We start from the raw sequence: 72,089 nt of genomic DNA, 5'->3' as shown, positions 1-72,089 counted from the left end.
AAATGGACTTACAATAATAGCAAAGGTCACATAAAATATGCAATATAATAAACAAAAGGATGGTAAAGGAAAATAAGGAAAGGGGTATAATTTGTAAATTGGAAGTGGCCATTTCACAAAATATAGACAGTGAAGTCCTACACACCTGCTAAACATCAACCAAACTTTGTTTTAAAGGTCTTTAGCAGCCAACAAGGACAGGAAAATATAATCAAGTACACAGCTCACAGTGTCCACTAGGTGAGAGCAAAACAACTGCTCAGGAGAGGCATGGTTGTTTGCAATACTAAGACCGCAAAACACTTCTTCCAGGAGACCTGAAAAAAGTAAACCCAAGGCTGGGTGCAGTGGCTCACACCTGTAATCCCAGCACTTGGGGAGGCCAAGGCAGGTGGACCACTTGAGGCCAGAAGTTTGAGACCAGTCTGGCCAACGTGAGGAAACCCCATCTCTACTAGAAATACAAAAAAAAAAAAAAAAAAAAAAAAAAACTTAGCCAGGCATAGTGGTGCATGTCTGTAATCCCAGCTACTTGGGAGGCTGAGACATGAGAATCGTTTGAACTAGGGAGGTGGAGGTTTCAGTGAACCGAGATTGTGCCACTGTACTCCATCCCAGCAACAGAGCAAGATTCTGTCCCGCTGCCACCATCCCCTCACCCCCCACCCCAGCCAAAAAAAAAAAAGTAAACCTTGTATAGAGTATCAAGCAATGTCCAGGTCTCATTCATTCATTTGACAATTCCTTACTGAGCTCCTACTAAGTGCCAGGCACTATGTAAAGAGTGGAGATACAAAGAGATACAAGAGCCAGAGATACAAAGGTGTCCAAACACCTAAGAAAGGTGGTCCAAACACAGACTGGTCCCTGCCTTCATGGAGCTTAACATTTAGTGAAAGGAAAAGACATTAGTCAAGTAATCACAGAAGTAAATGTACAATACAACTGTGGCAAGAGCATCAAGGAAAGGGAGGCAGTGCTATGAGAACATCTGATAAGGAGGATCTGACTTAACATCCTTATAATAAACTTAGTGCTTGGTTTCAGGGGACTGTTACAGTCACCAGTGTCTCACCTTCCTAATTACTTTGAGAGGAAACACACAGAAATTTTATATCATGCAAGCATCAAATCAAGTAATGTCTGTGAAAGGCTTTGAAAATTATAAAGCATGATGTAACTATAAGGTACTTGAACAAAGGAAAGAAGTCTCAAATATCATGAGTTAGAAAAAAAAAATTTCTATACCAAATGAAGAAGAAATCTGAATAAGTAAAATAAGTTGTGTAATTCTGATTAAGTAAAGTTAACTATAGTTATTGAATTATTATACATTGGTAATTCTGTATAAATAGAATAACTGTATAAATGTTACCTAAGCGATGTAAAGCAACCATAATTCAGCTTTTCAATCACCTTAACCATCCATTTAAAAAGTATTCCAGGAGGTTCACTTGAGCCCAGGAGTTTAAGGCTGCAGTCAGCTATGAGCTATGATCATGCCACTACACTCTACCCCAGGCAACACAGCAAGACCCTGTCACTACAATAAAAGTAAAAGTATGCCAATAATACTTGCTACAAAAATGTGGTTACAAAATAGACTTCTAATTTGTTTAATTGTAAACTGTTGCATCAACCTAATATGACATGTCTGTTTTGCTAACTAATGAATCCTAAGTAATCAAAAATGGTTCATACAAAAAGAGCTCCAGTTTATATGGTTTTATCAGAAACATTATTGGAACAAAATAATGACTGTTTTTCTTCCATTCTATCTTTCGCTTACCAACAATAACCTGCTGTTTCTAAAATTAAAAAGAAAATTAAAGTGCGAAAGGTGCCTTCGATTTGCATAGCGCTTTCTCAGTTTCTAGATCTTTTCACAGAGACTACTTAGTTTATGTTCGCAACCAGTCTATGAAATAGACAGGTAGAAAACAGGAGTTCAGAAGGTTAAGTGGTGAGGTCAAATAGCTGGAAAGTAGCAAAGCCAAGAAGAATGTGGCCACCAGGTCTTTCAGATAAGGCCTTTCCACTGTACCACTCTGTAAGTTACCCACAAAACTCCCCAAAAAGGATATTATACATCAGAAAGGGGGCTCACCAATAACAGGAGTAAAAGGTGGGGGCTGAGATGGTCCCTCCTAAGTACACACTTCACCAAGGACTTAAATACTTGGGTAAGTGTCCTTTCACTGAGAAAGAATTGGTGAGTTTAGTTTTTCCAGGTCATGTGTTTTCTGGAATGCATTATGCACCATTTTTTTAGCCCTAGGAGCTTCACCAACACCCCATCCCAGTTTTTCTCATACACCAGTGGGCAAGCACCAGTTGGTGCTGGGATGATGTCAGGTCATCAGCACTGCCATCCTCATCTACCCAGTGCATATCATCAAAGATGAGATGACGCTCTCATCTTCTGCCTCCAAGACACGCTGTGGTTGTTTCCACTGTGGTACAAAGAGCCTACAGCTCCTGCTAACGTGCTGCAGTAAGGTGATCTCCTCTAAGGTACCTCCTATACAGTGATCGCTTCACAAGCACCAGTCAGACCATTTTAGAACAGGTCTGGGACGTTGATATTTTCCTTTCAAAGAACTGTGATACTCTACGTATCCTCTCCCCTCTCTGCTACCACGTTCTGGCTGAAAACATGCTTTCATACTACCAGTGTTAAGAATAATTCTTTAGAATGCTTTGTTATATTGTCTTGCAGATTATAAAGCACTTTCACATCTGCTATTTCATGTGATTCTTGCAACAATTCTCCGAAGTAGGGAATTCTCCTTAGGATGCATAGAGTGATTTCATGACTTGCCCAGTGTCACACTGCATGACCCCAAACAGCACTTTTCCATCACAGCCTGAGGGGTCAGAGATAGACTTTTGGGTTCTTCATCTGCAAGATGCTCAAGTAAACCCCTGGGTCCCCAGTAAACCAGTTAGAATCCAGGTGTTGCAGGCCCTGCTTATAAAACAGACCTATTTCTCTCCAGGAAGGCATCTCAGCAGAAATATATTTCACTGTCCCCTCCAACCCAGGCCCCATCCACATGGAATGCCTGGAAGAGCCAAATAAACAGATTTAACTGACTTAACATGTTTTTCTTGCCAAACATTATAAAATGAAGTAATGGGTAACCTGCATTAATTCTGTTGGATTCTCAGACTTTCCTTTCTCCCCCTGAGGAATGGAAAATGATTTGAATGAGATGGGAAACCAGCTTTTCCTCTCTCTCCTTCAAAACTTCTCAAAACACATTACTATGCTACTGGAAGCCATTCAATTTAACTAAGTCATTAAGTTAAATCATCTGCACACATTTTCTCAGTAAGATGAGTCTGCATGGTGGACTGATTTCATAGAACAGTTGCATGTAAACATCTCCAGGGAAAACCAGATGGCAGTGACACATCAGTACCTAGTTAGTCCTACAAAGAGCAGGGCTCTAGTTCTGGACATGATCTTTCCAGGAATCCTGTAACCTAGGGTGGAACTTCACTATGGAGCCCAGCTGGTTGGGGGTGGTGGGGAGCAGTTTTTCCCCCTCCTCCAGAGATGCTTTTTATTCATGGCTCTATAGCACTTACAGCAAAGAAGGCAGGCCAGGCCACCCAGTGTTCCCTGGCTAAGATTTCTGGAAATACAAGGCCTCAAATTCAACAGAGACCACAAGGCCCCCACGGGGATGGGAGAATAAAATCCCTGGACCCACTAGTTGTTCCAATACATCACTCAGGAAGGTGGGCCAGGAGAACAGAGGGCCCACTGGGAACAAAGGCCTATTAATTACCAATCTCAAGGCATGGGGAGCCTTCAGAACAAAATGAGGAAGAGAAGGGAGGACCATGTGGCTGAACTGACCCTGGCCAAGAACTCCATAACGCACTTGCTTAATTAGTTATTACATTTTTTACCATAGTAAAGACTTTATATATTTTTGTGTATTGTATAGATCACAATAAACATAAAACACAAAGGAGAGGCAAACTGTAAGGGATTAGTCTAATTAGTGAAAAAAAAAACATTAAACAGCTGACCCTGTAGATACTCACTTTAAAACCTCAAACTTAAACAACATGTTACGAATGTCTTCCAGGGTCTGCCAGGGTAGAACAATAGGCCACCAATATAGCATTCTTGTACCACTGTTTGCAATTGTGTGGAGCAGTACAGCGTTTTCAATAAAGACAGGATGGCCTTGGTATCTGGAAACAATAACCAATGTGTTAAGGTTTAAAGGTACGTTAAGAACTCAATGACCTTGGAACCAAAACAGGGTCCCAGAAAATGTGAGTGATTAGCAAGACCTTTTCAGCGGTGGCAATTTTAACAATGGTAACACTATTTTTAAAGGTTGAATCTCCATTATTAAGCCTAAAAAAGAACCAATAAAGTTAACAAATCTATAGACCTAGTGTTGTGGGTAAAAGAGAAGTAGAAACCACTAGCCCTGGCCTGAGGAAGCTTCCAATAGTACCAAAGCAAACTTCAGGAAATCGTGTATCATTCCCCAAACCTGACCAATTCTGTTATTCATGGGCAGGTGAAAACTACCAAAAGCAATCTGGAAATCAGTGCTGCTTCTGTCTTCCTATCTATATTTATAGATAATAATAACAATAACAACAACAACGGGTCGGGAACATTGGCTCATGCCTGTAATCCCAGCACTTTGCAAGGCCAAGGCAGGTGGATCACCTGAGATCAGGAGTTGGAGACCAGCCTGGCCAACATGATGAAACCCTGTCTCTACTAAAAACACAAAAATTAGCAGGGAGTGGCGGCACACGGCTGTAGTCCCAGCTACTTGGGAGGCTGAGGTAGGAGAATCACTTGAACCTGGGAGGTGGAGGTTGCAGTGAGCCAAGATTATGCCACTGCACTTCAATCTGGGTGACAAAGTGAGACTCTGTCCCCCTCCACAAAAAAAAAAGGAAAAAAAAGCAACTTTAACTTAGTGAAGTACCTGCTTTTTCTCTCTGTTCTTTTCACTTCCAGTAGAGATTCCAGTAAGTGCAGGAAGTTCTGCATAGGCTAAAATAAGTCATAACACAGGTAAACGAGATGTCTGTGAAACAAAATAAAAAGATCCCGACTGAGCAAAGAAGCAGAGAGGATTCAAAGCAGCCAGAGATGCTCCCTCTTTGGAATCCTGGGCGTACAGTTATCTTTAAACGGAAGACTGTGCAGTCTGGCAACTTTATTTGGCTGTGCATAGCATGTCTTCAGATACTTCTGACTGGCCTAGTTGTTGACATCAAAATTACTTAGGCGGCAGAAATAGAAAGCATTCATATCTGGAAATTTTAGGGAGAAAGTCTGGGCCCAGGGAAAGTTATAATTTCCACTCAAGGTCAGTGACTCTGACAATTAAAATAATAATGATAATATAAATAATAATGATAATATAAATTGCTTACACTTGTGTGCAAAGTCGAGCGTGCGTAGCAAGATTCAAAAGAGAAAAATAAGAGGACGAAGATGTGTTTTTTGAGTTTTTACTGTATGCCAAGCCCTGTCTTAATATCTTTCGCTACTATGGAGGCCAAGAGTTAAACTCCACAACTATTATTATCTTCATTTTACAGATGAGGACAATGAGACAGAAAACTGAAGCAGCATGGCTAGACTGGGAAGCAGTTTTCTTTCCCATTCAATGGAGCTTTCTCTCCCTTTCCTTCACCTCTGCCATCTCTAGCTGCTTCTACCACCACTCACTGCTGCTGCAGGAAATCATCCTTCCTCCTCCTCGCATGGTACATATTCTCTTTGGCTTATCTGCAGACATAGGCCTTGACGCTCCTCTCCCTCTGTGAACTGCTCCCTTCTCTTCTGTAACACTCAACATGTGACTCCCCTTACTACCTCTCTGGCCAGTCTTCCTCTGGTGTGCCACACATCAGGATCCCAATCTAGACTTTCTCCTAAGTGCAGTCTTCAGCCCTCCTCTCTCTATATTTTGGTGCCGTTGCAAGGCCTTTGCTGAGACAGAAATAACAAAGGCGAAGACCAAGGGTAAGGTAGTTGCTCGGAATGCTTGGACAAGTGATCAAAGCCTGGTCCATGAGCCCAAAGAGAAGTCAGGGGCATGGCCAGAGGAACACAGTAGAAAACCAACAGGGAGTGTTCACAAACCACTTCTCCCCAACTCTTCCTATGTGGTCTGCAAAAACCACCTGAAGGAGCCTTTTTTTGTTTTTGAGATGGAGTCTCACTCTATCTCCCAGGCTGAAGTGCAGTGGCATGATCTTGGCTCACTGCAACCTCCACCTCCTGGATTCAAGCAATTCTCCTGCCTCAGCCTCCTAAGTGGCTGGGATTACAGGCGCCTGCCACCACGCTCAGCTAATTTTGTATTTTTAGTAGAGATGGGGTTTCACCATGTTGGTCAGGCTGGTCTTGAATGCCTGACCACCCACCTCGGCCTCCCAAAGTGCTGGGATTACAGGCGTGAGTCACTGAGCCTGGCCAAAGAAGCTTATTTTTAAAAGCAAGGAAGAAGAGAGAAAGAGAGGGAAAAAAAAAAGAGAAAAAGAGGGAAGGAATGAAGGAAAGAAGGGATGGAGGGAAGGAGGAAGGAAGGAAGGAAGGAAGGAAGGAAAAAAACAAAAACAAAACAAGGAAAGGAAAAGGCAAGAAAGAAAGCTTTCCAGGTTCCACCTCTGGACACTAATCACCAGGTTTGAGATAAGACCTGGGAATCTGCACTGTCACTGGCAAGGTTTGAGACTCCATGCAAGTTGGGACATAGAGTTCCAGAGCCTTCAGACAAATCTGAGATCAAAGCTGGAAGAATTAACAAGATCCCATTAGAATCACCATGTGGCTGTGTTCTTCAGGGCACTGATTCCTTAGTCCACTTATTTTGAAGGCCCAGGGCCCCAAGTCAGGGTATTACTTGATTCATGATCCCACTTGCTTCCACAGTTGTTGGCCTGGGTGGTGCAGGAGCTCCCAGAGGAAGCCGTGGTAACAGGCTTCCTCTCGTGAGGACAAGGGTGTCACAACACTTTTCCAAGCTTCAGGCCAACGCCCCTCCCAAGCCACCAGATGTTGCAACTGGACTCGTGCCTGCGAGAGTCCAGCATGGCTTAAACTGGGTTCTCAGGCTTCCCATTCATCTTGTCGGGGTAGAGGAGACTGGAACATGGGATCCTGTTGAGGGTAGGGTGGGAGGGAAAGCAAGCGGATGAATGCTAACCTTGGCATGTGGCTTTCAAGTGGTTCATAGTAAAAACACAACAGCGCAAACAACAGCACTCTATATTTTCCCTTCAGCATGATTGCTTTAAGGCAAATTTTCTGCTGCATCTTCTCTTAGTTCTTTGTTTCTCTTGAATAGGGTGTATCTGAACCCCATCACTGAGGGTGACCTGAGGGTCTTTGTGACCCAGAAAGAATTTAAAGTTCTGGGGAATGTTTCTTCATACTCTCCAAAGCTTAGGTTTATAATCAAATAAACCCGATTCATTAGATCAACCAGGTGCAAGACACCTGGGAAGTTGCTACTAGGTACATGCAACAACTGTCTGGCCTTTTCCATGACTCTTCTGTTTATTTCATCCCTCTGTTTGCCTCTCCACTTCAGGTGGAGCCTAATATCAGACATCTGGAGCAAGTTTAAAATGTACTGACGCAACTCAGATATACAAAATCACTATACTTTATTTCTTGCTAACTTAGATAGCACACGACTTAGATCACAAGCCAAACTTCTGGAACTCTTAATCTTGTGAATTCAACTTGTCCAAAGGGGGCCCAGGACTCTGCAAGGCTGTCCTCACCTTTACTGATCCATTACACAGGCATTGCTCTGTGGGTCTTCCACGCTCCTCCTACTAAACCCTGGGAATTAGGGCAATTATCATCTCTGCCCTGGGACTCCTTCTGGGATTCAACCTCTGGAACATGTAGTTTGCTGGTACCCCTTCTGAGGCACCCACTAGGTCCTCACCTCCGATTGTGTCTCCTCCGATCCTTTCTTCCTTGATGTTGGCTGAACTCATATTTCCTTTCAAGCTGGAAATCAGCCATCATTCCCAACCCTGCTGCTCATGATAAAAGCTCTGTGCTCTCAGTCTATCAGGTTTTTGGCTTTTGATATTAAAAGTGAAGGGTTTGGAATTCAAAGTCCTTCTCTCCACTAAGGGCCTGGTTCTGCCCTGAAAGCTATACTATTTGGGTATGAACTGCTGAACTGCTTGATTTTTTTTTTTTCAGCAGACAGTTACTGAGGGCCTGCTTTATTCCATTTATAGGATCAGACATGCAGTAATGAATTTAACAGGTCCTTGCCTTTTCACACACTGTGTGGCCCATTGATCAGCAGCACTGGCATCATCTGGGAACTCACTAGAGAGCATTTCAAACCCCACCCAAGACCTGCAGAACCAGAATCTGCATTTTAACAAGAAGCCCAGCAAATTCAAGTGCATATTAACATTTGAGGAACACAGGTCTCTTGCCTTATTCACTAGGCCACAATATATACCCATATTTGACAGATATATGGAAATGAGGCCTAAAAATAGATGAGAACTCCACCTGGAAGCATCAGGTTATAATTGGAAATCCGAGGCTTTTCCACCAAATGCCCTTCCCCTACCCCCATCTTTTGGTCCAGAGGGCCCATACATTTCAGTCTCAGGCCTTAAGCAAAGCCAGGATCATCATTCTTATTCCATCCCTCTTCAGTTCTGTTCAACACAGGGTTGTGTGCACAGCAGGGAGCTCTGGACGGCCTTGCTGGAACCATCTGAGACCTGACACAGCATCTGAAAAGGAAGTGCTTTCCAAATCCTGTTTGAAATGTGTTTATTTATTTCTAATCCATAAACATTTTGGAGTGCTCACCACATGCAAAGTCTTGGGCTGGATGAATCAGAGAAAACAAAGTGGAATATAACAACCTCAGGACACACCCCAGGCTCACAGTCTGGTTGGGGAAACAGACACTATCAATATACAATTTGCGGTGGCTTTAATGGAGATTACATGGGGTTTTATTTACTTTACGATGGAGTAGACACTTAAACATTTATCCCTAAAGGTAACTATTAGATTAGTCAATCACACCAGACTTTTAATACAAACACTGAGAATCAATTTTGAGGTTAAATCAGGTAGAACCTGAATCTGTGGTGAGAGGAGTACAACTTTTAGAAAAGAAAATTATTCAACTACATAATCAGATGTTAATGGAGAAAGCATATTACTAAACCTGGTAGGGGCGGCAGTGGTTTGTTGTTGTTTCTGTTGTTCTTTGGGTTTGAAATGGAATATTCTGGCTAATCTAGTGTTCTGGCAAACTAAGAGTTTCTGTATAGGAAGTGTGAAAACAAAGTCAGTAAGGTTGATTCCAAAAAGGATATTATGAAATCCATGTTCAGAACATTTCATTTACAGTGAATATACCATATTAGGAAACAATCATTCTTGGCCAAGTGTGGTGGCTCATGTCTGTGATCCCAACACTTTGGGAGGCTGAGGTGAGAGGATCGCTTGAGCCCAGGAATTTGAGACCAGCCTGGGCAACATGGCAAGACACTGGCTCTACAAAAAAAAATTTGAAAAATTAGCCAGATGGGGTGGTACATCCCTGTGGTCCTACCTACTCAGGAGGCTGATGTGGAAGGATCACTTGAGCCCAGGAGTTCGAGATTGCTGGGAGCCATGATAGTACCACTGCACTCCAGCCTGGGTGACAAAGCAAAACCCTGTCTCAAAAAAAGAAAACAATCATTCTTAATCCTGAAGCTAACCTGAGTATAATTCTCTTGTAATGCTTTTCTCAAAGCATTTTGAAATATTACACTATGTCAGGATCATTTTGTAAATATTAAATATAACTAAAGAAATTCTATATTTAAAATATGATTTATATTTCTAGTGACTCTGGAGTCCAGAAACTGATAGCTTACTATATCTAAATGCCACTTCACAATGAGAAGTTAATGTATTTGTTGACCAATAAGTGCGCAAAATCCATAAAACAGACTATATTCCAATTGACAAATAATTCATTGATTCATAAAACAGACTATATTCCAATTGACAAATAATTCATTGATAACCTTTATTTTGAGACAGGATCTTACTCTGTTGCCAGACTGAAGTGTAGTGGCACAGTCATGGCTCACTGCAGCCTCAGTTCCCTGGGGATCCAGCAATCCTCCCACCTTTCAGCCTCCTGAGTAGCTGGGATGACAGGCATGCACCGCCACTCCCAGCGAATTTTCGTATTTTTTGTAGAGACGGGGTTTCATCATGATGCTTAGGCTGGTCTTGAATTCCTGGACTCAAGCAATTTACCCACCTTAGCCTCCCAGAGTACTGGGATTATAGGCATGAGGCACCAAGCCTTCACTGATCATCTTTAATAAACTGTGCGAGCCATCAGTTGGTCCCTTTCCAGGTCTTTGGAAGGGGATCATGTGAATGAGGGGTCCTAACACATCAGCTTCATTAGCTTCAAAATGTCTATGATTCTCTGCCCAAAAGGGATGCTTTATCTAATTTGCATACACTCCACAGAGGCTAACAGTGATCCTAGCTAATCTAAAAGCATATGAAATTTACTACCTATATGAGTACTTAAAAATTGGAGTTTATTATCTTTGCAATTCAATAATGTTAAATCTTGGTATTTCTTCTGTTAAAAATATTTAAGCAAAAACCATATAAACCATCACTTTTTTAGCACCCTCTAAAACCAACTCAATTTTAGAATCACTTTAAAAGGCAAAGCTCATATAGTAGGTAAGAACTTGGTATAGACATCTAGACACGTCTGATTTTTTATCAAAAAGAGTATTCATGGGTAAATGGGCAAGATGTATGGACTTTTAAAAATACATTTTAGCAAAAAAATGGGAAAGATAGATGAACTAATGTTGGCAAAAGGTTGATAATTTTTGAAGCTGAGAATGGATACATAAAGGTGCATTACATTTTTGTCTTTTTTGTTTATACATAACAAAGTTGCTTTGAAGAAAATCCCAGTTCTTTTTTTAAAATACCTTTTTGAAATATTTGTATCAAACTACACGTTGTAGTAAGCTCAGAAAAGCAGATTTAGGGTTCAGAGGAGGAAAATAATCTTGGTTCTTCAATTTACAATTTGAGGAAAGAATAAATCATTAATGATTTGATGTGTGCATTGTCCTTATTCACAATGTATATATTATCTAGCAGTAATATCCAATATTATTATTATGAATGTTGTGCTATTTTGTTAGTCTTATGTCCACCAAGTTATATTAACTCACAATGTGCTTAATAACAAATATCTGATGAAGAATATTTAAAGTTTAAATTTTTAATAAGTGTAAAATGAGCTAGGAAAAATATAGAGATGCCTGGACATCTGTAGTGAAGTCTAAAGAAAATGAAACAGTGAGAGAGGTAGCCCTCTTCAAGATTTTCTTCTCCATCCTAAAACACCACTCTGCATTATTTATTCACTCAACGAATATTTATTGAATGAGTTCTATGTGGTGGCTTTAGCATAAAGGTGGACAAGACTAAAAAAGGCCCTATTGTCTTAAGAGTCAAATCCTAGAAGAGGATTTTTTCTTCCAATGAAGATGAAATAACAGGGACCAACTTTGCACTCCCAACTTAAACAACTAGAAAACTGACAGAATACAGGAAACAATGGTTTTAGATACCAGACAACAAGAAGTGTTAAGACTGTGATCCCTGAGAATGGGGAAATAAACAAGGTGAGTCTTGCAATAAAGCAGCTTACTGCCTAAAGAGGGTTTTCATGTTGCAGGGCTGGATGGGGAAACAAACACAGCCTAGTGGTCTCACTGAGGTGAGGAGACAGAGACCGGAGTTATTAGGAGGCCAACACAGTTAAGGCAGAATGCCAGACAGAGAGCTCTGAAGATTGGGAGAGGGGTACCATAAAGTTTTCATTTACTACTACCCTCCTTATGCCTGAAAGAAAACTACTTGAGGGCAGAGAAAAGGAAAGGAAGAAGCAAATTTCTAGCATTCACACAGGGCTGAAAATAGTTCAGGTTCTCCCCATTCAGGTTAGAAAAAACTTCATAATACACAGGATATTGGAAAGAATCCTTGGAGGATATTGCCTTAGTAGTGTGGTTAAATTAGCCCTAGACTAACTATTGCTTTAGACTCACACTGATAAGGTTTAAAAGCAAGCCTCAAAAGTATCCAAATGATTCTGAGTGACTTGACTATGCACTAGAACAAATCACAACATTATTCAAAGGAATGTAACAAAATCCAGCAACCAACAATGAAAAATTTCAATACTGAAGAATTCAGTTTGCATCATTTCACTAAGAACACGTTATCCCCAAAGAATTTGTCACTCGATTTTCTCATTGTATTTAATGAGGTGGTAAGAATTGTAAAATGTGTCAACAAAAGTGGTCTGAAGACTTGTGAACCAATCTTTGATGAAAATGAAACCATTTATGACTTACACAGAAAAGAAATTTATTGGGAAGATTTCAAGGAATCCACAGAAAGTATGAAGAATCCGACTCAGAAAATAAGCAGGAAACAAAGAGATCAGGGCAATTAATCCCCAGGAACACTCTGCAAGGACAGTTTTGCCATCATCATGGACATTACACACAACCCCTGATCCAGTCACCACTAGATACAGGGTGCCGTTGATGCCATTTAAATTAATTCTAAACTGTCACCTACCTCTTTGTGTAACTCTCCTTAGGTTCAAACCCCTGCTTGGAAGACCCTGTGTTCAAGCTTAGAGTATGTGTCCATGCCTTAGCTGGCTAACTTCCATTTCCATTATAGGAGCAGGGAGCTAAAAGCTCACACAGTAGCAAAGTACACAAATGCAGAAAGTAGGTTCAGATGATGAGAAACCAAAGGCAAATAACAATTCCTACTGCTCCACTCTTGTTACACAAATGTATAACAATATTTAATGTAATTCTGAAAGCATACTGGACTTCAGATGATGAGAAACCAAAGGCAAATAACAATTCCCACTGCTTCACTCTTGTTACACAAATGTATAACAATATTTAATTTAATTCTGAAAGCATACTGGACTATACACAAGGTATTTACACCAGAAGAAGCTCATCAGAAACTACAACTCAGATGCTCATCAGAAACTGAAGATACTTTAACAAAGAGTAAAAATCTAAACTAGATAAATTAATTTCTTGTGTGTCTTAATGCCTGGGTGCTTACAAAGTTGACTTACTTAGCAGACATTTTCCAGTGTTAGATGCTTTCAAACACTACAAAGCACAGCTGAGTATTTTACTTCATTTGCACCTGACTGATGTGCTGAAAGTAAAGTTTTAGAGCTGATTGAAGAAAGTTGGTTAGGAGGAATATCATCACGTATGTGTAATTAAAAATCAACGTTACTGGTAAGATAAATAAATAAATCTTTCTTCATGAAAAGCAGTGCTTTGAGAATTATTTTCCTGAAACCATAGATGAGAAAGACCAGTGATTCAAGAAGCTTGCAATTCATCAGATCACGCAGGAAACAACCCACAGCATTAAAACACATTCAGCAAAATTCCATACAAAAGTAGCAAAATAATATTCTGTGATGTTAACACTTTGGCAGCATTCTGTGCATTTCTCATACTTCATAAAGAAGTGAAAGCGGGCCGGGCGCGGTGGCTCAAGCCTGTAATCTCAGCACTTTGGGAGGCCGAGGCGGGCGGATCACGAGGTCAGAAGATCGAGACCGTCCTGGCTAACACGGTGAAACCCCGTGTCTACTAAAAAATACAAAAAACTAGCCGGGCGAGGTGGAGGGCGCCTGTAGTCCCAGCTACTCGGGAGGCCAAGGCAGGAGAATGGCGTAAACCCGGGAGGCGGAGCTTGCGGTGAGCTGAGATCTGGCCACTGCACTCCAGCCTGGGTGGCAGAGCGAGACTCCGTCTCAAAAAAAAAAGAAGTGAAAGCATTTGAAGTTTGTACCCATTCATTCACGTAAGTGTGAGTTCTTGATATATTGTGATACCAAGAGAAAGGAGGAAAACCTGTGTATATTGAATCTGATAATCAGTGTTTACTTCCTTTTTGCAGCCCAAACTTCAAAATCATGATATTTCAGAACAAAGGGATCTTATCTATTAAATATAAAATAGAAAAGCCTTTCCCAAAGATATTTAAGGCATTGTTTGATATTATAGCATATACACATGTACTATGGAGAAAAATGCAAATAATTTTCTACTTGTGATGAGCCCCAGAGGTTCACTTCTCCTGCAGTTAGGAATACAATAGTGGAGAATGCACTTAGAAGCATTACTCGATGTAACCATAAGAGAATTTGATCAGTTGGAAAGTACAGCTGCCATATAACTAAAAATGCTAGACTAGTGGGAGATCAAGAGTCAGGCTGAACAGAGTTAGCCACATGTGAAGAATGAAGTGAACTTTCAGGCAGAGTTTAGAAGAAAAGACATTTTAGTTGACATCTTGGTTGACATTTTGACTGAAACGGACCTGCCCCAATGCCCACCTCACTTTGGAGGTAGGATAACAGGGATTGATGCAGTTTTGTGACTTGGGTATAGCCCTGAGTTGGAAATTGTTGTCCTCATTCTGTGTGATCTTGGGTAAGTCACTTACTCTTCCTAGGTACCGAGGTGTCAGTCCCCTTTGCTTTGTAAAATCAGGGCTTTAGAATCTATGATCACCAAGATTCCTCCTTGCTCCAAATGCTATGGCCCCATGGTGTGTCTCTTTCCATAACTTTTCCCTTGCTCGTCTGATGTGTGATGGATGATCATTAACACTGTAGCTGTAAACCTGATCCTTCGTTTCCACTCTTGAAATTAAAAAATGAGACACTGATACACCTCATTTGCAGGTCTTCCCACCCACTGAGACTGTAAGCTCCTCCACAGTTAGCATTGTGTTGGTCACCCAGTTTTGAATAAGTATTAAATTGTTTAAATGAGAGAAATATCTTGAATCAGTGAGTACTTTTAAACAAACCTTGCCTCTTGATCAGCCATCTTTTTCCATATTTCTAATGTTAAAAATCTAGAACTGTGCTGTGCATAAAAATATGTGAGCCACATATGTCATTTTAAAATTTTAGTAGACACACTTTAAAGAGTAAAATGGCCAAATTAATTTCAATATATTTTGTTTAATCCAATGTATCCAAAATATTATCATTTCAACATGGAAGCAATATAAAATTATTAATGAGATATTTTACATTTTTTACACTACATCTTTGGAATTGAGTGTGCATTTTATAATTATAGCACATTTAGGTTTGGGTTAGCCATAGCTCAAGTGTTCAATGACCGCAAGTAGCTAGTGGCTACTGCATTGGACAGTGCACATCTAGATGTGAGTGTAAGAGGGTGTAAGTAAAATGCATGATGAAAGGCGCATGTTATCTCTGATATTTCACAATTTTTAAAAACTGGGTTTAAAAGCCAAGTTTAAGGTGAAAGATCAAATGTCCAAGGCCATGTGTTAATAGCTATGACCTAAAGAAACAACTGCAGAGGTCAGAAGTGGTGCCTGATGTTGTGTACTGATCATGTGCAAAGTGCCTCAGTACCCGTGGTGTGGTAGGAGATCCGCAACATGAAGGCTGTACCCCAGTTTGGATAGATTAGCTTCTCAGGCAGTGCCACGTCATAAGCCTAACCATCACTATAAGCCATATTTCTAAAGTACCTACAGATTCACAATTTATATTAGTGATGGCATTTTGAGGGAGCTGCTGATTATCTGAAAGGTAATTAAGACATCAGTTAGCTGGTTGGACGCGGTGGCTCACGCCTGTAATCCCAGCACTTTGAGGGGCCGAGACAGATGGATCACTGAGATCAGGAGTTCCAGACAAGCCTGGCCAACATGCTAGAACATAGAGCCTAGCCAACATAGAGAAACCCCATCTCTATTAAAAACACAAAAAGTAGCCCAACTATGGTTCACACAGGCATGCACCTGTAATCCCAGCTACTCAGGAGGCTGAGGCAGGAGAATAGCTTGAATCCAGGAGGCAGAGGTTGCAGTGAACCGAAATAGTGCCACTGCACTCCAGTCTGGGGGGCTGAGTGAGACTCCATCTCTAACTAACTAACTAAATAACAAATAAATAAATAAATATAAAAGAGACAACAAGCAGCTGAAAAGTTTTGAGTCTCAGAATACACAGTTAGTTTTTAAATCTTCCCAGCTGTCACCAAATACTATCTCCATATATCAAATGTAGGTTGTGTCTTACTCTCATGACCCTCTTTCTCTTCAAACTTGCCTTCAATGATCAGTTTAACTTTATCTATATAAATATTTGCACTGGAAGGTCAGGCAGGGTCTTTTCAGAACTATATACCTCCCAAGTGAAGGTTCTTTATTTTTTGCCCCAAATAGACTATAGATCAGCAGCTTCATGTGACCTTTACAACAAGTCTGTGCTCCCTTCTCTAGGCCTGTTTCTTTCCCATCATTCTTTCCGGTATTCAATCTCTGAAGGACTGTTAGTAAAATATGGAGGTAGTTCTGGAAACTGACAACACTGGAAGTGGGGGACTGTGATGGAAACAATCTGAAAGAGGGGCAAAGTGGGAACAACTCACAGCACTTTGCTACTATAGAGAGGTCAAAATGTGGGCTACAAATCAAATTTGTCCTTGGCTGGATCCACAATTATAAGATACCTGAGCCCAAGGGCTTTAGAGCATCTGTCTGCCATTTGAGCCCAGAACAAGCTGCCTGGATATGGAGACTGGTCCTCCAATTAGCTACAATTGAGCTCGGGATGAGAGCTGTGCTATCCTTTTTCCTCTCCTCAATTTTGTTATTCTAGCAGCTGTCATCACCATTCACTTCCACTCACAGACTGTACATAGTAAAGGAGCTCCATTCAAGTTTTGTATCCAGATTAACTTTGCAGCCCAGCTAATGTGAATTTATGGGAACCAATGGTAAATATAAGTGCTAGCTGCATTCCCGCTCACCATGGGCTGTTAGTAGATATTTACATTTAGAAGTTTAACACATCCTGGCTTTAATCCAATATTCTCTAACATTCTCTAAACAGCCCCAGTTTTCTAAACCCTATGGTTAGCATGTATAAAGAGAGGACCAAAGGGGGGAAACATTAGGAAGCAGCAATAAATATAAACCACCTTTTAAGATTTACACAGAGATTTTGTTAGTAAATTTAGAGAGCTGTGTATGCTAGAGCTAAATTTTTACCCATACACTTAGAAACTAACAGAAGCACGCAGGGAAATCATCTGTTGTGTTAACTTCCTCCCACCCCCCACTCTTTCTGACTTTTGAATTAGAAAGAAAAGAAAGCCAGCCAAGAATCAAATGTGATTACAACTGCATTCGTTTTTGGAATTAACCACTAGTGAAACACACATAGAAAGTAAGAACAAAAACTAAACCTCCCTGAGCATATTAGTATTCTAGCTTTTTCCCCAAATGAGCTTAAATGGTTAAGTAACAGCAGTTTAGTCGTCAATATTTACATTATGCAAAATTCTTCCTCTTCAAGATTGTTTTGGCTATTCAAGGGTCTGTGCTTTTCTCTATACATTTTATTATCAATGTATCAATTTTTACAAAAAAAATTCTCTTGGAACTTTGGGCTTACATTGACTCTTTACATCAATTTGGGGAGCACCTACATCTGAGCACCATCAGACTCATGACCCATGAACATGTATGTCTCTCCATTTATTTAGATCTTCTTTCATTTCTTTCAGCCACGGTTTGTAGTTTTCTCAGCAGAAGTCCCTGCATGCTTTTTTGTTAAATATATTCCTAAGTATGTTGTAATTTTTGAGTTGTGGTAAATGGAATTTTTTGAAGTTTCACTCTCCAAATGTTTGCCTGAGAAAAAGAAATCAATACCCTGAACCCTTTTACAACCCTTTTGCTGGGCACCCTTTCTGCCGTGGCCTCCTTTGCCGTCCTAATTAGCACGAGGGTCGATTTCTGCCTATCCCTTCAGCCCTATTTCTCTACTTCATCTGTAGCTAAATCAAATCCCTCCTAGGTCCAAAATTTTGCTGATTCCATCTCCTCCTCTCAGTCTGCTGCCGGCTGCTTGGGTTTTTGTTGTGTTTTGTTTTTGTTTGGTGGGAGGGCATGCACAGGCATCCTCAGGTCAGATGAGAAAGACTCAAAAAGCACTGCTGTAAGGAAACAGCATGTTCATGTAAACATATTCCACTGCCTTTAATGGATGCATGCTAGAAGTATCTGGTCAAATTAGAAATGCCCTCATTAGTGGTGCATTTTGTGGAAAGAGCTCATTTCACATCACATGTGTGCCCTTAAATATCCCTTTGTTGCCTCTCTTCTCTTTGGAAATGATGATGAGATCATGCTTTTGGGTATGAGTCACTCACCAGGTAGAATAGAGCAAAATATGAAAGATAAAATGGGATTCTCAGGGTCTTGAGTTTACATTTCTACAGCTGAAGTAAGGTTTGTTCATTTTCTTCCTGGTCAATAATTTTTCTCCCAGGTCCAAATAAGAGTCAACTGAGAAGCAAGGTCAAAGCTTCTAGTTAATAGTATTGTCATTTTACGCGCACTTGTTCATAGACCTACACTTCGCTCACTGAGCACTGGTGAAGGAAGAACCCACCTTCCTGCTCCCCACTCTGATGACATACACTCACACACACGCTCACACACTCTCACACTGGAACGCTCACCCATACACACTTCCACGCTCACACATTTCACACACTCACACTCACATACTCTCACACACGTGCACATGTTCACACTCACACCGTGTTTCACATTCCCACACTCACCTATATTCACACTCACACACTGTTGCGCACACACTCACATACTGACACAAACTCACACTTATGCATATGCACATACACAATGCACTTTCACACTCACACATACACACTCACATACTTTCACACACTCTCACACTCATGCTCGCACACATACACTCTCCCACTCTCTGACAGCCCATGGTGAGTGGGAGTGCAGCTAGCATTTATGTTTACCATTGGTTCTCATAAGTTCACATTAAAGAAGGAGGGAGAAAGAGGCAGAGATACAAACTATCTCACACTCACATATTGACTGACACACTCTCACACTGACACACTCACGCTCATGTCTATACACACTCACAGTCTCACACATGAAACAGGACAGAAACAAGCAGCTTTCTGGACTCCTGATATTTCCAGTTGTCACCAAGGTCAAAGCTGTCCAAGAAACTACTCTGGTTGGGGCAGCTGCTTAAAGTTTTGAACCCTTTGGGAACATCCCCTCTACTATCTCAGTACTCGAGGCTCTCTGCCTTGACAGCTAGTTTTCATTCAATATCACAGAGAATCCTCTTTTGGGAACTGGTTCAATTCCCAACTTTTGTTTGACATTTGTAGCTAATGCTTACTTCTACCATCATCTTTGTGAACCTAGACAGGTGAAATTATCCCATAAAGAGGAGAGCTAGCATTTATGTAGCACTCCCACTGTGCACTCCCCTAGATTCTTTTATAAAACCTATTTAATCCTCACAGCAACATCACGAAATAGCACCATTAAAATTCTTATTTTTCCAGGTGCAGTGGCTCATACCTATAATTCTAACACTTTGGGAGGCCAAGGCAGGCAGATCATATGAGGCCAGGAGTTCAAGACCAGACTGGCCAACATGGCGAAACCCTGTCTCTACTAAAAATACAAAAATTAACCAGGCGGGGTGGTGCCACCTGTAGTCCCAGCTACGTGGGAGGCTGAGGCATGAGAACCACTTGAATCCAGGAGGCGGAGATTGCAGTGAGCTGAGATTATACCACTGCACTCCAACTGGGAGACAGAGTGAGAAACTGTCTCAAAAAACTATTACTTTATACGCATGAAAATTGAGGCACAGAGAAATTAAGGAACTTACCCAACATTCCACAGCTGAAACATGGTACAACAGGGATTCAAATCCAAGTTATCTGGCTCCAGAGTATTCATTCCTAAATGCTATTATGACACTGCTTCTCTCTGCAAATAAAAAAGATACTGCAAAGTTAATCTAAATAACTTTCTATCTTATAATCATCACACTTAATTTATATTCATAAGCAATATTATCACAGATATTTGGCACTAGATGTAGAATCACTAGAAATATTTTGACCATGAGGAGTTTGAGTGAGATTTACCTTCAGACCTCTCTGTGCATGCCCAGAGTCTAAATAGAAAGAGAAAGAGGGTAGGGAGAAGAAAGGAGAAAGACAGAGGCAGAGACATAGAGTAATGGCCTAAAGACACAGACAGAGAATTGGGAGAAGCAGCCCAGTCAGAGGCCAGAGAGGACAGCAGCTAGAACAATCAAGGAGACACTCAAAGGGAATTTGATACAAACATGAAACAAACAAACAAACAAACAAACAAAAAAGCCTGTTACACACATAAGCGCATCTAATAGGGAGAGTGTATTAGCCCATTGTCATGCTACTATGAAGAAATACCCGAGACTGTATAATTTATGAAAGAAAGAGGTTTAATTGACTCACAGTTCCACAAGGCTAGGGAGGCCTTAGGAAACTTACAATCATGGCAAAAGGGGAAGCAAACACGTCCTTCTTCACATGGTGGCAGGAGAGAGAAGTGCAGTACAAAGAGGGGAAAACCACTTATAAAACGATCAGATCTCATGAGAACTCACCCACTGTCACAAGAACAGCATGAGGGAACCGCCCTCATAATCTAGTCACCTCCCACGAGGTCCCTCCCACAACATGTGGAGATTATGGGAACTTCAAGAGGAGATTTGGGTGGGGGCACAGCCAAACCATATCAGAGAGCTTCCAGAATGTGCGACTAGACCAGGTGCAGTGGCTCACACCTCTGATCCCAGTGCACTTTGGGAGGCTGAGGCAAGAGGATGGCTTGAGCCCAGGAGTTCAAGATCAGACTGGGCAACATAGGGAGACCCCATCTTCACGCACACAAAATACAAAATTAGTCAGGCATGGTGAGCACCACTGTGGTCCCTGCTACTCAGGAGGCTGAAGTGGAAGGATTGTTTGAGCCCAGGAGGTCAAGGCTACAGTGAGCCAAAACTGCACCATTGCACTCTAGCCTGGATGACAAAGCAAGACGGTGTTTCAAAACAAAATTTAAATTTTTTTAAAAAAAGAACACTCTATTTGAACCCAAGGTCAAAGGAAGAACAATGAAGGAACTGTACATGTGAAAGGGAACCAAAAATGATAATAGATCTGGGAACAAATATAGACATACTAATTATTAGAAGACTGTCTAAGTAAGGGACTGGTACCTCCTATGTTGAAAATAAACCTCTTGGAAATACGTGACTTGCCTTCCTGCATTCATTCAGCTCTTACCTGGCAAATGTCCACTCACATAGTAGTCAGCTCTGGACTGAAACCATCAATTGAATGGCATCACATATGCATCCCCAAGGGGAAAAGGCTGCTTTTGCAGGCCCTGGCCCCAGGAGCATAACCTTGAGGTCTCAGGTATAGTGCAGCAAACAGAAATCTGTTTCTTGGGATAAGTTTATAGGTTCTTGAACATTAAGATAATACATGCATGTTTAAAGAATGACAAAAATAACTGTAGGTCATTTTGGAAAATGTGCAGACATACTACATAGAAAGCAAAGTCTGGCATGAAACGGACAACAATGTTGTTGCCAAAACTGGATCAGGTTACCACAATTTTTTTTTCTTTCATTCCACTTTTCTATCTTTTCCAAATATTCAAAAGTGAGCATATATTAATTTTTCTCTTATTTTGATTTTGCAAATATTTATTTTATTATGGAAAATGGCAAGGTACATATGGGGAAAAATAAAAAATTGAAATTATGCAGTGACCTACCACTCAAGACGTAATTACTAAGATTGTGGTGTACTTTTTTCTATATACTTTTTTTTTTTTTAAGGAAAGGGTCTTGCTCTGTTGACCAGCCCCTCACCCCCTCTGAGTAGCTAGGACGACAGGTGCATGCCATCACGTCCAACTAATTTTTGTATTTTTTGTAGAGAAGGGGTTTCATTATGTTCAAACTCCTCAGCTGGCCTGCTTGATCCGATGCTTGCTAGTCTTGACATTCACAATGAACACAAGTTTGTTGCCATCTTCTATCTTCTTCACAGACAACTTAGTAGCCAGGGGAGCTTGATGATGGCTGAGCGGTCAAGCTCCTCAGGGCACTCTTCCGTAGAAATGGGCTGCCCCAGGAGCCACAGCATCTCAGGCAGCTGGAAAGTGAGTGATTTGTAGATGTGTGTGTGTGTGCGTGCGCGCGCGCGTGTGTGTGTGTCTGTGCGTGTGTGTGTGTGTGTGCAGCTGTAGACACCTCAGCCTTGCCTCCTTGGCCTTCACAGCCCTTGCTTTAGCCCTGCTATCTTGGTGAAAAGCCAGTTTGGCAGTTTCTTTTTTAAAAAGAGAATGCAATTACCAAAACTCAGCAATCACATTTGGGGGCAATTTATCCCAGAGAAATGGAAATTTATGTTCACATAAAAACTTGAATTACTTCAAGGAATGTTATTTAACAAACAGTTTTTGCTCACGTAATTGATTATATTCTTGATGGATACACAAATCTTGACACAATGTCTCCAATGGGTCCTCCAAAATTGTATCTCTTTTCATGGCCCAGAATGAGGGAAAGTCATTCTGGCCATTCTCTTTTGCAGAGAAGTTCATTCTCTTTTGTATATGAGGAGCATCTCTCAACTGCAAGGTGCAGCTCAGGTATCTGTCTATGTATAGATATGACTTTCAAAGTCTAGATAGGATTGTCTTGAACATACCATCCACATTTTGTGGAAAAATCCCTTCTCTTTTCTGCTATCTTAATCTGTTTGTGCTGTAAACAAAACAAAATACCAGAGACTGGATAATTTATAAATAGCAGGAGTTTATTTCTTACAGTTTCAAAGGCTGGGAAGTCCAAGATCAAGGTGCTGGCAGGCTTGGTGTCTAGGGAAGGATCATTCCTTATAGATGGCACCACCTAGGTGTCCTCACATGGTAAAAGGGAAGGAAGGGCAAACAGGGACCTAATTGGTCCCTGCCAGACCTTTAATAAGGTCACTAGTCCCACTCATGGAGGCTCTACGCCCATGACTTAATTTTTCCTAAAGGCCCCACCTCTTGACACTGCTGCATTGAGGATTAAATTTCACATGAATTTTGGAGGGAACACAAACATTCAAACCACAGCACCCCCTCACCTATAGATTTCTACAACTTTCAGATTATTGCAGCAAGTGGTTCCATCTACAAATCACTTAGCTACTTTATGTGTGCTGTCTCTCTTCCATAACACATCAACCCAGGATTTCCAATAAAAGAATAATAACTTAAAACAACAACAACAAAACTCATTTACATAAAGCATGTGTATAAGCAGGTTGTACTCGAGTTTTGGTGGAATAAAAATGATTTCATTTGCAGATTTGCAAATAACATGAGATTAAAAGTTAGCCACCCCTGCCCCTAAAATCCTCTTGTCCACCACCATTTTTCATGGCCAGACCACCCCACACAGCACACCAGAGAAAGAAGCACAAAGATCAGAAATTTTGAGTAAAGTCCACATTATCAGATTTTTTCTCCTGTGGATTTTGATGACGTATGTAAGAACTATTTACCTAACCCAATATCACAAAAACCTTTCCTTCACCTGCCTCTTATCCTTTTCCATTGTTCTAGATCTGTCCTCATTGTCCCCTCCCCACCAAATTACTCTAATTAAAATGACCTGAGTGGTAGGACAGAAATAGCTTCATTGTCTTATTTTTATGTACCAAATCTTCTTGTTCTAATTATGAACCCTCCTTCAGAACAGGATTGGAGATGCCAACTCGATTACCTCAACCCCTTAGTTAAAAGGGAGACACTACCTGTGATTCCCTGCAACAATGTTTTGGTTCTATCAAGTGACATAAATTTTATCCTTATTTATATTTCCGTTTAATCCCATGGTTACAGTTTTCCAAATAGTGATACATGATTGAGAAAGTACGCTACAGTCCTAAGGTGCTAACAGCAAAAAGAAACCTGAGGGTTTTTTTTTTTTTTTTTAATTGCAATCAATTTTTGTATCTTTGTAAGTTAAAAAGAGGTTGCTTTTGTGTTCTGGTCTTTTTTCACTCTCTCCTCTCTTTTTTGATTAATATAAGGTAAGATTTGAAAAAAATTTCTTACAATGCTAAGGAAGAAGTCGAATTTGACTGATGGAAATAGGAGAGAAGGGGTGTGGGGAAGGAGGAGAGAGAGATAGACAGAGAGAGAAAGAGAATGAATTACAGTGAAAGCCCATAAGACAGGCCTATTATCAGACTTAATATTTGCACAGAGATTATTCTTTTTTCAACAGTAACACATTTAAAGGGTCATTTTCTTCAAAGGGCTACAGGCCAAATTTCTGTGGGCTGTTCAAACCAAGAATTAGAGTGATTAAACTCATAACTACTGCCACCTATAACAATCAAAATGTCATGGCAACTAATGATTCTCCAACTGAAAGTCAGAGCTCAGGGGTATAAAATTATTTTCCATTAAATAATAATCATTATTCTTCTAAAATCTTAGTCTCGCATTCCTTGAAATCAAATTTTTTCCTAGGTTTTGTTTAAAAGCTTTCCCATCAATTCCAGTTCCCAGAACAGCAACAACAAAAATGCTTGTCTAAGAATCAGAAGTCTTAATGAAGTTATAGACAGTACAAAAATTTCTTGCACTTGTTTTTTAGTTTTTTTTTTTTCTCCCAAAATGTTGGGATTAAGTAGGTCCAGCTACCCTCCTGCAAGTTACTGTAACCATTATAACAAACACAAATATTAAGGAAGTTCTTAGCCTTAGAGTTGGATTAAGTTGTGTGCCTGATTTTTATTTCTCTCTAATCAGCCAGAAACAAAATTATTTGACCCAACACTCACGTAAAATCTGTTCACTAAGCTCATCCACAATCAAATAAATACAAATAAAAACAACAGAGAGATACTTTTGCCATCCAACAGATTAGATAAATGAGAAGGTTTGGCAATACTCAGCAATGGTGTTAGGATGTGAGCACTCTAATAAACTGTTCATGGGAATACAAAGTAGTACAGCCAATTGGGAGTATAATTTCAGGGTCTATGAAATTAAAAGAACACATACCAACAATGTCACTAACAGAGGAAGAAATTAAAAAGCTATGGTAAATCTATGCCATGAAATACCATGCAAATATTAGAAGACTGAGATAAATCTATATTAACTGCCTTAGAATTGCCTTGAGTCTGTTTATGACTCGGTCAAATTAAAATTCTCAATATAAAGGTATTGCAATGTTTTGTACAACTAACTAGAGAAAACTCGCTCATGGTCACACAGTATTAATTCACAGAATTTCTATTGCAACCCAGAGATAACTGTCTCTAAAGATCATGTGCCTCCCAGGCCCTGCTACCTTCTACTGTGTATCAGTAGCATTGCTGCAATTTGTGACAAGTTCACAGAAAGGCTCTGTTTTTAAAAATTCACTATTTGAAAAGCTAAATCTACACAATAGATTAATTGAGAAGTAACTGTCTATATCACAATAGTTTAGTTCACTTTCAAATGAATTCAAACGAAGATCTTTTAAAAGGCAAAATTTCCTGGTGCTTTAAAAATATGACTGCATTTACATAAACTTTAGAGGAATATATCTGTTATGTAAATCGAGGAATGCAAGCAATCTAAGACCTCTGACATTCCCTTTTCAAAGAGCATTGTGAACAACCTGTCTAACCTGTCATCCTCAATTTGCAGGTACAAAGGAATTACACCATCATCTCTGCTCACTAGAAGCTTACAATTCATCCTGGTGTACTAGGTAGGGCAAGTGTACTCTCAACATTTAGCATTAAATGCTTAAATCTCATACTGGGAGCCACACAGGCCATCAGTTATCACTCACCCAAACATAGAAGCAAAAGAATTTCTGATATGTCATGTTTTTACATTTTCCCCTATCCCCTTTTGTTCTCCCTAAAACTTGTCCCTAAAAAATAAGCTTCCATAAACTGAGGTTTTTGGAGGGGACCCAATAAATCCACAAGAATCACAAAACACATTAGCTTCAACTCTCTAGCCGTTAAAGATCAAATGACAAAAATCCGTTCAATCAACAATGAAGGTTACTGCTGAGGGGAGCAAAGATACTGAATACTATTCAAAGAGAATGTGATGCGGCTGAATTAAACAACAGAAATGCCTAGATTCCAGGCCAGGAATAAAACATCCCCCTCCTCTATGGCCCTGGGCAAAGCATTTAACAACTAACTTCAGTTTCTTCCCACCTATAAAACAGATAATCATTACCTTCTTCTGAGATGTGTATAAATTAATTATTTGAGGTTTGGAAAGAGTTGTGAAGGCAAAATGATATTCATAAATACTAAATATTAGCTGATTTTCTTTTCAATTTCATGGTTTCATTTTGGCATTATATATTGAATTACATAAACTGAGAAGCAGGAAATATGACCACCATGATTCTGATTATTCCTTCTTAAATTACATAAGGGCTAACCTCAGGGATTAAAAACAGTTCCAAAGGATTCATAAGTCATCATACATTATTAACAGGAAATATTATTTGCAAGGCATCTTAATATCCTATAACATAGCCTAATATTTTTATTAGCTATGTTTCACAAACACTCTCGGGGGTGGTATAGTAGGTTTGTCACCATCTTACCACTTAGGAAACAGGCGAAGATTGAACACACGCCTTGCACAGGAAACTTCCCATAATTAGAAGTCATGGTTTCTAAATGACCAATCTCTCCTATGAATTACATCCTCCATACAAAAGAAATCGTCCAAACTTGCATCCATAGGCATCTACGCCTATGGTGTATGGTTTTAGAGATTCCGCAAATGTCAGAAACGGTTTTGGCCTATAAAGTGGCATAAGCTCCAAAGCTCTCTCCTGATCCTTTGACGTTAGGCTGTACATATGCTAGAAATTGTCTTTTGAAAATATACTTTTTATCAGAAGAGACTTTATTAATCCATATCACTATTTAAATTGCTAAGAGGTGATTTGTTATCTCTGTCCAGAGCTAAGCAAAGGCCAGACGATGAAGAGCCCTGTGCTGGGAGTCTGGACCTTATTTGAACAACTAAGGAGGGCCCGGGATAGAAGGGAAAGAAATGCTCAGGTTTACATTTGGGAACACTCATTCTAACATCATGAGGAAAGATGGTCTGGAAAAAGGTAATAGCATGTGCAGGAAGATAAACGAGGGGAGCAGAGCAATTGTGAAGGGTTATGTTGGCTTGAATTAAGAAGGAGGCAGTGAAGGTGGAGCTGGAAAAAAGAATCTAAGAGGTGTTAAGTAGATAAAACCAGTGGGCTAAAAGGAGGCCAGAGGGGATAGGATCCAGAACCCAGGAGTAGGGATTGACCTTATGTACACAGAGGAATATCTTTTCTTTTTGTTTTTTTGAGACAGGGTCTCACTGTGCTGCCCAGGCTGGAGTGCAGTGGCACGATCATGGCTCACTGCAACCTCTGCCTCCTGGGTTTAATTCATTCTTGTACTTCAGCCTCCTGAGTAGCTGGGGTTACAGGTGTGAGCCACCACGCCCGGCCCATCTTCTTCATCATGATAGGGAAAAGGGAGAAGAACAAATATTTGTTGAAGAACGAAAAAAGAGCATGCTAAAGTCATCAGTGGTCAGTAGAAAGTGAGAGAAGAGTGATCAGAAGACGGAGGTCAGTAGAAAACAGCGATGGATAGAGATGACCTCAGAGGAATGGGGCTTTTCATGAGTGTGTAAGGACAAGTGGGAAGTGAACAGAAACCTGGGCAAGCAGCCTGCACTAGGGAGGCCCCCAGCAGAAGGGGAGCTGGGGAGCAGCCAGGTTTGAGTTAAAGCAGGAAACAGAGGGAATGCTCTGAGAACCTGGGGATGCATTTGCCATAGAACAAAGTTTTGCTCTGCTAATTCTGCAGCTCCTATCAAAATGACTCGGAAGTCTAATTCTGATCTCACATGTTCACTTTGAGCTTCCCCTTCCAAGAAAGTGTCAGCTATAAATTAAATAGGCAATGTTTTCTAGTTGTACTCACCATAAGCCATATTAAAATACCAGGCCAAGGGGAATGGAACACCAGGCTACTCTTAACCCAAAGGTGGCAATCTCAGTTCCAAGACCCGTGTACTCTAGGATAGGCAGTCCCCATGCATTGATCACTAGGCATGACAAGTAGTCTCAAAAGTCTTCTAAAGTCACCCAAAATACAACAAATGTCAGAGGTAAGGGTGTGCACAAGCACACACATGCACACACAAGGAATGGTGTTATTCAGGCCAGAAATAATGTTTTTAAAGACTAAGAAAATACTGACTACATGCCCCTGTGACACTATTAAATGCTTTGTATTTGAAGTATAAATATAGATCAATAATATATCATTTTCTTAGGAAAATTTTGTAATGTAGCATACATAAAGTGAACATTAAAAGTTCTAAATTTGTCTCAAATATCATGCATGTCCAGCAATCTCCCCAGGTTAACTTATAAAGACCATGAGACAATAGGATGCCAAGGACCCTGTAGAGAAACCTATAGCACTCCACTCAGAAAAATATAAATTATGTGTTTTTTCCACACCACAAAAGCCACGAAAGGTCATCAATCTAACCAAAGTATTCAAATAAAGGTTCTGCCAGGCCACTGAGTCCATTATGGCAAACTGGGCAGGTGACTTCAACAGAAACCCTTCCACCTGAAAACTTTCCCTTAATATTTATCTCCTTTCACTTAATCTCACCAACCCCAATTTCTCTGAGCCAAAACCTACGCAGCCAGGAGGTGCTATTTGTAGAAACTTTTTCAAACCTTAATCTCTATCCAAGCTGAAATTGTAATGGCATAAATGTTCTTTCACAATTATATACATATATACACACACACATATATAGATGTGTATGTGTATAGATATATATAGATATATATCTATCTACATATCTTCCCTAACTCTTCTGTCCATATTTTTGTGCCCTGGAAGGCTTTATATCTCAGAACACATAGCTTACATACATAGGGCCCAATACAGAAGCTCAGCCATTGTGCAGGAGAAACTGTGTAAGGCCATGTCGTCTTGTTTGTTTTTCCTGGCCAGCTTCCCCAGAGTACATGTCTAGAGGGAAAATGCATACATCTTATACACAAAGTGCAATAACAATCCCTAGAATTTTACTTTCTCTTTCAATTATTTTCTAATCTTGAAGAGCAAATTCAAGATAAATACGACAATGGTGTCCCTTCTCAAAATCAGTTCACAAGCACAAAGAAGCTTTTTTCTGAGGTCTTAGAGAAAACTCCAGAGCTTCTCCATAAAGAAAAGGAAACAAATTCCATGCAGCCATGTGATTATAAAAGGAAGTTTTACTCATGTCCTTCTCGATGTAGATTTACGAGGGTTTCTGCTGACATGAAGTATGTTCTTTACTGAATTCCTCAAGTGAAGCAAAACCACACGTATCTGGTTCTAAAGCAACATACTGAGTCCCTAGTTTACATAGCAAATGTGAAATAGTCATTTGGAAGCCTGAGGTATACCTGTGAAGTGGATTGAGCCATAAGAACTGCCTGGGAAAATAAAAGAATAAAAAAAAAAATACAAAACAACAACAACAACAACAACAACAAAACCACTACATTTTAAAATCACCAGTCTAAAATTCAGCTTAGCTTACAAATCACCTCAATTACTTACTCATAGGTAGGTGCCAGCAGAATGGACACTGGACAGAAAGCAGGGAATCTGGGTGAATGTATCTACCTAATGAATGAACTCTTGCAGCTTTTGCAGAATGGACACTTGATGCAATCGTTCATTCTCCCTTAAAATCTAATGGTGGCTATTCTGACATTGTTTGCCAAGGCATTGTGTTTCTTTTAGTGTTTGGACTTAAGAGTCATCTTGGTCTGGTGTCTTTCTGTTGCCATCCTGGAATCAGTCATCAAACTTTCAGCAATGCTACTTCTGTAATCTTACCATCAAGTCCATTTTTTCTTGCATTTCCATTGCAACAACCCAAGTTCTGGCTCTCATTATCATTCCCAAAGTTTACTGCAATCTTCCTAGCTAGTTTTTTTGGTGCCAAAGCTTTCACTGCATACCAAGGCCAGATCAGTTCTCTCAGAACACTGCTTGGATCATGGCTGGAAATTTCAAGTTTAAACTCCATAGGTTCTCCCTCCTCTGCTCCTCCTTCCCCTGTTTCTCAGCAACGTATATGACCTTCCCACTAAGTGCCTTACCCTCAATTGGATCGTTGGTTATTCCTCAAGTTTACTCTATTTATTCTACCTTTATGCCTTTGCTCCTGTTTTTCCCACTGTCTAGAATGCCGCTTCCCATCCATGGAAAACTGCACCATCTGTGAAGTGCCAACACAAATATCACTTTCTGTGTAAAATTGTCAATTAAAAAACCAGGACCCAACGCAGTGGCTCATGCCTGTAACTCCAGCACTTTGGGAGGCCAAGGCAGCAGGACTGCTTGAGGCCAGAAGTTTAAGACCAGCCTAGAGACCCTGACACCACACACACACACGCGCGCGCGCGCACACACACACACAGATTAGGCAGCATAGCAATTCACATCTGTAATCTCATCATTTTGGGAGACTGAGGTGGGAGAATCACTTGAGCCCAGAAGTTCAAGACCAGCCTGGGCAACATGGCAAAACCTTGTCTCTACAAAAATATAAAAATTAACCAGGCATGGTGGTATGCACCTATAGTTCCAGCTACTAGGGAGGCTGAGGTAGGAGGATCACCTGAGTCCAGGAGGTCAAAGCTGCAGTGAGCCATGGTAGTGCCACTGCACTCCAGCCTGGGTGAAAGAATGAGACTCAGTCTCAAAAATAATAATTATTATTAAATTAAATTAAATAAATAAATTAGACTGGCATGGTGGCACACACATGTAGTCCTAGCCACTTGGGAAGTGGAGGCAGGAGAATCACTTGAGTCCAGGAGTTCAAGGCTGTAGTGAACTATGATCATGCCACTGCATTCTAGCCTGAGTGACAGAGGAGCTGTCTGTAAAAACAAAAAAAAAACAGGATAATTTCTTTCTCTCTTTTTCTTCCAACATCCACTGCGCTTTGTTCAAGCTTCCACTTATGATGTTTCAAAATACTTTCTGATATTTGTTTTTTAACTCCCATCTTATTTATGCATTTAATACCTGTACATCGAAAGCTTACCAAATTTAAGACACCATGCTAAAAGTTGGAAAATAAGGTGAATATAGTCCCTGCTTTCATGGAGGTTTAGTCTCACAGAGAAACAGTTATTGCATAAATAATTGCAGAATAATAATGAATTATTTACATAATGAATAACAATGGCAGTTAGGATTACAGTTTCAGGCTACATAATAGGGGCCCTCAACCACAATAGGGGAGCATCAGGCAAAGTGTCCCAGAAAAAGTGATGCTTAGGTTGACATAAAAGGGATTTGCAAGAAGTATCCCAAACAAAAATTTGATCAAGGGTGTACCAGGCCAAGGAAATTGCATGTACAAAGTCTCTGAAACTGGAAGGACACTAAAGAAGCCCAGTGAGGTTTGGCCATAGAAGAAAGTGGAAGAAAAAAATACTGCTTAGAATAAAGCAGCAGAGGAAAAAACGGACCAGATGATATAGGGGCTTCCAAGCCATTTAAGAATTTTAGACTACGCCAAGTGCACTGAGAGCCTACTGAATGCTTATAAGTGAAAGGATGATGTAATTAGGGCTGCATGTTTTAAGAAATCACACTGAAGACAGTGTAAATTATGGAACAAGGAGGCCAAGGGCAGATGCAGAGAGCCCAGTACAAAAGGCATTTCAGCCATCCCAAGAATGAGTGTTTGAACCAAGATGTCATCATTGGAATAGGGAAAAGTAAACAGAGTTGATAAGTATTAGGTTGAATCATCCGAAATTATCTTTTTGTTACTGTTGTAAAACTGTGGTTCCTAATCAGCAATTGTATATAGAATGCAGGCTTGGCAAGACTTGGTTCTTCGTTGGGTATGGGAGATGAAGGAGAAGGAATTAAGGAGAATGCCTTGTTTTCTGGATGTACAAATGACAATGTTATTTACTGGAATGGACAAGACAGGAGGAAGAGCAGATTTGGTGAAATAAGTCATAATTTCCATTTAGGATACGTTGAATTTTATGAGAAGCCTCTGAGCTACCCAAAAATGCAATTGTATATAGTGATCCGTATTAAAGGCAAGCTCCGGGATGGAAATTTTGATTTGGAAGTCATCACTGTGTGGAAGGCTTAGGAGAGGATAAGATCACCTAGAGAGAGGGCAGAAAAGAGAGAGAGAAAGCATGCATGTGCCATAGTTCTTAACAAGGGATATACTAAGAAATACCTGTGAAATTTTGTCTCAAAATACAAACACCCAATAAATCGGAATTTCTGGGGTCTGGATGTGTGTAGCTTTAAATATATATAAAAGTCTCCAGGTGTTTCCGATGTACATCCCATGATTAACATGACCAGAAAAGCGACATGAGGAAAGGGAGCCTAAGATAGAGCCCAAATGAAAGCTAACACTTAGATTTGGGAAGGGAAAGGAATGTTGGCAAAAAACAAAAACAAAAACAAAACAAAACAAAACCAAGAAGGTGCAGCCAGGAAGTAAAAAGGAGCAGAGTGGAAAATGAAGACATGGCTCCATGTGTCAAATGCTCTCAGAGACAAAATGAAGGTTCAGAGGACTCCAACATGACTGCTGAATTCACAATGTGGTCATCTCACAAAGGGCAGATTGCATGAAGTCCAGGGTACAGAATGCAGAGAGAAGAGAAATAAAGGGTGAGTCCAAGGTGGGGGAAATCAGACTAGGAGTGAAGAATTAGGATAGGAGTTACAGGGGGCATGAGATCAAGGCGGGCATGTGGTTTCCATGGGATTATAGTTCCTTCCTTGGCAACAGGAATTAATTCTCTCTAGGACTTCTCCGCATCACCCATAATGCTCAGCATGCTGCCTTATACCTAGCTCACACACATGAAAAAAAAATTAATTAAAAAGCTGGGTGGCCAAGTGCAGTGGCTCATACTTGTAATCCCAGCACTTTGGGAGGCCAAGGTGGGTGGATCATTTGAGGCCAGGAGTTTGAGACCAGCCTGACCAACATAGCAAAACCCTGTCTCTACTAAAAACACAAAGATTAGCTGGGCATGGTGGCACATGCCTGTAATCCCAGCTACCATGGGGCACTGAGGCATGAGAATCACTTGAACCTGGGAGGCAAAGGTTGTAGTGAGCCTAAATCATGCCATTGTACTCCAGCCTGGGCAACAGAGTGAGACTCTGTCTAAAAAAATAAAAATAAAAAAATTTGGTCAAGTGCATCTTTTACAACTTAGAGGATCTCTTCAAAAACACAGACTTCAAAGCAACTTGATTCAATTACCTTTAATTATTCCAAGACTGAGTAAGCCCTTATGATATACCAGACACCCTGTTCATCACTAAGGATAGACAGAAGACATTGTCCCTGGTCATAGGTTTATAAATGGAGGCTATATAGGCTTAGAGGAATGGGTTTTTGGGGGAGAGAGGTGATTCCTCAAGGGTGCACACTGTAGAGCCTAAGTTGAGGGGTCATTTGATTTTATAGCAAGCCACCCAAGTCATGCGAGTGTACAGACTCTCTCTCTCTCTCCCCATATATATATGTGTGTGTGCGTGTGTATACACACACACATATATATAGATAGAGATAGATACAGATACAGATGTAGAGAGAGGTATCATGGCTCACTGCAGCCTCAAATTCCCAGGCTCAGGTGATCCTCCCACCTCAGCCTCCTGAGTAGTTGGGCCTACAGGTATGCACCACCACACCTGGCTGATTTCTTGGATTTTTTGTAAAGACAGAGTTTCACCATGTTGCCCAGGTTGGTCTTGAACTCCTGAGCTCAACCAATCCTCCCGCCTCATCCTCCTAAAGTGCTGGAATTAAAGGCGTGAGCCACCGCTCCCAGCCCCAGACTATATTTTTGTGCTTCCTAAACTTTCCCATGAGGAGGTCTAGAGGAAATTTGGACTCTTTTCATTCCCTCCTTCTGACGTTGTGCAGGCAGAATAAGACACCTAAAGCCAGGAAGCTACTTTGGGGAGCCCCAGCTCACAGCTTTCAGCACATTAATGAGTTCTCCATTCCTCACCAACAGTAGAAATATCCCCTACTACTTAGTTAAAGGCTTCAGTGACCCTTCTTCTCAGTTGGAGACATTGCTGGGCTCTCCCTTCCTTGGGAGCTTGCAGACGTAAAGGCCAGGACTCTCTGAGAAGTTTTTAAACCAGGGAATCAGGCTATATTGGGGAACAATAGTCCTCTACCATAGCTCAGAGAGCTCTGGAGATAGGAAGATCCTTAGGATCCTTAGGATCCTCTCCCCAAGAGGGGGCACTCAGCACCTGATTGGGGTCACCTGGCCACTAGGGGGCTTTAGCAAAACACTGGAAGACAAAAGGATTGAGATCAAAAGCACTTTGTTTTCTTGAGAACACTGCAGCCCTCTCATTTGATAATAGATTCTTATTTCTCCACCTAATCAAATCCTCCCAATACTTAGAGGTGTCAAAATGCTCATTAAAGATACAATGACAGTCAAAACTCAGTGTCAGAATAAGCACAGAGCTTTAAACCAGTACTGTACTAAATCATTTAAGATTAGCACTTCTCCAAGGAATGATGAAAGTAAAGTCATAGACTGTCCATGAATAAAACTGAAGAAGGTGGAGGACAGCCAGGAGCTGCATCCATTCACTGCTTTTCAAGAGAGTTAAACAGAAGAGTACAAGAGTCTTAGGAAGCTTGAATGACAGTAAAGAGAAACAGTGGAAGATGCTTTGGTCATCCTTGGGGAATTCACTACTCCAGGGCATAGTTTGATTTCAGAGGCATTTGGAGTTAAGACCCTTGCTTTATAAATGAGATCCAGGCAAATCTAAGTGCTTACTTTAAAAACATCCTTTCCTAGCTGTTCAAAAGAGAACAAACTTAGGGCCTGTCATAAAATGTGCCTGGAAACTATTAATGTATCAGTGGTCTTAAATGAAAACATTTCCTGTAAATACACAAGATCCAACACATGTTAACTAAAAGTAACTTTTTTTTTCCAGAGGATTTCATACTTCATAACTATCAAGTAGCTACCATACCTTTGGTAAAGTTAAACCTTCATTTACAAATATGCCTTTACATTCCAGAATGCTTAAAGCTTTATCTAAAATCTTGAGATATTGTTAAATAAAAATCACTACATGAACTGCATTGGAACTATAAATTTTAAAAGGCCCACCAATTTAAGAGTAGTTTACTTTCTCAATTTTTAAATTCTCCAGAGTGTGAGTTTTTCCTTCCCCTATAAAAAGTCATATATTACATTAAAACAATACATGAAACAAAACAGTAGGCTCTTCAATTTTTCAAGAAACAGCCCTGATTAAAATCATATTTCTCTTCAGTACTGTTATCTAATGAAAATTGCAGAATTTCACGTGTGACATAAATTTCAAAATTTATATATACATAGATGTGGAATTTTTATATATATTTAAATTATAAATTATATAGATTTAATATATTATATATGTTATATAATATATAAATTATATAATTTCATATATAAATTTCAAAATTTATATACAAAGGTGTGGAATTCTGCCAATCAGAATTGCTAAACCCAGCCAAATCTAGGGCTGAAATAATTTCAATTCTTTTGTGTTATTTTTAGACTTTTACCTTTGATGATTTGTTTTTAGGTGTAATATGGTGAGTTGGGTACTTACTGGGTACATTTTTCTTTTACTAACTTGGGCAACTTAATAAAATTTGTTCAAGACCATTCATGTAAAATATATTTAAATAACTTTGAAATGTTATGGAACAAGAACAATCCCCAAGAAAGTACAGATGAGGTAGGTTCACTTGTACTCATTAGCTAGGGTTTCCATAACAAAGCCCCACAGATGGAGTGGCTTAAACAACAGCAATGTATTTATTCTTCATAATTCTGGAAGCCAGAAGTCTGAGATCAGGCTATCAGCAGGGCTGATTTCTTCTGAAGCCTCTCTCCTTGCCTTGGGATGGCTTTCTTCTCCCTGAGCGCTCACATGGACTTCCTTCTACACGAGTCTGTGTCCGTATTTCCTACTCTTATAAGGACGCCAGTCAGCTTAGATTGCCCCACCCTAATGACCTCATTATAATTCCCTCTTTAAAGACCCTATCTTTAAACACAGTCCCACTGTGAGGCACTGGAGGTTAATAACTTCAACATATGAATTTGGGGGGACAAAATTCAGTCATGACACTTGTCTTCAATGAGTATGTGTCATATTCCTAATTTAATTGGCCACTATTGGAATACTTCGTGTTCATTAAAAGGGAAGTTTACAATACACTACAAACCCTTTAATAATAGTCTGAATATAAGAGTTATGCTTATAAATAAAACCAAGATATCTGAGCAAGCCAGAAGTTTATGGAACTCTTTGGGTAAATATCTTGGCCCTAGGAAGCATATTTTTATCCAAAAATATTTTAACATACTTTTTTCTAATTATAAAGATAATACAAAGAAAACGTTAGTCTTTATAAAAGACTAAAGGAAGTAAAAACTCTCAAAGTCAGTAAAAATTACCCAAATCCCATCCTCTAGAAGTTATCATTATAACTATAGTGCTAAACATTCTGAACATCTGTGTACATACAAAGACATACACACACAAACACATACAACTTAATATTAATGGAATTGTCCTACAGAGTTGCTTTCTATTGCATTTTTTAAATTTAAAAATATGCTATTGAAATATCTTTCCATGCTAGTGACTACAGTTATGACTGATTCTTTTTGACGGCAACATACAGTTTCATTGCATGAATGCATAACAATGATTTTGATCCATCCTTTTTTGATAGATGTTAAGTCTCTAGCTATTTTATTTCAACTATTTCCAATGCTGTGATGATTTGTATATATATTTTGGTGTATTTGAGATACATTACCTGAAGTCGAGTTTTAAATTTTGAAATCCAGTATCAGGCTGCCTTCCAGAAAGTTGTACTAATTTTTATTAATAATGCATAATTGTTAATATGCACTTTAATAACACAGTGAGAAGTCAGTCACCTGCCCATCTTCACACATTCTTGCAAAAATATGATATCACGAATCTTTAAATCTTTGCCAAATAGGTAAGTTCAAATGTGATAACTCAATTTTGCTTTATTTGCATTTCTTGAGTTACTTCTGAATGTTCTTCTATTTTTGTATTTTACATAAAACATTTATTCTCATTGTATTTATTTGAACAAAATGTTATTTCTAAGCCATCACAAAAAAATAGGCAATAACAAGATTACAAAGTATTTCAGGTATCTAAATATATCCTGTCAAATTATCCTTTCCCATGCATACCTTCAATGGTGATAACCTAAGACCTGGTAGGAAATGAATCAACCAATCAAATTTTATCTCCCTGCTGTGTTCACCAGGATATCCTAAGAAAGGTTGCCAGTTGGCACTGGAGCTGAATGTTAAAGGCTTACATGGGATAGGTCTTGGTTATCACCAGTCACAATCATGTGTAATTTAAAATTAGAAGAAAAGGGAGAAGATACAGATACAGTTTTTTGGTAGTAGGGGAATGTCTTGTTTAAAAAATTACAAGACCTGAAGTAGGAGTTTCAAAACTTAGGCTAAATCTTCAGGTAGCTAAAGAGCAGTTGAAAACGATTGTGTAGGCCCAGCACAGTGGCTCACCTGTAATCCCAGCACTTTGGGAGGCCAGGGCAGGCAGATCGCTTGAGCCCAGGAATTTGAGACCAGCCTGAGCAACAGGATGAAACTCATCTGTAAAACAAATACAAAAATTAGCCAGGCATGGTGGTGCACGCCTGTAGTCCCAGCCACTCCAGGAGGCTGAGGTGGGAGAATCACCTGAGTCCAGGAGGTCGAGATTGCAGTGAGCAACCTCATACCTCATTGCATACAATCATATGCAATGATCACACTGCACTCCAGCCTGGGTGTGGGAGTGAGATCCTGTCTCAAGAAATAATAAAAGAAAGAAAGAAAGAGAGAGAGAGAGACTATGTGGCTAAATTTTGAGTCCATTTCTTAATCTTGGTTTGCTGGGGAGGAACTAAATGAAAATTAGTGGAGAGAGAGGAATGGACAAAGTAATAATAATTAGGTGTACAATGATATAATTGATTGACTCCATGTGGGCTGGAGGGCCCAGCAAGTATGAGATGGTTAGGAAAACGCTCCCTTTCCTTATGAATTTATTCAGGGATTGCAAACTTGAATATGTCTAAGGGCCAAACAGGAACTGCAAATGTGAAGCAGCAAGTGTTTGTTCCACCTAAAAGGCATTCAGATTTAACTTTTCAAATATGATGCTGGCTGAAAAGAGCATGTCTATAGGCCTAATTCCATCTATGATTTGCCACAGTGACACCTGCCCTAGACTCTAATAATATTGAGAATTGATGTGTGTCCTGGTCCCAAGACAGTTTGAGCTCACATAAAACTTTGTTAGTACTTGCCTTACCCTCATGACATTGTTATAGGCTTAGTTGTTCCCACTTCCCCCAAATTTGTATGTTGAAGACTTAACCTCCTCAGAATGTGACTGTGTTTGAAGATAAACCCTTTAAAGAAGTGGTTAAGTTAAAATGAGGCCTGTCGGGCGGGTGCCACTTCAATTTGGTGTTATTATAAGAAGAAATGTGTGTGTGTGTGTGTGTGTGTGTTGTGTGTGTGTGTGTGTGTTCTGAGACAGGGTCTCACCCTATTCCCCAGGCTGAAATACAGTGGCAAGATCATAGCTCACGGCAGCCTCAACCTCCTGGGCTCAAGCAATCCCCCTAACTCAGCCTCCTGAGTAGCTGGAACTAAAGGTACACACCACCATGCCCGGCTATATTTTTTCTTTTTTGTAGACATGGGGTCTTGGTATATTGCTCAGGCTGGATATGTGGACACCCAGAGATACCAGGGATTCTCACACACAGAGGAAAGACCACAAAAGGACTCAGTGGGAAGGCAGTCACCTCCAAGTCAAAGAGAGAAGCCTCAAGAGATACCAAACCTGGTGACACCTTGATTTTGGACTTCTAGCTTCCAGAAGTGGTGAAAAAATAAATTTGTATTTTTTTCTGGTGGTTTATATTTAATTATAAATATCTTAAATTCATATTGAGGAAAAAATTAATTTCTATTTTTTCTTAAAACTGGTGGTTTAAACCACCCAGTCTGTAGTATTTTGTTATGGAAGTCCTAGGCAACTAATACAGTCAGTATCTTCAAATAAACTGTACGTTCCTCTAGGGCAAAGGCTGAATTTTACTCAGTATGCCTTCTGCCCAGCAGAGTGCCAGCACATGGTAGTATTTACTCAACAACTGTTTATTGAGTGACTGAGTGAAGAATTTTCTACAAATTAAATAGTTGAACAGACAGAGACAAACTGAATGATACAAAAGAGAAAATGTGGTTCTTTTTTCTGTTCAGCGAGACCAGCTGTTAGGAGATGTGCTACAATGAACTTCAGGCCCCCTCATGTCAGCCCTGACCCTGACACACTTGAGCAGTGCTTCCTCCGTGGTAGGGTAGGAGGCCATATGCCCCCTCCCACAACAGTAGGCAGCAAACACTCACCATCCTCTCTGGGCTGATGGGAGGGAGTGGCCTGTAGTTTAAACACCCCACCAGTCCCTACAGATGATGAAACTGTTCAAGTACACCAATGCATAAAACTGATGCTGCACGCCCCAGCCACTGATCAGCAGTTGCACAATTACCTGACTCTAGGCCATATTTTCCCAATTTGTTGAGAACTATATCATGTGGGAAAGAATTAAAAGGTTTACTAAGGTCAATACAAACATAATTTATTGCTTCCCCTCAGTCAACCAAGCTCATCTACTTAGGTCTGTGACTAGTTAGCTAAGTTGGTTATAGCACTGTCCGCTCAGGGGCAAGGTCAAGGTATCAATTTACAAAATTGGTTACTTTCCCTCTGTGGCACAGTTACAGACTACTGCCCTATTAATTCAGCATTATTTTAGTCCCAGGAGGAACCTGTAGAAAAAAAATCTGTATAGAAAAGCAACACAAGTCAAGGACACTGGTGGAGAATGGCCTCAGCATCCAGGCTGAGTGCAGCAGGTCAGGAACTTCTGAAGGGATCTGTCTTAATCAGTTTGGGCTGCTGTAACAGAATCCCATGGGTTGGGTGGCTTAAACAACAACCATTTAATTCTCACAGTTCGGGAGGCTGGCAAGTCCAAGACCAAGGCACTTGGCAGATCCAGTATCTGGAATGGGCAGTCTTCCTGGTTGGCTGATGACCATCTTCTCATTGTATCCACACATGGCCAATAGCAAAGAGAGAAAGGAAGCGCTAGTCTCTGCCTTTCCTTATAAGGACACTAATCCCATCATGGGAGCTCTCATGACCTCATCTAAACCAAATTATCTCCCAAAGGCCCTACCTCCTAATACCACCCCATTGGAGAATGGGGCTCCAACATATGAATTTGTAGGGAGTGGGGAGAGATAAACATGCAGTTCATAATAGGATCCAATTCACAGTCTTTAAGGACTAGTTCAAATTTTGCTTGCCCTAGCAAAGCTTAAATTTAAGACAATTTCTGATAAACTTGAAAATTCGCACATATTAAAGTTAAATTGGCAGGCAGATTAATTCTCTTTTTTAAAATACACTTATTTTACTTAGGCATCTCATCAGTTCACCCTAAATTCTTCAGAATGTTTGTTTCACACTTCATGGTGACCTCACCTAATTCTTCTTTGACCCTAGGGTGTTAATCATCAGAATGCATAGACTTGAATATTGCCAGATCAATGATCCTACACAAGTTCTCCATGCTGGTTTGGTTTTCTGTCCTCCTATCATATTTATTATCTATTCTGGTTTCCATCTCACAATGACCAAATGTAAAAATCTAAGATTGAAAACACCCCTGTTATCTACTACGAACTACCTCTCCTCATCAAATTGAAGGTTTCAGTTTCTCTTCTTGGTTTGATCTTTTTTTTCCTTGGGCTCTTCTAATTTTACACCTAACACGACCACAGTCTTCATAGGCCTCCTTGGTTACCTGGCCTAATTCCCCACTTTGCAGCATTCCGGTGATAGTAGTGAAAAGCATTCTTTAACTTTATAAATTGTAAATACTATAATGTGTCATTCAATATGAAATAATTCAATAAAATGAGTTTTCAAGTAAAGTATTCTTTGCCTCTGTCCAGATCAGTGACTTTGTAAATGGATGACACATGTAAATGGATAACACATAGTTTAACAAATAAGCTAGAGTTTTATAATGAAAATACAATATAAAGAACAGAATAATTTGCACACCCGAAAAAAGAAGTGTAAAGAGCTGTCAAGTAATTTAAATCAAATGTAAGCAGAATTGAAAATTGGCACTAAAATGCTTAATGTCTGTGGTCTCCGGTACCAGAATGTTTCTTTATGTTGTAGGTCTGCTGCTAGATGTGTTTAGCCTAACGGAAATGCTTATGAATGAACAAACCACTGAGTTAAGCATCTGTTACAAGAAAATTAGTGTAATATTAAGTATATTCTAAACATCTCCTACAATCACAAAGAAAGGGCCATTCTCAAATATTTTTTTAAAAAATTATTCTAAATTAAATACGATGATGCTACCTTGTTTGACAAATAATACTCATTAGAACACCAGAAACGCTGCTCAACAGCTAAAAACTGTATTAATCCTATGTTCTACACAACACCTAGAACACAAGTTGAGAAGCAAGAAAAGTATGTATCAGCTAAAAATTTATTCTCAAGCTATGTTACATTTAAAAGTACAAATAACCTACTAAATAAAAAATGTTTCTGTATCATACGTCATGTAGGTAAGCCACTGGTAGTATGAATGTTGTGTGCACTTTAACTTTGCAGCTCTAATCATATTTAATTCCTGCCTTCAGTGTTCAAACAATCTTTTTATAAGATAGCACACAAAGTATTATCTAGCTAGCTATTACATTAAAATTATAAACAAATTTCAATTGATAGCACTTAACATATTTTTATATTATAATTTAATTTCTAAGCCAAGAAGAAAAATAATATTTGAATAATTCAAATATTCATTTCTAACCATTATATTTCTTTATACTGGGATACAAATTATTCCTGGACTATAAACTACTCTATTTTACAGAGATTATATTTGCTTAGTGTGCATACTGTAAATAAGCTATAAATGAACTGGACAATTAATTATACTTGTTCCTTGGTGAAAATTATGATGATGATATTTGTCATACATTAAGCCAAGTCAAATCTCAATTCTTCAAGTTTATATGTTGGCAAAATATCTACCATACTTCAAATAGAGCTGACTCATAGGTGAGAAATTTATGCAAAACTTTCAAAAGAATTAAGATCAATGTTTACTTTAAAATGATATTTCTGCCCAACTAGCTCTGATTTGTAGTTTAAGATAACATCATTTTCCTGAACACTTTTACACATTACCTTTACACAGTGCTTTTCTCCCATGAATCTTGTTATTCATAAACATTAATTAATTCTCATTATCCTTATGACACCTACTTCCCAGTACAAACTTTTAGGCTAGGCTGGGCGGTGCGTCGGACGCCGTGGATGCTATAATTACATAACAGTTCTCCTTTGACCAGTGCTCATCCATGGACGTCACGTACACACCAATGGATCCTTGTACTGCAGATCAAAAAACTTCGTCTGCAAATACTAAGATGGACACTTTGGCATTCATTCCTTACCAGAACAGGACCACAGTGTATCCCCTAAATATGTGGCCAGTTTCTTGCCCCTTAGCTAATCCTAGAGTGGTCAGGCATGAGAAAGGTTTTGCTGTTGAACGTTTTCAACAGCAGGTGTTTGTTAACCTTTGAAACCAACAGAACAAAGCTAATAAATTCAAAGTTGTAGGAACAAATGTCTTCCATGTATTTTATCCCAAAGCACCCTATTTAATGTAAATATTTCATAATACATAGTAACCTTCTGCTTCTCATAGCACTTACAATGAAGTGAATTAGGTGAGAAATAAGAATGCCTTTGGAACCACAGGCTCAGACTCACATTGAAAGGCTGAACAGGGCTTTGCCACCTTTATTTCAGAATATTTAAGTCTTTTCTCTGTTTCCTCAGACAAATTAAAACATGTACAGAACCAGTTTTCTCTCCTCAGTGCAAGCAAGTTCCAATCTCTTCTTTTGTCAACTTTTTGATGTTACAGATAAAATATTGCAACAAAAACATGAAATGAAATTTGTTTTATTGCAAATTAAATTTGTCTAGCTATGATTGGTGGATGTGTGCACATTTTACATGGGTGTAATTGATGAGCACCTATTTTGTGTTTTGCTCTTTTCATTTAATATGATATGATAAACACAAGTCCAGATATTGATGTAATTTACAGTATTACCATTTTTAATAGTCTAGAATGATTGCTTCTAATCTTTTGCTATTATAACTGATGTTTATAACAATCTGTTAAAGAAAAACTACCGTTTTCCTCTTCAGATTATTTCTATGAGGTGTGTTTTCCACAATGTCAATGAGCATAAGCAATTTTATAGCACTTATTTCAGCTTACTTGTATTCTCAAAAACAAATAAATTGAATCATTTACAGAAACATCAGCAATTGATGGATGTAATTACATGGGCTGCTTAGAATAACCTTTGAGTTGTAATATAAACTTTAAGTTGGATGAATTTCCATTGTAATTGCTAGTGACATTATGCATTTTTCAAGCAATAATTTAAAATTTGTGTTTTCTTTTGCATAACATAGTATTTCTCAAAACGTGATCTGTGTAATATTTTCTCTCCCTCCCCCTCTCCCTCACCCCTACTCCATCTCTATCCCTTTCTCTAGCTCTTAAAATCTCTCTGAATAAAATTATATTGCATTCATTTTATGTGGCAAGCACTTCATGTAGAGACAGGATGTTCTAATAAAGACAAGAGGGGTAATGTCCCACCCCTCATGGAGCTTTCATTGCAGTGAGGAGATGCTACACATTCATACACATAAATGTACCCATACACAGAGTGAAAATTTCATAGAACGTTCCATGAAGAAAACAGAACAGAGGCATGCGGGTGAGCATGCTGGATGGAGCAGTAGTTTTAGAATAGCACATCAGAGAAGGCCTCACTGGGGAGGAGACATTTGAGCTGAAAACTGAACAACAAGAAGGCCAGCCTGTGAAGATCTTGCAGAAGAACATTGCAGGCAGAGGGGACAGCAGACAGAAGAACATCCAAGGCAAGAATGAATGAATGTACATGGTGGTTAAAGAACAGAAAGAAGGCCGGTATGGCTGGAATGTAGTTAACACGGGAAGAAGCAGCATCAAGTGCCATCGGAGAGATAGGCCAGAGCCAACTGTGCATTGGCCTTGCAGGGTTGGGAATGTGAGGAACAAAATGGAGTACTGAGGTTAGGTAAGTTGAAGCATCACTGGGTTGGCGAAAGCTAGGCAGGTTTCTTACTATGGGATTTCTCGAAAACTTTAAAATATAATGCTCATTGTAAATGTTCAAGTCAGTAATACAGATCACAGTGTTTTCCAAATACATTTCATCATGGCATCCTCTTTTTCAGAAACGAGCTCTTGAGACTTGTTTCAAGGAAAATGAGTTGGGGTACACAGGTCAAAAACAAAAACAAGCAGGGGCTGGCAACCTGTAGCTTTCAGGCCAAATCCAGCCTACCACCTGTGTTTTACCATCTGTGAACTAAGAATAGTTTTTACATTTTTAAACAGTCTTTAAAAATCAAAAGAATATTTCACAACAAGCAAAAATTATATGAAGTTCAAGTTTCCGTGTCCATAAAGTTTTACTGGGACACAGCCATATGCATTTGTTTACTACTCTCTACACCTGCTTTTGTTCTAGGACCGGTAGAGTTGAGTAGTTGCCACAGAGGCCTATGGTCCATAAGGCCTAAAATATGGACTGTCTGGCCCCTTATAGAAAAAGTTTGCCAATATCTGGTCTACAGCATCTGTTGTTACTTTAACTGTACATCTTCATATGACCTGGGATTATAGCCGTAAGTTTATAGTAAATATTTATCAAGTACTCATCATGTTCCATACTCTGGTTTTCGCTTTCTACATTCATTTTTATTACATTTTGCTATAATTTTTTTTGAAATTCTACTTATCAAACCTAGTTTCTTTAAACTTCTGATAACGCCCTCAATTTCATAAGTAGTCTGAATGTGTGTGTTTATTTGATAGATTTGGATACTAGGCAATTCGATTTTCCCATACTTAAAAATAGAGCTTCCTATACTTAAAAATATGATTAGCTCTTTAATATGCTTAGACATTTCTGAAGTTTAGTGTAACATACACATCTATATTAAATCACTTTTGCATGCTATTTACCAAGTAGCATTTTTAGTAATTCTTATATACCTGTCTTGCTCCCAGTGTGTCAGATGTTAAATTCTAATCGTATTTTAAATATATTTCTGAACTATCTGCTTATCCACTGATCTATTATTTTCAATGATAACCTAATAACGAAGACTTTTAAAAATTGTCATTTTGTATACATCTGCCAAGACAAGGACACTATTGCTACCTTAAAATTTGGGGGCATATTCTTCCCCATTTATTGGTCCATGTGAATATCTTTCAAGTTCCATTAAATATGTTTAAAGAAATTTTAGTTAGTGTTGCATTAAATTAACCTAGGGAGCATTTTCTTTTCATTATAATATAATTTTCCCACCAATGGTCAGACTTTTGTCTATGTACATATCCATGTCTTTAAAACAAAACAAAACAAACAAACAAAAAAACTTTCCCAGCATTATAACACAGAGATAGAATGAATTCTTTTTTAAAAATTTGTGTGGGTACATAGTAGACATATATATTTATGGGGTACATGAGATATTTTGATACCGGCATGCAAAGCATAATAATCACGACACAGAAAATGGGGTATCTATCCCCCCAAGCACTTATCCCCTATGTTACAAAAATCCAATTATACTCTTTTGGTTATTTTTAAATATACAATTATTATTGACTATAGTCACTCCAAATGTGTTATCAAATACTAGGTCTTATTCATTCTTTCTAATTAATTTGTTTGTACCGATTAACATTTCTCATTCTCCTCCGTGGAATGAATTCTTTATAAATGCATGTGTATGTCAGTAAAAACTTTGGTATTTAAAATTCTGTTGGGGGAGATAAATTTTGTCAAAATTCTATATTCAATTATAGACATACAACCTAAATACATTTTCACTGTAAACTACTCTAGGGAAAACAGAAGACCCCTCCTGATTCTCCCCTACCCCACCACATACACAACACAGAGCCCTGCTTCTCCTAGAGAAGGCTAGAAATAGAAACTCTGTCAATGGGCTGAATAACGCAGAACAGGCCACAGACCATTTTGTTTTGCTTCTTGTTCCCATCCACCAACATTTTCCTAGATTTACTTTTCTTCGGGTCACTATGACTTGTCATATAACATTAGTGATCTTAGGGAGATATAGCTAGAATTATATTCTCCCACAAATGCTCAAAATACAAGTTTATCTTCTAGCAGCCAAACTTTTGTATTTTTACAATTGCCCCTTTTTATCGACAGGGCTTATTAAACATCCGGTTTCTTCCCTCAGATCCCTCTGACTAATCTCCCAATTTGGAAAGAATAGACACTTAAAAGAACTACCAGTAGATTTGATGCTAATTAGAACCCTGGATTGTTCAATCTTCTAGAATGCTGAAAAGTCCCCTTTATTTACAGTGTTCGGTCTGTAAGGTGGAGCACACTTGGTTAAGATAAATTATGAGCTAGTTCTAGAGAATTGCTAAGTGACAAGCAAATAAACAATAACCTACATACAGTGTAGGTCCTCAGAGACTTTGATTTAGGTGCATAGATGAGTTCGGATGAAATAAGCAGGACAGCCAAGGGGGAAACATAACACCAAGGTATATGTGTATAATTCCCAGGCAAAGTGTCACGAATCTATTAAAAATCACCTCCCTGATTCATTAAAAATAAAAAGTGATGTCTGTAAAGGGGAAGAGGGATGTTGGTGGAGTCTGCTGTTTGTTTTTCTGGAGTTTTCACCTGCAAGTCTACACTAACTTGCCAAAACAAACAATGTTAGCAAAACTGCCCTCTCAGCAGCTATACACTAAATCCTACAGCTCTTCAATCCGGAAAAGCTGGTCAATTTCAAGATAGATAATGAGCAAAACAGTATGACATTTTGAGGCTTAGGGGAGGGGAAAGGTTGATCAAACCCACTTACCATGCTGCGGAGTTTTGAAAGACTGTGGGAAAAGTGACTTTGCTTGTTAACAATCCCCCACCCCCTCCTTCAAGCTAAATGGAATGCTTTGCTATGCAAATAACAAGTCTGATCTCAGAGGAAGTAAAAGACTCAGGATAGTAAAAGGAACTCACCTTTTGGAGGTGAATTAACTCTTTTAAGGTACCATTGAACAAATTACTTCTCCATGCTCTAAAAATTCTTAGTGCCCTAAAACCTCAAAATCGCCTGAGATTAATTTGCTCCTTGGAGGGTCAGGCCTCATAAAGAGTGAGTCCCACTGGAAAAACATCTTTTGTCTGCTCTTGTTAAGGTACACAAAAGAAGCATGTGGAAATCACTCAGCAACTCGACATTTGTGGCTGACCCCAACCAACTGGAATCTGAAGGTTGAAAGTGTCAAGGTCAGTCTGAACCTAGTAACCTAGCTGTTTGAATAGGTTTCAATTTGGTAATTACTGTATTTAGATAATTCTGCCTCCCTTTTCCACTACCCTTCATTACCAAGAAAACCAGTGCAAAAAATCAAAGCATGAAAATGAGAGACACACATTGAGTCCAATAGGAAATTGCTCAACTCAGTGGCTTCTGAGTGCATGAGACAGGGACCTTTTAAGCATGTCCTTCCTTCCCCAGGTTGCAACTGACTTTCTCCAGGGAAGGAACATATTCCCAAGTTGATCAAATCATGCGGATGCAAGTCTTCCAATGCGCTCAGTCAACAAAAATGTCTGAGCCTGGGATGTCAGGTAACCCACTTTTCAGAATACTTAAATCACACAAAGGAGCATTCTGTTTAATAGTGGGACCACAATGCTTAAGCTGAGCCTTAAGAAGTCAGTAAGAATCTTAATAAGATTTGGACATGATGCCCACAGCCCTGATACTATGTCCAGGCTGCTTAAAATTGCTTGAGGTTAAACATTTAAGTTTTATACCCAGCCAACTTTCTAACAAAGGAGTGGAGGTGATCCACAATGACATATGCATAAATCATACATTTAGGATTTAAGGTATATTAAGGTTATAATATTAATCCGAAATTAAGAAAAACAGAACACAAATGTAAACAAATGAACAAAGACTGGAAGAAAACAAAAACCTAAGTAGTTGTTTTAGAAGGATGAGATTGTAAGTAAATTTGCTCTCTCAAAAAAGAATCTGAATATCATTTTACTACAGTTTAGAAACAATAGAAGGAAAAAGATAGTTGTGTATATCCAGCTGGAAGGAAACATTGCAATTGGACATTAAATGCTTGGGTCTGAGCTTTCTGGAGCTAAGTTAACACTTTGGGTTATGTAGCTCTCACTGACCAATTAAAGAAGGGGTATAAATCAGTTCTCAAAAGATATACATTTTTCTACATTTGAATTATAAATGAATTCAGGGAACATTGGGTATAATCTTAACCATACCACCCCTCATCTCTTTCTCTCTGATAAGGTACATATCTTTGGCCTCTTTGCCCGGGTCCTACCTCAGAAACAAACTGCTTTGAAAACCAAATGACAAGGATTAAAAGATTAAATCAGCATGAAGCTTGAGTTGAACACAGTTGTACATTTTCTTAATTCAATCATGGACAACTATATGCAGGATGGAATCACTTGCTGGTACCTTAGGGAGAGAGAAATAATTACAGGACTAAACTATTGAGTCTAGTTGATTAAAATCTCAATCAGTGTGCTTTGGACTGTTTAGAGAATTATCTGCTGATAAGGGCTTCAGTTAATAAAACTGGAAAAAACATATTGCTAAACTACCAATAATGAAATTTTGCAAAACTAGAATCTACTTACACTTGGCTACCAGGTTCCAGGATTTGGGGTGGGGAACTTTGTAGCCATTTAAAAATATTTTTGCTAGAAATCAAGCTATAAAAAGTTAAAAGAGATCAATGAGATCTTTTCTTTAGAAAATGTGGCAAAACTGACTGAAAGCTGGACTTCAGAAATTCTCATTAGTAATACAACGCAGCAAATTATTCTTCCATCTTGTCTTCTTTTCCTCAAATTCCACATTTTTGAGGTAAACATTTTGAAATCCTATAGCATTTTCTGAATTGTTTGTTTTGAACAGCATACTGTAACTTTTATATTTTCACTTAGTTTATAAAGAATATTTTGAAGAGCAAGAGAAAGCAGAAACAACTGGAACTTGCTGCAGTTAATGCTTTAAGTAAAGTGACTTATGAATGGTAATTTCAAATGGCTTCCAAGCTGAAAAAAATATTTTAGATTTTTTTCTACAATTGACTCAACATTGCACACCTTGAACTTTTGACTCCTTTTTCAAAATAATTTCTGTGGGTTTTTTTGTTGTTGTTGTTTTGTTTTGTTTTTTTAACATTAGAGCAATTCGACATTTTTCCTAAAATCAGTCTCTTTTCTCCACTGGTGAGCATTGCAGTTCTGTTTGTTTATTCTGCCATTAGGTGCTAAATGCATAGGGAAATGAGATCCTTGCAATCCCACCCAGACCACATTTCTAACCACTCTGAATTTAATTTTCAGTTATAGTTTTCAGAATTGTGCTAGTTTGTATCACATGGTAACCCTGAATAACTTTCCATCAATTCTAATTTGGCAGTCCACCAGTTATCCTAAATTCCTCTAGGGAATACTAATAACCTTCTGATTCCCAGGTAATGTACGGTCACCAACGTTGCGTTTGTATTACTCTTTTCCTTTTCAAAAGAGAGTATGTGAATAGTTTGTAAAATTTGTTCTGTGTTGAAGCAAAAGTATCTTTGATGACAAATAGTTGGGAGACCTGGGCCTCGGATGAGCTTTCTGCTCCTGGCTGGGCGGGTACGGTGAGGCCTGGGCCAGAGGCCCTGGGGAGGTCAGCTAAGGTGCTGTCATTCTGTATCCTGGACTTGGCATCTCATTTCTGAAAGCAATCGCCCAGCTCCACTCTCGCACACCTGTAGCCTCTCCCGTTCACCTCCGTCCCCCGACTGTCGGGGAGCGGAGACCTAGCTGCAGTTCAGCTGGGACCCAGGGCTCTCCGCCTCCCCGAGGGGCCCGAGACAGCGGCTCAGCCTCCAAGGCCAGTCTGCAGGTCCGACCCTCACCCAGCGGGCCTGTTTCCCACTCGCCCATGTCCCCGCTCCCATTGAGTCACCCCCATATGCAGGCCCACTGTGAGCTCGGAGGCAAGAGAGCCTTGCTCCCTAATTCCCGCTCTCCGCCCCCTACAGAAAATCCCTAAAGGTCTCGACCCTTCTTACGCCCCTCCACGCCGGGGAGCCTTCCCCTGCAGACTCCACGCTTCTGCGCGGCCGTTTGACCCCATTTCGCATGAAATCAGCCGAGCGACAGCCCCGAGGACCAGCGAGCGCTAATCAGATCCGTCTGTCTCTGCAGAGCTTCACCTGAGCCCCGGGTCCTCGAGGGCGGATGAGCAGGCCGGCTCTCGGGCCCAGGCTGGGGGACCCGCAGTCCACGGTCTGCGTGGTTGGGGAGGGGTGGCTCCCGCAGGCCGTCGCCAGGTGCACGGTCCCCCTGGTCCCCCGCAGGGAGGACGCCCCCTGGTGCCCCCGCCGCCGCCGAGCCCTGGAGCGCCTGAGCGGGCGGGAGGCGGGGCCGGCGGGGCCAGCGGGGCGGGATCTTGACGCCGGTCCAAGGCCGGGTGACTATTGGGGTCTGCCAGCCCCGCGGACGCGCCGAGCCCTCTCAGTGTGGCGCTGCCCGGCGGCGAGGGGGCTGGTGGAACGAAGCACGGTCAAGACAGAAAACAAAGTCAGCAGGTCACCTGGCAGGTTCTGGGCGAATTATGCAACGAAAGCAGGGGAATGTTTGATGCGTCCCTCCTCCCCACTCCATCCCCCACCTTTTTTGTTTTTTTGTTTTTTTTGGTCTTAAGCTCCTAGGAAGCCGGTTCCAGTTTAAGGGTTGGATAGGGATCGACCAAGCTGCTCGTCTGATGTGGTTACGACTTTGCCGAACTCCGCAAGGGCGAGCTTCCCTCCCCATCTTTCTTTTAAGTAATGGGAACATTACTCTGGAGAAAAAAAAACAAAAACAAAAACATGAATGGGGCGAAATGGTAGGCTTGATCCAAAAGCAATGCCGAGAATCACCCTACGACTTCCATAAGGTACTGAACTGAATATTAGGCAAAAATATTAAATGCTGAAACCTGAATTAAATAATCTCCACACACATCCAATTTTTTTAAATCTCCCCCGGCCTCAGGACTAAGCTTTCAAACAGAATTTAAAGAGTTAACGCTGGCCATAGTTCTTTGTTTTCCATGCTAACATTTGTGGCATTAGGACTATTTTGTTAACTAGGTATATGCAATTCACAGAATTTCACGGTAAATTCCCCAGACCAAATATTTGACTGAACAAATAAACAACATTATCCATTCCTGAAAATAAGCCAATAGGAAGGGGGGAGGATGGGGGAAGGGGTTGGTTGCTAGAAATTGGACAGCCACAGGGCTCAGTACTGGCCCTAGGATAATTTGTTCAAGTGCTGGAGATCTACTGGTTCCCTTTCAATGACATCGACATTTCAGAAAGTTGCTAGAAATTGGGCAAAACAAAATGAGGTTGCCTGAGGGGAATCCATAACGGGCTTCCCTAAATGATTTATTTGAGCTCCATACCATTAATCAAAGGGGCAGCGACCTGGGGGGCTGGAGGGGTGGGGGAAGGATCCCTTTTCGCGGGGAGTTTTGGAGGGACTGTGGAGTCTTGCTGCCTTTGCCTGGGGCTCTGATCTCTTCTCTCCACCTGCGCTCTCCGGGGAGCTGGGGTTTTGGCAACCACCCTGCTTCGATTTTTATTGGTTTCCACTAAGCTGCTCCTTTTGGAGGAGTGTAGGACTTCAGTAATTAAAAACAAAAAATGAATCCTGCTTCACCCACCCCACGTCCAAGAGCATATGTAAGAAAGAGTGTGTGTACAAGAATGCAAGGGTGCACACCCCACACAGAAAAATGCAAATGCCAGGAGTGTGCACCACACACATTCTTTGGATGCACACACCACCAGAAACAGCAGTACTACCGCTCATATCTACATCTTCATGATGGAGAAATGTGCTATCAGCCTTCCCCACAGACACCACACAAAGACACTATTTCTGCCCCAAAGGGATCCGAAGGGATCTTGGTCTGTACTGGCTCACTTTATATGTGTCAATTTTCTCAGCACACATATGAAATGAGCCAGCACAGACCAAGATTCAGGGCTTAATTTAGTTGTTGGTGGCAAGTAGAAAAAGCAAAGGCCTCTCCTCTGCTCCTCTTTATCCCTACACCGGTCATTCCAGAAAGGCATTTATCTGCCTGCTGGGAGCCCTTAACTGAGGGTATATTAGCATCCTCCTTTTTCTAACTTTGTCCAAAAATTGAGCTTTTGCTTTTAAGAAACCCTAACACAGAACATCAGATCTACCTCTTTTTGCCCAACTCCAGGGAAGAGGATATGGGGGAGGCAGTACAGAGAGAAAAGGAGAGTTGACATTTGACTCAGGAGATTTCTGTATAATAGTGGGACACTTTCACAGTGCCTGCTTAGAAATTCTGACCCTTTAGTATCTGACCCCACTGTCAACCCCCACCCAGCCCAATCTGTTGGGATCCTAAACTTGATGAAGGCCTTCACAAGGGGAAAAGAGGACAAGGGAAAATGTCAAGAAACAACGGGAAATTATATCATGTGGTATATTAAAACAGTAATCAACAAACTTCTTGAAGGTAGGGTATATTATTTGTTCCAAAAAAAAAAAAAAGACAAAATAGCAGTGCATGCCTGTAATCCCGAAGAGGCTGAAATGAGAAGATTGCTTGAACCCAAGAGTTCAAGACCAGCCTGGGGCAACAGAGAGAGAACCTATTTCAAAAAAAAAAAAGACAAAAGAAAAATAAAAGAGTCCTCCCTGGAGGAAAAAAATATTTTAAACATGGCTTCACACACACATTATGATGTGAGTGTGCAAATTAGTTCTGATTTGGAAATATCACATTGGTGCCTGTAATAACTAGAGACACTCTGAGGTATCATAAAAGCAGAGGTGGGTAATCATTTTTCTAGAGTTGAGACCTCATCACACTCAGCTGTGATACGCCTCAACAGGTGAGTGAAACAGAAGATGTACAAGGGGCCCAAAACGCAGTCTTTAATCTGACCTACACTCCTTTCATCCCAGTATTTCTCTAAGGCATGTGTCATCCAGATGGGAGAGGATACTGTGTCCTTGTTAACATTAAATAGAAATGGAAAACAATTCATGCTGGCAATTACCATCTCTCTCTGCGAACAGTTTACTTCCTGTCCCTACAACTTAACCACCTCCAGGTACCACCTTTTGACTTCCATCCAGCCTCCAACTCACCTCAATAGAAAAAAGCCTCATTCAAAAGAGATGAACCCAAAGGAAAAGAGAAAGGATAAAGAGGAAAAAAGCCATGATTTACCTTTAAAATAATGACTCATTTTATTTTTTTCTTTTAATACGTAGTTATAAATATATTTTGTCAAAATATATGATCAATATGGTCAAAACATTTGCACGTAAAGTCATAAATAAGGTCAAGGTGAATGTTTAGGGTTTTTTCCTTTTTTTTTTTTTTTTTTTTTTTTAAATAAAAGTCCAGCTATAAGGAAGCAGTCTGTGTAGTGTGTGGGTGAGTGGATGAGAATGTGTGTGTGTATGTGTGTGGTGTGTGTGTGTGTGTTGTGTATATCTGTCTGTCTGTCTATCCTCAAGGACTGGCTGATCTCAGCGGCACCCACATCCCTCTACTACCATCTCCTGATAATTTTTCAGTACCACCTTATCATACTCATCCAGGTACAGCATGGAGATGGCACTCAGTTCAGTGGGCACACAACAGGCTTTGGGGATACTGGAATTGACAGAATTGACCAGGGTCTGCACAATGGCATGGTTGGTTGAGTTGAGGTGGTCAGCCAGTGGAAAGGGGCAGTCCCCATGGCAGTAGAAGGCCTGGTAGCCTGGTGGGGCCACAATCCAGTCATTCCAGCCCACATCGCTGAAGTCCACATAGAGCGAGTGGCGCCGGCAGTTCTTATTCTTCTTCCGGGCCCGCTGTGGGTGATGCTTAGGACTACGCTTGGCCCTCCGGCGTCGGGTCAAGGCATGGCCCCGGCCATCATGGCCAAAGGTGACCAGGAGGGGCCGGAGCTGGGCCCAATTCCCACTCCCTTGAGGTAACGATCGGCTAATCCTGACATGCTGGCCCTGGTGGGTCCGAGTCTGATGGAGGTGAGTCACCTCAATGGCCAGCCCATAGTTTGGCTGCTTCTCCCGGGTCCAGCGAAGGACCGCAGGGCTCACATCAAAAGTTTCCCACCGTGTCACATTGTGGTGGACCAGTCTCGTGTCCAGTAGTCGTGTGATGAGGTGCCCAGGCACCACTTCTGCTGGGGGCTTCATAACCTCATAAATGTTTATACGGTGGAAGCCCCGTTCCCAATCAGGGCCCTGGTCCACCTGCTCCCGGAAGAGCCGAAGCTCTGCAGAGGAGATCACCTCATTCTCTGGGATGCTGCTGAGGTTAAAGAGGAAACGAAAAGCAGAGTTTTCACTGGTCCCTGGGATGTTCTCCAGATGTTCTAGGCACAGTTAGGAAGGAAGGGGAAAAGAAAAAGCACATGAACTTTTTTCAAAGATGGAAGAGTCAAGAGAGAGCTGAGGGTTGGGCAATGAATGGTGAATTCTGATTATGCAGGGGAAACCTACTGGGGGGAAATAAGCATACCCCTTAATTTGAAGGAGCAGATAAGTGGGGCAGCTAGCAAACCAGCAAAATGTAGCTAGCATTTCTCAAGCACCAAAGACAGAAACTACCTCCCAGCCTCCTTGATATGTCTAATAATTTCCATGTGTCAACTCCTCTACGGCACCACCATCAGACTCCTCTTTTAAAACCCCCTCTTGGTTTTGTGTCCACAGTTTTCTTTACAAGTGGTTGTAAAGAAAAAGAGGGGCCAACAGAGCACAGGCAGGAGGAAACATGCACACAACCACCTTCTCCCTCTTCCACTATTGAGTATGTTACCAAACATTTATTTCCCCAGCGATCTTGGAAACACAGAGCATGCCTTGTTGATCATGTTACAGAGGGGAAAATAAATTCCAACACAGTAATGATGCTGGTGGATTAATAACTCAGATTTACTTTGGAAAAGAAACATCCGCTAGGAAACATTCAGATCGGATTACAAGGCCCCTATTGAATAAACCCGACAAACACACAGCTGTAATATTAAATTCAGTAGGTGCTTTGAAAAAAACGGGCAGAAAACCCAGCAGAAAAGGCTTTGATATAGCAAAAACACACCGCTGGGGCTAGCCCACGTCTGAGTGCTGTCATTCCCCTTCCCCTGAACACCTCCCCCTCCGTCTCCAAAAAATAAGTTCGGTGGCAGCTCTGCAAATTCTTGGAGGTAAGGAGCTCTGTTCCTCAGCCTCCTGGATTGGGGCTTTGATGTAACCCGAACTCTTCTTCCCCAGGGCTTTCACTGCCCCTCTAGCCAGTCTCACTAGCCCTCCCCCACGCAGACTGGGGGAAGAGACTGACCTTCGTGGTGGAAGCTCCTCACGGTGTTGGCGCGGCTGGCCGGGCGCTCAGGATACTCCAGACCAGTGCTGTGGATCTGCTCTTCCTCCTCCTCCCCAGACTGAAGCCGGTAAAGATCCCGCATGTAATCCGGAATGACGGCACTCTTGCTAGGCTGCGGGCGGCGGCGCAGCCCGAACATCTGCAGAAGCGTGGTCTCGAAGTCCCGCAGGAGCTCATGGCTCTGCCCTGAGCGGCGTCCTCCCGCGTGGCCCTGAATCTCGGCGACTTTTTTCTTCCCCGTCTCAGGTATCAAACTAGCATGGCTCGCGCCTCCTAGCAGGACTTGGCATAATAAAACGACCATCAGCATTCGGTTACCAGGAATCATGGTGTCTCTGGGGAGGGGGAGGGGAGTGGAAGGTTAGAGAATAAATAAACACCAATAAATAGGGAGAAATAGATGTGTCTGCATATGCATTTAGGGCTAGAAATGGAGGGGCAAGATGGAAAGCAGGTCAGAAAGATCAAGTTTGTGTCTTCTCCCTCACACCACCCCCCCACCCACCAGCTGCAGCCATGCACGGCCTGAAAGTAAGAATTGCCCTGTAATTACTTGGTCTAACTTGTTTACAGTCAAATAACCCCAAATCAGATAGCCTCCATCCTGTTAATCTTTTTTTGTCCTAACTGCTCTCTGAGCCATGATCTCAGCGTGGCTTCTTCAAGGATAAACAGTTAACATTGAGGGGGTAAAAAGGGGTGGGGGAGGGAGAATTAGAATGACATTGCTCTCTACTTTAGACCTTCAGCTTCCCTCCCTTTTCCTCCACCCTCAGAGCCCAACTTTCACAACTTCCAGTTGGTTCAGAGCCAGAGGGAGGGAAAGTGAGAGGCAGGGGCTGGGCGAAGACAGAGGGCGACAGGATCCAGAAGCCGAGAAGGTGGTCTAGGAGCTAATCGAGTGGCTGGACGACTTATTGTATTGTGGCCGATGACTTTGAAATACTCAGCCAAAAGTGCCTGATCGTGCCCGCTCACCCCCAGGAGAAACCTCTGTGAGTTTTGACAAGACAGTGGGAATGCGCCACTGAGACACTGGGTGCTCCCCCAGGCAAGTAGGGTAGGGGAAGGGAGTGGTTAGCCCTCAAGGTACAAACCCGGGCTTTCATCTCTTTAGCTCCCTCGCGCTCCCCTTTCTTGCAACGCTGAGGGCGAGTGCGCGCCAGCAGCACTTTAAAAGGAACTGGTAAGCTTCGAGCGCCCCGGCTGCAGGGCCAAGAAGGGAGCGACAGGGCTGCCAGGGAGCAGAGTGTGGACATTGCAAGGGAGGTCCGACGGAAGGGACAGCCGGCGAGCAGGGGTGGTGAGGGCAGAGTGAATTCCCGGGAGGGGGAAGGAAGAGGTGTCTACTCACTGACAGAAAACAAGGCATATAATAACAGTCCATGATTCTTGACAGCCAATCTTGAACAAACTTGCTGGAAAGGCTCAGGGAAGCTGCAGCAGCGCGTTGCTCGGGATGGCACTACGGAATGGCTCCTAAAAGGAATATTTGAATATAATGAGACTCCGGCGCAGACAGACTCTGTTTTTCTTCCAGCCCCTCGGAGTCACGTGAGCGCCGAGGCCCCTCCCGCGGCGGGCGGCGAAAGGGCCTGCGCGCCCTCCCATCCTCCACAGCCCCCCGCCCCTCGCGGGCCCGCCCCCTCCAGGCGAGGCCAACCTCCGCGCCCGCCGCCCGAGCCTCTGCGGTCCGGGAGGAGCTCCCGGCGGCGCTCGGCAGAGCCCTCGGCCGGTGCCTCGCGGCCGCTGCGCTCCCCGGGCTAAGGGCGCAGCGCGCGGAGAACCCGGTTCTCGGCGCGGTGCGTCGGAGAGGGCTCCCACGCCAGGCCACCTGAAGCCAGAGGATTTGGGGCGCACTGAAGGGACTGCGTCTTGCAGCTCGAACCCTGCTTAAGTGGGGCCGGTAGCGAGGTCGGGAAAGTCTCACCCGCCCAAAGCCTCACCACCCAGAGGCACTTAAAAAGGAAAGCGCCGAGGGACCCTGCACACGCGCGTATACACACACACACACAAGCAAACACGAGCTCCCCGCCACTTCCTCCCCAGGGTCTCCACAAGGCCAAATATTGCTCCCAATGACAGCCAGTCACCCCTTGGCGAACGCCTGCTAAGGCTCCGAAGAGCGGGGCCACCGATCTAGCTCCCGGCTGAAAGCTGCCGACCTTGTCACGCACGGGGCCGGGAATGGGCGGAGGGTGTTAGAGGGTGATGGCTGTGGGAAAGTGAGAGGGAGCAGTTGCTAGTCATTGCTCCGGATCCATTACAGAGAATCCCCAAACCAAGTCGGCCGCTGCGTGGCCCCTCTCCCCCGGCAAAGCAGACCCCGAAGAAGCCATTCCAGGCAGAGGGACAGACGCCGGGGCTCGCAGCTCCCGGCAGATTCAGAGAGAGGCGTCGCTGCAGAAAAGACGCATCACAGTTTTCAGATCTTAATGTCGCCGAGGTTTTACAACTCCCGACCCGGCGCAGAAAGGAAATCCCACCATGTTCCCGGGAGTTGAGAAAACCGTGAACAGCTTTCGGCCTGCGCTCGACCTCTGCGTCTGCGTCTCTCTCGCCTCGGCTTGGCTTATTTTTTAAACCACCACACTCCTTCCCCCGCCACTTCCTTCCCCCACCCCCTTCCTCCGTTGCACCAGCAGCAGAGTCGCAGCAAATACTCCTTCAAGAATTTTATCTACCCACAGCTCAAGCGATTACTAGGATGTCCTGACTAATTGAAGATGCTGCGGCGCGCGTGGGTCGCTCAGAGCAAGGGCCTCTTCGAAAACCCGACTCGGCGCAACTCAGCGTTCAGTAGGGCCGGGCGTGCCAGGTCGCCCCCGGGACCCTGGCCCCAAGACTCCTGCCCCAAAGCCCACTCCACCCGACCTCCCTTTCCTGAGGCTGTTCCTGGTTGCCGCTTTGGTCGCTCTGGAGCTCAAGGGCTCGGGTTGCCTGCCGCCCCACTCTCCACGCCAAAACTTGGTTTTCTTCTTAGGGGCACTTGCAGGTAGACTTGAATGAAGAAGAGTAAAGGATCGAGCAGCTCAGCCCTCCCTCCCGACGGTGGATGCCCGGCATCGACCGACACCTCAGGTCCGGGTGCGGAGGCCGCTGGCGCCCCTGCGCGACCGTCCGTGCCCCGCAAGAGCCGCGCGGCTTTCGCCTTTGCTGGTCCCGCGCCACCGCTGGGGCGGACTGCGAAAGGGTTGGGAAGAGCAAAGGGTTTTTTTGTTTTGTTTTGAGACGCAGAAGCCCTTTAAAAAGCCCGGCGAGGGCAGATCCAGAAGTAGAGAAAGGAGACGGAGGCAAGCTGGTGCCCGCGAGGCAGAGGGACAGTGGAAGGGGCGGGCGCCCGGGATCCCCGGAAAACCCTCGGCCCCAAGGAATCTCCTGGGGCGGGAGCGCGCGGTTCTAAAACCGAGAGGATAGGGAGGGGAAGGGGGAGTTGTCTTTCAATTTCGGATTCACCAGGATTCATCTCTCATCACATTTTTCTTCTCAAATTTTTAAATCGAAAAGATAAAAGCCAAAAGGACTTTCATCCCCAGAACTTTTTCTTGGGGGAAAGGAATGCAACTCGGGGTGGTTGTCCTTCACTTCCCTACCCGAATCTTCTCCTAATGCCGAAATGTGTTTACAGGTAGCCTCAGTTTACCAAGTATGTATCTCTTGAGGTGTTTACGTCTCACAAAGCCTTCAACTCATAAACCGCGATCCTTGAAAACCATCCTCCAAAGAAGTGCTTAGGGGGCGTCTGAGGCCCCCGGACCAACTCCCGCTGGAAAAAGCCTGCAGGGACCCGGGAATCACGGGATCCTTTCCCGTGGGTTCCGGGCCGGGAGGGCCAGGAAGAGCCGCGCGTCCGCCTTTCGTCCCGCCAGGAACTCCCCATAGGACACGACATCGCAGGAACGCGCGTCCTGGGAGCCCCTGGGATCCTGGCGGTCGTCTCTACGGACGCTACACCATGAAACGATAGAGGGAAGGCTCCTTGGGTTCCGCAAGTCGACGAAAATAGCTCGTGGAGAAGGCGTCTCCTGCAACTGCAGTTCGCAAGCTCTCGGGGCGCCCCGCCAGCTGGGGGCCAGATTGGGTGACACTCCCCTCGACGCAGCCTCCGGAGCGGCGCGCACTCTCCAGAGGCCAGCAAGACTGCGCTCTCTACCGCAGAACCAGCTCCAGCTAGGTGTTCTCTCCCCCATCTCGCCGTCGCTCTGCCCCCTCACTCTCTCCGGACCTCAGAGCCGGCTCTCTCCTTCCTCTTCCCGCCCTTTCCGTCCGGGGATCGCAACCTCCAGCCCGTGGGCAACGCGTTCAGCCCAAGACCCCACAGTTTTTCCCAACGACCCCCTACCGAGGGCTTCTCTTGCTTCTGCTCTCCTGCCCCGCACTTCCCAAAGGTGAGAATCTCCCAGGGACTGCTGGACAGAGAAGGCCTGGGCAGGAGCAGCAGCCGATATTTAAAGGTCTTTCAGCGCCAGCATCCCCACCTCCAGTACCACTATTGGAAAATAATTAGGCCACCTTTTGCCTCGGTCACAGCCTGAGTCCCCAGTTTATTCCCCCCAAGGAGGCTCCTAGACCCCCTCTGCCTGTCGCCTCTCACCAGGTAGCCTTGCTCACCATAGGTCCCTGCAGTAGCGGGCTCGCCAGCAGCAGCTCCTGGGGACCTCTGAACGGTTGTAGTGAACCTGGGCGAGGGCCGGGGACTGGGGCGCTGCAGGCTCGGGACAGCTTGGACGGGAATCCCATCGGGGAGACAGGCTAGATACTCAGCCCGAGCAGCAGCGGCGTCTCAGGCTCGCGTCCCTCGGCTCGGATGCCACACTCACCTAGCTTCCGGGCCCGGCTCCGCGTTCCTTCCCTCCCTCCCTCCTCCTCTGCCTTCTCGCATCTTCCTTCCTCCTCTTTCCCTCCCTCGCTTTCTTTCTTTCCTTCCTCCTCCTCTTCCCCGGCGGCCCCTCCCTTCTTCCCTCCTCCCTCGCTCGCCTCCCTTTCTGGGGATGGGAGCCCCGCCCACATCCTCCCCTCCAGCCTCCCGACCTCGCCTAGCAGGCCCGAGTCCCGGAAGCCCAGGCAGCGCCCGAGTCCGCAGCTGCCGTGCGAGCTGGTACGCCGATGCCTCCAGCTCTGGGAAGCGGCTGGGGCTTACCTGGGGACCACGTGCGGAGGTACTAGAAAGCATGCACCGACTAGTCGCTGTACCTTCCAAAAATACCCATGGGAGTCTGGGCTTCCCTGAGTTTAGTGTAACTGCTGCCCAAACTGATGATTAAAACACTGAGTAATCACCATTTACCCTGAGTAATTAGAGATAATGAAACACCTCTAAAATCAGGTTATGGAGAAAGGAGCTGTTGGATCGGTTTAAAAGGTGGCCTTCCATAAACTGTTAAAGGATTTCCAAACGTTGAGAAACAGGCTGTGTGCAGAACTGTGTGCCAGAGAGAGATACCTCTTGGGCTGTTAAAAGGTGAATTTCCTTCCAAAACATTCTTAAAGTGCGTTTTGTGGAATGCCTTGATGATGACCGTGAGGTAGACCCCAGTAAACAAGCTCACTTCCCTCCTCCCACCAAGACCAAAAGGCAGAGGTGGCCTGCAGACAGGCTGAGGCCACGTTTTCACAGTTAGAAAAATCTGTTTCTAGCTCAGAAGCCGTCTTAAGAACCGACACAGCAGTTATTTTTGTTGATGGTGTTATGGTTGATGTTGATTTTTTTGTTCATTTTTGGTGTACCTAAGAATCCTGACACTCCAGGAGTATCAGGTGGTTATCCAAGGAGATAACCACAGAAGCAACAACCTTTTAGGCCACAGCGAGACAAGAAAAGATGCCCCTTGGTCTGTTTTCAAAGAGGGGAGATGAGGAATTGGCCCTTTCATATAAAAACATTTTAGTAATCATATTAGCAGGGAGGTGGCATGTAGTGGCTTTTAAACCTTCCCAAACAGGAACTAATTTCACACACTGCCTGGGATGGGGCTGTGAGGGAGCTATCAGCCTCATCTCTCTGTTTTACAAACAAGGAAAGGAAGGACTACCAGGTTAAAGGGACTTGCCCAGATCTCTGAAGTAAATCACAGCCTCTGCTCCAGAGCTAATGCTTCAGGGAGGGGTTGAGGCTCACAGCCTGAGCTCCAGGTAGCCAGGGGAGTGCTGGAGGACTGAGCATTTCCTGTCCTGGATTTCTTTCCCTGGGACACACATGACACTTGACTGTCTCCGCAAAGCATTTAGGTCTTTACTTAAACAGATATTGGCCCCGGGTGTCGCATGTATAAAAACTTTACATTTATACACCTTCAGTATTTAAAAAACAAGAACTGCTTCCTGTGTGGAACACAGATTACAAAGGGTGTGAAATACCTGAGATCAGAAAAGCAACTGTCAGAGCAAGGCCAAGACATCCTGCCATCTTTTCCCGGCCTCGGTCTTTTGGCCTAATAATGCACCAAACAACAGAAACAAGCTGTACGGCTTTGGGCAAATCTTTTCATTCCTATGAGTGTCAGTTTTCTCATCTGCAGAATGAAAGGATTGGGCCAGATCATCTGCATGCTCCCTTTATATTTGAAAATGATTTGATTATTTAATTGTAATTTTAGCCAACATACATCTTCTTTCATTTTAAATCACTCCTGAGTTCACTTTCTCTAAGTACCTCTGATTAAAATAGGACAGGGCAATAACACCACCCCAAAAGGATGACAAAATATACCTCCAGCTTCCAAATACTCAAAATCACAATTAATTATTAAAAATAATAACAGAAAATTAAAACTCCATTAAATAGTTACCTAATGTTCCTCCTGCAGCACCAGGCATTGTGCTCCTTTAGCACAGTACCTGAAGTAAGGACAGATTAAATGCTCACTGAACCCCTAAATCAATCACTATTGTTTTAATCATTAACAAAATGTGTTTCTTAATATTTAAACTCAGAAACAACAGTGATATGCTGCACTTAAATGCAGGACTTTATTTTATTTTAAAGAACAAATGTCGTTTTGGGTTTTTTTTTAATTCCAAAGGTTTTTGAATGACAGTTTTTGTCTCATTTTGCTGCAGCCCAGACAATAAAGTGGCCACCGATTGGCCCATCCATGAGTCTGTGACACTCACAGTCCAGGAGTTTCCAATTAAGCTACCCAACATACCTTGTTTAGACCCCTGATATGAATCTTCAGATATATGATGAGAGAACTCAGCTTTAGTTCTCTTGGGACAGCTTTATTTCTCTCCTCATATTTTAGATGGGCGCAAGCCATCTGTTATCAACTGCTTTACCCACTCTTCCTTTTTACCCCCTTACTCGTGCCAAAGAACTAATTACTTGTTGGTTAGAGAGCTAAATCAACCACAGCCTAGTGATCAGAGTTGGTGAGAAGGATCAGTTTAGTTATTTTCCCTATCTCAAACTTACCTGTGAATTTTCATGTTTTTATAGAACATGGTAGATAGACCAAATGAAACTGTACCCTTAAAGCATATTGATGAAGAGGAGAAACCCACCATAATTCAGGAGCAACTATTGCTCCTATGCTGCTACTGCTGAATGGAGGGCATTCCTTTGTTGGGTTTTTCCCGGAGAACATCAAGAAAGAGTGGCTGGTCAATAGCCTGTCGGCGAGCCCTTGGGACAGCCTTTTTCAAAGTATGTTCTTAGGACTATAAGCCTCAGAGTAGGGTGGGGGTGCAGATAAAATGCAGATTTCCTGGCCCTGCCCCAGATCTGGACCCAGAAATCTGTATATTTCACAAGGTTCTCTGGTCATTCTGAGCACACTAAAGCTTGAGAGCTACTATGGATTTTTTTCTTTTTTCTTTTTTCTTTTTTTTTTTTTTGAGACGGAGTCTCGCTCTATCGCCCAGGCTGGAGTGCAGTGGCCGGATCTCAGCTTACTGCAAGCTCCGCCTCCCGGGTTTACGCCATTCTCCTGCCTCAGCCTCCCGAGTAGCTGGGACTACAGGCGCCCGCCACCTCGCCCGGCTAGTTTTTTGTATTTTTTAGTAGAGACGGGGTTTCACGGTGTTAGCCAGGATGGTCTCGATCTCCTGACCTCGTGATCCACCCGTCTCGGCCTCCCAAAGTGCTGGGATTACAGGCTTGAGCCACCGCGCCCGGCCAAGAGCTACTGTTTTAAAAGCTATTTTGCTTCCATTTTCTATGCTGATAAGTACCATTAAAAGGCTGGTACCAAGACATCATTAAACAGGCAAGGAATATGCTTGGCTTGAGTTTTATAAACTGTTAAATGTGGCAATTATAGTATCACTATGCCCTGAACACACCAAATAGGTCTATGCAAGTGAAAAGATAATCCTATGGATACAATAGCCCTTAATTCCCCATCCCCAGTTAAGAACCACATCAGGTCTTCAAACCTTCTTTGCCAATTAGGTGTCTGGTGAAGCTATGGAAGGAATTCCCAGAATCATTGCTAAGTTTTGAGAGGTAATAAGATAGATCAATTGGAATTGGAATTCGAATTGGAAGTGATCTCTGAAATTGGCCAGAAATATTAATTTTCCTCTTAATATTTATCATGTTATATATTTGCCCTATATATCTCTAGCCCTTACAACAACCCTTATAAAATCCCTGTCCTACAGATGAGAATCTGAAGTTTAGAGAGGTTACATAAGTTGCTCAAGGTCACAAAGCTAGAAGGTGGTAGACCCCAAGTCCAAACCATGTCAGTCTCTCCTCTCCCTGGACCTGCAGGTGGGGGAGCAAGTGAGGGGTATTGTGGATAGATCCCTGAGGCTTATCTTGGAAGCTTTCCCCAGGCCAAGGCACCAGCTGCTGCTCCATCCTGGCAGCATGCTATTACCAGGAATTTCAGGATATCTTCCCAAGTTCTTAGATAACAAAACAAAATCAAGACCTAGAAGTTTGTTTCTTCCTGACGTTCCTATATAAGCAAGACTTTTATGTGACCTTTCCTGAGAAAAAGGTTATGATCTTGAAAAAGGAGCTAATTATCTCTGCTGGGTCCAAGTTTCCTCATTGTAAAATGTGGAGCTTGAACAGGGTCCTCACAGGTCTTTCTCAGGCCCCACAATACAGAGATAATATAACCTGGTAGTTAAAATCACAGTCAAATTTCTTAATCTCCAGTGTCCACTCATTATGTTTTGTCTATATAGATCTGACCCATGAACATAGCTCTGCCAAGGTAACTACTCACTGTCAAAATCATACCTACTCTGAGCAATTAGTTTTTACTAATAGTCTGAGACTGAATGACATGTCCAAAAAGCATTTTCCGTCTGAGTTTTCGGATTCCTAACACCTCTAACTTTTAATAATTTTTTTCCCTGTCCCTCAGGCTAAAACATAAACTCATTTTCTTTCTTTCTGGTCTAAAGATGAACTTTTAACCCAATTGCACAAGTTGTTCCTTCTCTAAACATTTAATATTGTTGCCAACCTTTGATATGCCTCACTCAAACTAAATAATACTGGATGCTGATATTTTCTCATGACAAAAAGAAAATCCAATACTATTTTAATTCCCTATGTTTTAAATTAAGGCCTTGCTACTTTCCAGAATATGGTCCTTTCTATAAAAACCCTTCAATATTAACATCCAAGCCGGGCGTGGTGGCTCACGCCTGTAATCCCAGCACTTTGGGAGGCTGAGGCCGGTGGATCCCAAGGTCAGGAGATCGAGACCATTCTGGCTAACACGGTGAAACCCTGTCTCTACTAAAAATACAAAAAATTAGCCGGGTGTGGCGGCAGGCGCCCATAGTCCCAGCTACTCAGGAGGCTGAGGCCGGAGAATGGCGTGAACCCGGGAGGCAGAGCTTGCAGTGCGCTGAGATCACCCCACTGCACTCCAGCCTAGGCAACAGAGTGAAACTCCGTCTCAAAAACAAACAAACAAACAAGCAAAAAACCAAGCAAACAAACAAACAAAAAAATCCAAAATAGACAGAGACTTCTAAATGAACCCCCAGTGATACCAGACAGATGAAAAGACTTTTTATGTCATAACATGTTTAATATGTGGATGGCAGACAGTGCATGGATATGAAAAGTCTTTCTTTCCTAGGGAATGATCAGGATGAGATTGGCATGCAATGACAGATTTTTGGGTTTTGACTATTCTCAGTTTCCTCTCCTAAAAAAATAGTTGACTGCACTCACTTAATTCTACAACAGGGATGCTTTTTGAAAATAAATTCTTTTAGAGGATATCAAAAAGATTAAAACTTGAAATGTCTTTGTTTTGTGCTCATACATCCTTCTCATTCTCTTTTTCTGACCCTAGTGTGCGGGAACAGTGTGACCTAAACAAGAACATACTGTCACTATAGGATGAGTGACACTTGGAAGCAGAGACAGAGTGCTACATGGACACCTGACTGTACCAAATGGTTATTGTGGTTTCCCAATCAGATGCCAATTGCAGAATACCAGGTAATATTCTACCCTGAATTCATGCTAAAAGCTTTCCAGTCTTTCTCAAGGAAACCTGTCCAAAGGGATATGTGATCCAAGGAATTGTTACTGTATAAGTAAAACTTGGATGTTTTTACTAATAATCCATATATTTCACAGCCCTTTGGTGGAGAGCCTTTTTCATTAATGTTCTGTTCAAGAATAATTGCATAGTATTTATAATCCTCTCAGGGATTAAGTATAGATGTAATATACAACTCAAAAATGCTTGTTGATGTTCACTTTGTAAAAATTCATCAAGTTGTTTACTTGATATTCATGCATTTTCTTTTCGTGTTATATATATTTTTAATTAAATGCTTATGGAAACTATGCTTTTGAAATGATTTTTTAAGAGTTATTTTCTTTGACCATTAGTTGAAGCCCACTAGCAATACACAATGTTTGGAGCCAAATGGTTGGGCAGGACAAAACCAGAGGGAGCCTATTCTATGGTCCTCTGGTGGCCACAGCACCTGAAAAACTGATATGTGGCTTCAGGAAATCCACTCTGGGGCCACAGAAGAAAGAACAGTTGTACCAACCAAGGCCTGGCCTCTGGGGACTGGTACAGCCCATGGTAGAAGGCAAGATGTCTGATACAATCCTGGCATGTTCCTTAAACTCTTGGGAGGGCTGGTAACCACTGGACCAGAACACAAGCTCCTGGAGGCATCTGAGACTTGTGCTCAGCTCTTCCCTTCCTTGGCTTCTCTTGCTAAGAAGCTCAGACTGGCACTGCAAACCGTCAATCTCTGGGGCGAAATGGCAAGGTCATCAGATATGTATTTCTTAGGATAAAAATGCAGGAAGGTAAAACTTCATCTAAAACAGATAACAGTTTAAGAGAAAGAAATGGGCTCCACCCCTAGATTCTGGGAGCCCGGGGCTTAGGAGATGGGCTGGGGAAAGGATAGTGATAGAGAAAATGGGACTCCCAAGTGACTGTCTTGGTCCCTCACCACAGCTGAATCCCAGCTTTGATGCAGAGAGATGGAGTCAAGTGCATGTGGCCGGGCTTTGACCCTTTTCAGAATCTTGCACCCACAGGGCCAGGCTCAGAGATTGTGCAAACTCAGTTTCAGGGAGTCAGAGAAATCGAAGAGAGGTGTTGAGAGGCTGGGCTGCAAGTAAAGTATGAGGTGAGGGGTTGAAGAAGGGAGTTCTGCTCTTGAGGAGCAGCCCAGATGCACACTCCACTCACCTCCTCTAGGCAGAAGAACAAGGTGTGCACGCGGGGAAGTTCAGAGGCCCGCTTTGGCTTTCTAGACTGCAGCTGCGCCAACATGCTGGGGACACGAGGATCGCCAGTCCGAGTACCTCCCCACCCCTCCCTGAACCAGCTAAGGAGGACAACTTCCCAGCTCCTTATCTGCATTCCCTCCCTTATCACGCGCAGATTGGACTTCTCCGATGTCCCCTAATGTAAAGAAACATCCGCGTGCTCCGCTGATGCCCCAGGGCCACCGGAAGAGAGCAGTGGGGTGTGAGAACTAGCCTGTTTCCAGTGGCTGGTGGGCGGGGGGGAGCGACTACTGCGCCCTCCCCTTGGGCATTCCTCTCGGGTCCCTGAGGCGACGCCCTAGTAAGCCTCCACGGACGTCAGCGAAGGGTGGGTGGAGGGTACCTGACCGCGCCCCACAGCTGGATCCTGCGCTCTGCCCACCGCCACGCCACCTTCACCGCGCGATGCCGGCACTCCCGCCTTTCTCTTGCTCTCGTTATTTTTAGTTCGGCTGCTGCACCTCCCTGCTTGCAACGGCTCGCCCCGCTCTCAGACTCGTTTTGCAGGATTTGTGCCCCTGGTGGCTAACCTGATCCGCACTTGAATAAACAGCGAGCGCCCGGGCAACCTGGGCGAGCCACCCGCGCGGAATTTGCATCCATCCGCACCAGAGGTTCCCGAGACGCTAAGCGTTCTCGCCTACCAGAACTTGGAAACAATGGACCATCCCCGGAATGAATGAATGAAATTTTTAAAACGAAAGGGACAGGGGCAGCGGCAGAGCGGCTCCTGGGACAATTTTGCCCGTGCTTCCTGACGTTCTCTCCGTGAAGCCCAAGGGGACGCCGGGGCAACAGGGTACAGGAGCCCTGATGATAGTGGCAGAAAATTAAATTTGGATAGTATTTGTTAAGTTTGCTTTCCTAGCTAGCTGCCCCCTCCACTACCATTTCCATCTTAAGACAGGCTTTCCAGGTGGCAGAGGATGACTTTTCTCATCAGTTAAGAAAAACAGCGTGCTCCCCCAAGGTCTCAGTTTGTGTGATGGGCTGTTTCCACTTGCCAAGCCCTGCGGTGGCACCTGCAAGTTTATGCGATAGTAGGAAAGTGAGCTTTGTAAGGCCTGGAGGAGGTGTGAGGTTGCCAGAGGCCACTTCAGATAGTCAGTTCCTGATGGGTTAGTGAATCATTGCAGAACAACCTTAAGGGCTCCAGCCTTCCTGCAAGCCAGTCAAACAAAAAGAAAACATAACAAAGAATTTTCTTTATTCAGCATAAAGGGATGGCTGGCTAGCTTTTGAAGCTTTTTCCTCAGAATTCTGATTTTTATTCTGAAAATCTGAGTTTTGTTTCTTGTTCACCTCCAACAAGTTAGGATGTCAACTATGGATAACAGGTAAACATGCCTCCAAATATGCTGTGGCACTCTGTGACTTGACTAGTTCTACAGCTAGAACCCAAGGAGTTTGGATGATCCAGTTTTATTTCCCCAATTTTAGAAGAAATTCAGGGAGAAAAAATGGGGACAAAAACCAGGTGATTAAGGGACTAGGATTCTCAAGGGGTAAATAAAAGTGATTGTTGACTTTGTTTGATGTATTTAAATTAAATGTTAATCTCTTTAAACTAGAGATTGTTAGGCCTGCCACTTGACTTCAAAGGGCGCAGTGGCTCAAGCCTGTAATTCCAGCACTTTGGGAGGCCGGGACGGGCGGATCACGAGGTCAGGAAATCGAAACTATCCTGGCGAACACGGTGAAACCCCGTCTCTACCAAAAAAAAAATATAAAAAACTAGCCGGGCAAGGTGGCGGGCGCCTGTAGTCCCAGCTACTCGGGAGGCTGAGGCAGGAGAATGGCATAAACCCGGGAGGCGGAGCTTGCAGTGAGCCGAGGTCGCGCCACTGCACTCCAGCCTGGGCGACAGAGCGAGACTCTGTCTCAAAAAAAAAAAAAAAAAAAAAAAAAAGAATCCCTGGATGGGTTTTAGGGGATCTATGAAAACTCCGACATTTATGCAGATGATTTTTGATGTAAATGTAAAAGTGCTTGGGGGGTGCATGACTTCATCTATGTTTCCATGTGCTAAGTCTTTTCTATTGGGATATGTCTCCAAGTTGCACTCATAACAAACTTTCATCCAGTGGTACATAGTTTTCACACTCAACAACAAAACGTTCTTAACTCATCACTGAGACAACGGAAACTCCACTCTGTTAAGAGCCAACAGTCACAGGGGAAAGCACCCTGACACAATAGTGACCTGGAGCCTAAGTCCCTGCTCTGCCCCATGTTAACTGTACCCACCAGTTACCCACTGAAGACTCTTGTGACTTAACGTGAGGATCAAACGCTGGAGTGTACATGAAACCAATTTACAGATCACAAAATACATGGCTAGTGGCATTTATGAAATAAATGCTGATGGGTTTCCACATGCTAGTGATAATTAAATAAACAATTATGTGAATAATTATAATTATGTGAATATGTACATATTTTCTTCAACCATATACTTATAAGGAAAATCAACATACTTTGGATTCCTGACCATTGTTAGTCATATTCATGTTTCATTATCTCATTTAATCCTCAAAAAAGCTCCTTGTGGTTTATATACCACAGTTATCAACACACATCACCCCACCCCCATCACCACCACCACCAACTTTCTTTTAGCATTCGAGGAAAGAAGTGTAGAGAAGTTAAGTAATTTGCCTAAGGCCACCCAGCTAACAAACACCAGGTTTTGATTTCAGATAAAGTTCCTGTTTACAAGAGGGGAATATTAGAAAAAGGGCAAATTTTGTACAGCTTTAGGTAAATTTACTTCCTTGTGCATTTTGTGCAAAAGTACAGGAGTTTTAAATAGAGCAGCCACAATTGAGATGGTCAGTCTTCTCGTATACTCTTTGCTGTAAAACTGTCCTTAACCCATTTATTTCCCCCCTTTCATTTCCTCCACAGTTCAGGTTCACTAGTGTCTTCATAAAAATGTATATACATAGATCCTTATTAGTGGCATCTAGCTTCTTTAACTAATTAGGCAGGCTTAGAAGGGAAAGAGCATCTCTGTCCTCCACTTCTGCAACTTTTTCCAGTAAGCCTTTGAACTAAGAAGCATCATCTATGGCAGCCAATAGATGCCAAACTGAAGCCACCAAATGGCTGAATATCTCAAAGTTAACTCAAAGTTAATTAGCAAGGACATATTTCTTTTGTGTATAGCACCCAGTCATGAAGCTAAAGAAGTCAAAACAGATACATTTCGTGGCTTCCTGAGTTACAGGGAAATTAAGAAAACAACCATGAACTCTGATCTACTTTCTTGTAAATACTTTCTTATGCCTTTAGCACTGGCATGTGGGTTTGTTCAACACAGTCCTCCTATTTCATTTCTCTTGAGCATAAAATCCTTAATAGCAAACTGTACACTACATAGTTTGTGGATGTTCCAGAGAAGAGAAGGACATCTGTTCTTGATCTTTAATTATGTTTTGATTATATCTTGAGAACCAGTATCACAAAAAATGAGTTGCTGGAGGTCAAGACCCAAAAGCAAAAGCAAAAAAAAAAAAAAAAAAATTATGGATTATAGTAGGTACTTTGCTAAAAAAAATTATGAATGATGGTGTGCTCCTGTATGAGACTCAGATTGCTGGAATAACAGACAAAAGCATCTTCTTAGTAACATTTTGATACTTAAACAAGGAAGAATTGATGAAATGATTTGTTAAAGTGCTTTAGTCACTGTTGTGTGGTTTTTTTTTAAAATATAGACTTGAAGTCAGGTAGCCTGGTTTCAGGTATAACTAAAACTAGTTCATACTATTGGCATGAACATGGATATGTGACTTTATTTCTGGAGGCCTCTGCTTCTTGATGAGTTATGTGGGCTATATGATATCTCAACTTCAGAGGTTGGTGGGCTTTTTCTGCAAAGGGCCAGATAGTAAATATTTTAGGCTTTGTGGGCCACATGCTATCTCTGTCATTATTTTTTTCTCTTCCTCCTAGTCTTTTTCCTCCCTCTCCTTCTCTTCCTTTTCCTCCTCCCTGTTCTTTTTCTTCTACATTTGTTTACCATTTATATTTGTTGGCTAGGACTGCTGTAACAAACTACCACAAATTGGGTGGCTTAAACAAGAGAAATTTATTGTCTAACAGTTTTGGAAGCTAGATGTCTAAGATCAAGGTGTTGGCAATGTTGGTTCTTTCTGAGAGCTGAAAGGGAGGCTTTGTTCCATGTCTCTCTCTTCACTTCTAGTGGTCTAGTCTTTGGCATTCTTTGACTTGTAGAAGCATCACCCCCATCTCTGCCTTCACATTCATATGGCGTTCTCCCTGTGTACACATCTAT

The 72,089-nt window shown here is 42.1% G+C and overlaps 1 protein-coding gene and 1 long non-coding RNA gene across 9 annotated transcripts; one reads left to right on the top strand and one right to left on the bottom strand.

Annotated features, from left to right (window-relative positions):
- Nucleotides 1-47,020: 47,020 nt before the first annotated feature.
- LOC117069629 lies at nt 47,021-48,971 on the top strand. The gene is made up of 4 exons (XR_004431607.1): nt 47,021-47,110; nt 47,771-47,861; nt 48,094-48,206; nt 48,904-48,971. It is a non-coding gene; the product is annotated as an uncharacterized LOC117069629 (long non-coding RNA).
- Nucleotides 48,972-53,887: 4,916 nt separating this feature from the next.
- BMP4 (bone morphogenetic protein 4) lies at nt 53,888-61,017 on the bottom strand. 8 transcript variants are annotated; one of them, XM_033187998.1, is made up of 4 exons: nt 60,885-61,017; nt 57,419-57,543; nt 56,023-56,399; nt 53,888-55,054 (listed from the first exon to the last, which is right to left on the bottom strand). In XM_033187998.1, exons 3-4 carry the CDS (start codon nt 56,390-56,392, stop codon nt 54,198-54,200), a joined length of 1,227 nt encoding a protein of 408 aa, XP_033043889.1. In that variant the 5' UTR covers nt 56,393-56,399; nt 57,419-57,543; nt 60,885-61,017; the 3' UTR covers nt 53,888-54,197. The 8 variants fall into 8 exon arrangements, with proteins under 8 accessions (XP_033043889.1, XP_033043892.1, XP_033043886.1 ...); XM_033188001.1 differs by having other exon boundaries at nt 56,023-56,346; nt 60,676-61,012; XM_033187995.1 differs by having other exon boundaries at nt 56,023-56,346; nt 60,885-61,011.
- Between the last annotated feature and the right edge of the window lie 11,072 nt (nt 61,018-72,089).

Source organism: Trachypithecus francoisi, unplaced genomic scaffold (assembly GCF_009764315.1).
Source record: "Trachypithecus francoisi isolate TF-2019V2 unplaced genomic scaffold, Tfra_2.0 Lachesis_group3, whole genome shotgun sequence".
Classification (NCBI taxonomy): domain Eukaryota; kingdom Metazoa; phylum Chordata; class Mammalia; order Primates; family Cercopithecidae; genus Trachypithecus; species Trachypithecus francoisi.
The sequence above is the reverse complement of the archived record's forward strand: the minus strand, read 5'-3'. Positions and strand labels throughout refer to the sequence as shown.

What these genes read in the sequence shown, in the direction of transcription:
- BMP4 (XM_033187995.1), bottom strand. Translation starts at nt 60,946, where the DNA reads ATGCGAGAAGGCAGAGGAGGAGGGAGGGAGGGAAGGAACGCGGAGCCG. An exon ending in GAGCCGGGCCCGGAAGCTAG is followed by an intron (nt 57,544 to 60,884) that starts GTGAGTGTGGCA and finishes TATTCCTTTTAG; the next exon opens with GAGCCATTCCGTAGTGCCAT. An exon ending in ATATGCCTTGTTTTCTGTCA is followed by an intron (nt 56,347 to 57,418) that starts GTGAGTAGACAC and finishes TATTATGCCAAG; the next exon opens with TCCTGCTAGGAGGCGCGAGC.